The 60,948-nt window shown below is 39.0% G+C and overlaps 2 protein-coding genes across 6 annotated transcripts; one reads left to right on the top strand and one right to left on the bottom strand.

Annotated features, from left to right (window-relative positions):
* The first annotated feature begins 28,112 nt into the window (after positions 1-28,112).
* LOC135464000 (uncharacterized) lies at positions 28,113-29,149 on the top strand. Its single transcript, XM_064741476.1, has 2 exons — positions 28,113-28,117; positions 28,459-29,149. Exons 1-2 carry the CDS (start codon positions 28,113-28,115, stop codon positions 29,147-29,149), a joined length of 696 nt encoding a protein of 231 aa, XP_064597546.1.
* A 12,743-nt stretch (positions 29,150-41,892) lies between these two features.
* LOC135461478 (dual oxidase maturation factor 1-like) lies at positions 41,893-60,214 on the bottom strand. Of its 5 annotated transcripts, none has more exons than XM_064738603.1 (10): positions 60,003-60,214; positions 49,591-49,652; positions 47,697-47,859; positions 46,473-46,530; positions 46,098-46,232; positions 45,421-45,480; positions 44,566-44,719; positions 44,094-44,305; positions 43,803-43,957; positions 41,893-43,615 (listed from the first exon to the last, which is right to left on the bottom strand). In XM_064738603.1, the coding sequence occupies exons 3-10, from the start codon at positions 47,856-47,858 to the stop codon at positions 43,196-43,198; spliced, it is 1,356 nt and encodes a 451-aa protein (XP_064594673.1). In that variant the 5' UTR covers position 47,859; positions 49,591-49,652; positions 60,003-60,214; the 3' UTR covers positions 41,893-43,195. The 5 variants fall into 5 exon arrangements, with proteins under 5 accessions (XP_064594673.1, XP_064594671.1, XP_064594670.1 ...); XM_064738601.1 differs by lacking the exon at positions 60,003-60,214 and adding an exon at positions 57,193-57,840 and having other exon boundaries at positions 49,591-49,649; XM_064738600.1 differs by lacking the exon at positions 60,003-60,214 and adding an exon at positions 57,193-57,840.
* Between the last annotated feature and the right edge of the window lie 734 nt (positions 60,215-60,948).

Consider the following 60,948-nt stretch of genomic DNA (forward strand, 5'->3'; position numbering starts at 1 on the left):
TGCTGTATACGCTGCAGTTGGTTTATTTATAACGGTTAACAGAAGAGATGCGTCACATTTTGCTCATCAAATCAATAAGACGCCTCAAATATTTACCCTTATTAAAGCCCGAAATGCATTTCGAATTAAGACGTCAGGTATTATGTATGTTGCACAGCATTAGGTTTGAATCTATAGATCGAAACAGACATTCTTACACCAGCCGTCAACCAATATGGACGTTACAGGTCGATGATCGCGCGGCCAAGACGGTGTTCAAAACATATCGCCAAAGAACTGAGAAGGTAGATAAAGTATAGTGTTGATTCAAATGAAGCGTTTAATGTTATCGTGAAAGAAACGATGCTATATGTTTACGTTATTAAAGTACATGTTTGCATGCCCTATGTACATATTTCAGTTTATGCAATTATTGTTTTACAAAAATTCATTGTTCTTTTAAGTTAAGTGTGTAATTTCCATTTGAATACCGTTGCGTTTTCCACAAAAAAATCATATTTACAATAAAGCCAAAAATCGTATATAAAAAATTACTTAAAAATAATATAGCAGTGAGTATTTACTTAAAAATACTTAAGTCATTGTCAAGAAACACGCCGCTGTAACTTAAAGACGGACCGGTTAAGCGACGATTTCCGTACTTGAAATACTGAAATTTTCTTGCAAACAAAATTTTGCTACCGAGTTAGAAATTTATACGGTGGGACTTTGGGAATTGAAGACTATTCGTTCTCATTAATCAGCCTCATCTCCGTTCCACGTTGTTGTTGACACTTTGTTGTCTTTACGCTTACAGTCTATAATTAATAAATCAAATTCTGCCGTCTTTGTACGGAAATTAAAATAAGCTGGCGAAGTGTGAAGTAGTTCATTGAATGGCACGTGTAGACGAATACCTGGCATAATATGCATATATCGTGTGGACGGGCGGTAAATTATACTGCTCAGCACGCAGTGTATTACCGGTAGGGTTTGAAGTGCGGGAAATTGATCCTGAATGCTGTACTAAGTGATAGCCATATGCTATTATTTATTCCCCGTATTCTCATCACTAACGTATACACCATGTTCCGGAATCACCAAATCCTCAAATGGCCTTTTCCGCATATCGTGATTCCATATTAACACGCTTTATTATTGATAACACCGCATAAATAATATTCAAGCTCATTTTGTAGGAAATCCACTTAAGCTGATTATTGTCAAGTTTGAACAGGCAGCGATGGTATCGATTATCGATATATGAGGACATTATCCTGACTATTCTGTTTAAATATTTCGTCCGTAATTAACTATATTTATACGGTCTTAGCATAGACAATGTTCAAATTTTCATCGATTAGACCCAGATCTGTTTCCATGCAATAACGAAATGAAAGCGAGGCTTTTCCTGGATTATGAAAATTGGTTGTGTTTTTTTTCTGAAAAACGCAATAAAGATTGTCGTAATTTAGCAAGAGTAATCAATCTTTGAAACAAGTCACGTGACACGGGCCGGAAGGCAACATCTGTCAGCGACGAGGGGATCTTTAGCCTATTAAAATTTAGCTGGAATTTTCTCGATTTAACAAGGCGTTAATTTTAATTTCATTACGAAGACTCCCCGACGGACATTGTCATCAGCGAACATACACATTCTGGTTTATTAACCTTTCATGTTTTATCTTTTTGTGAAAGGATTTGATACGTTTAGAATCATGCCGACTGAGCGCCATTCTGATTTCCCGATGGCTGGGTGTAGCATCCAACTCTAGAACAGCCTATCAATCGGTTATCTTTGATGTCCACGTGAAAGCCTGTTATGGCTGACAAAAGGGCCTAAAAAGCATTGAAATCTCTCTTCACCAATTACCTCTCACAATGAAAATAGCTGAGGCGCAAAAACAACAACAGCGTTGACGATAACACAGCTGCATAGCGATCGGTTGGTCCGCGGCTGCTGGTTGCGATTTTCCCCGCTTTGGAGAGAAGCTATAGAAGCCGGTCGTCCAAGCGAATCGCTAATCCCTCTGTTTTCCAATAACCTAAGGGATCGTTTTCCTGTCTGAACCCCTGTAACATATCCGTCAACGATCTGCGCACCAATACAGCTAATTACGAAGGGGCTAACCCGTGCTTTGCCTGGTAATCGCGTTAAAACGATACAGGGCCGTCGGGCCGTAATAACAACCCTCCAATTGGCACTGCCCCTCTTTCGAGAATAAAAGCTACGTAATCAGTATAATTGACATTTGCATTTCCCGGATTTATCAACCGGAATGACCCTGACCATTGCTTCTTACTTCCGATCGCTTTCAGACCCTTGCCAAAGGGGATGTGATTTCACTAACGCCGTCTACAACAATTAACTTCACGGTAATCTTCACTCTCAAAAAATTTCAACAGCACCAATTGTTTAAACGTGTTACAAGTCTGTTAATGTCTGTGGTGTCTTTCTCTGTAACGATCCTGAAGCTGTGCTTGCCAACGGGATATTTGGATAAAGTTTTTTCTTTCAAAAGAGAACGTAAATTTTTTTTGGCTTTTCGCATCTTGTTCAGAATAGTTTACACCATGTGGAAGCACGATAAGCCTCACAGAGATCGATGTGACTTAATATCATGGATGATTGGAGGAAATTAGGAAGTCAGAGAGAAATTGTTTGCTCAGGCCAGTGTTCATTTGGCTCTAATTTCCACCTATGGTCGGCGCGGTTTGGTCGTGTTTCTGGTGCTCGTGAGGTCCTTCCCTGAATGGAGGATCACTAAGGAGCCGGTCGGGGGTCTGAGATCAGAGGAGCACAGACGAGGCTTACCGAGCGCCACAGTCGGGCCCAATTTCGGTCGGAAATGTAGCATAATTACTGTTGAATTGTGGACAAAAGCCGAAAACAATTAAGGGCTGGTGGCACGTAAGAAGGAAGGCACTCAACGAGGTATTAATTGCGCTCGAAATAAGTCATCCAGAGTGTTTGGTTGCTGTGATGCTTTCCGATCAATTTTAGGCGGATTGTCCGCCAAAAGCTCTGGGTGAAATGCCGGAGAAACACGTTCCATGCACCAACGCGTGTAATTTGTCTCCAACAGGCAATTTGCTCAGGAAGAACCATGATGATCGAAGTCCAAAATGGAGTCGCCAAAACAAGCTTTGGCCATGCGACGTGTTGTTAATCCGCACTTGGTGTTAACAAGGGGTGAAATGACAGACATTTCCCTCTGAATATTTGGGGTTTGAAAGCCCCCATTTGTCATCGTCTACACTGGGCACTCACTAGTGTTCAACATGTCAAATTCTTCGCCGGGAGCACAACTTACATGCTCTGATGCATGTGGCAATATTTATGTTCTGTTCAAGTTCAAGCTGGTCGACAGTTTCTTTACAATACTTTGAACAATTGTCGTATAAATAAATCATCAACGCCACAAATGTTATAGCTTCCAAAAGATTTGACCGCCCCTGATGGCTCAGTTGGTCCATTTCGGGGGCGATAAATCCAGGGTCAGTCCTGGTTCGGGTCACACCTAGGACTTTAAAGTTTTAGATTCCTTGATTGGCGTTCAACGTTGAAGGGATTGAGCAACGACTGGTTTCCCCATATCAGTATAAAGTCTCGGGCGCTGAGGCTTACTTGCCTTGGGTAAGGCGTCTCAGTGAAGCAGCACTGGATAAAAGAGCCGTGGGAATCGGTCAAGCAGCAAGGAAGCAAATTACTCGTACTGAAGAACTGTACGACGTCAAACCCCAAGCACTCACTCACTGACGCCAAAAGATATGTATGTTCAGAAAGAAGCATTTTTGAACAAGTGATATTTGGTATAGTTATGGTGTCGTATATAGAACGACTTAGTCCCTTGTGCTGAGACATACAATTATCGATACTGACTAACTGATGAATGTCATACACTGTCAGGCTATTTGTTGTCTTTTTTTATGTGTTCTTTTTTACCAAATTCTCAAACAGAAGACTTGGTGTGACAAAGAATACGACATCATTTGCCATATATCTGTTTGGTTAAATTTACACCAAATATGTCTAAGAACATTTCCTCCATGGGACATGACTGTGCTGCGTGCAGATATCCTGAGAAACGCGAAACTAAAGGAGACAATCGGATAATATCTCCTACAACTTCATGTCACAATTTTAAACAAATCTTTGCGCACTAATGACAAAATACAACTATTAGGAGAAACTATACATTTGTATGAAGAACCGTCACTGCCAGTGTTGCCATGCCCTCCCATCCACCCCTGCTCCCTCACCCCTCATTCTCCACCCCTCTTCCCAGTATGCCTCACTCTGCATCCCTCATTCTCCACCCATCCCTCTCCACCTATAATGATCTTTTGATGAACGTTCTCTTAAATAGGTATGTATAACTGAAATCTCCCAAAACAGCTCTATAATCATTCTTGCCTTCATTTATTATTAAACTAAGCTTCATACATAGTTATTTTATTACTTTATTGATGAAAGAAACTGTCTATTTACCGCAACCAGGTGTAATCATCTGGCATAACAGTTGTTTTCTTTTTGAGTGGATTGTCAGCTGTGTGCAGTACAATCAGTACCGTCTGAAATCAATGTCTTATCTGGTGAATAGGCTTTTGTGTGAGTTTAGACATAAATGTCTAAACCTCTCTTTTCTGTGAAATCAGACATAAATGTCCAAACCTCTCTTTTCTGTGAAATCAGACATAAATGGCCAAACCTCTCTTTTCTGTGAAATCAGACATAAATGTCCAAACCCCTCTAAATGGCCAAACCTTTCTTTTCTGTGAAATCAGACATAAATGGCCAAACCTCTCTTTTCTGTGAAATCAGACATAAATGGCCAAACCTTTTTTCTCCCACAAGTGGCGTTTGGCGTAATGGTTAGAGAGCCTCGCATCGAAGTTGGGAGGCTTGGGTTCAAACCCGGGTTAGGTTATACCAGACCTTAAAAATAGTACTTGCTACTGACTTGCTACTGCCTTGCCTGACGCGCTGCACCGAGAGGTTAGAGCATGCAAGGAAGCTGGAATGGTTGACCCATTGTCAGAATAATCTGACTGGGTGGTGTGTCATGTCTAACGTAGTTCCAACACTTTTGTGTCACGGACTCACACTGACATACGAAAGGCACAGTACATCTACCAGTACACACACCTAAATATTCCTCTTCGGGATATGAGCAAAAATTTACTAAGTACAGTGTAAAACCGCAACATATGTATTCTTATCTGACAAGAATGACGGAGGATTTGGGCCTCATTTGCAACACCCCAGCAATGTTGTGTCGAGAACTATGCTATGTAAATATTATTACGAATATTGAAAATGATGGAGTAAAATTATAGGTACCTACACTGACTCTGCTGTAATAAAGGGAGAGTGCTAATTTCATCTGTCTGTTTACAGGGATTTTCGTAAAGGTGAAAGAAATGTGATGTTATTTTAGTGACATGTTTCTAATCATAAGTGAACAATCGAATGTTCAGTTTTACCCGGGGTTCGACCATCAAGTAACACAAGTCGCTATATCTAGAAATATGGCCGGAGACTGACGTTTTTGACTGGGTTAACCCACCTTGTCTAGACGACGGGAGGTGTTCAGCGAACATTAAATGTGTGACACGGTATTGTGTAGAAACTATGTTGCCTACCACGTAACTTCAGTTCTACCATACATATCGTTTGTAATTACAACTAATTTATAATACATTATCAGTATAAAGGAAAATAGAACTTGGTTTACTAGACTTAAGTGTTACTAGTATAATTAGCTTTCAGTAAATCGTATTGTATCCAAGAGTAAACGTTGCATTTTTCTGAAAGTATAGGCCCAGGAGGTTAAGTGAGGAGTCAAATGCAATGATGTAATTAGCTGAACCAACTCAAGAATTCTGAATTTCACTCGGCGGTATATTCCTTAAAGCGGAGTGATGATGCTGTGTTGGCCGACTAACAATTGCTAATGGAAGGGAGATAACTGTCCAAGATTCCCCTTGGCATGTCATTCATTGGCACGTCTATAGAAGCCTTTGTGTTTTGTCTTGATGTTGTGGTTAGAAAAATAAACACGGAACTATAGTCGCGAAAACACAGTGGATATCTGTTGATTTATTACCCACTGCATGGTGACTGAAACGGTCGCAGGGATGGGTTGTGAGGGGTTGGGGTGATTGGGTTGGTTTCTGAACAGCATTGTCTCATAAGATCTCAGCAAAGGCAAATTCCCAATATCTACAACACACTGGATAAGTCGAAGTCTACCTTATTTACACAGACATCATCACGTCACCTTGTTTAAACAGACATGAACATGTCACCTTGTTTAAACAGACATCATCACGTCACCTTGTTTAAACAGACATGAACATGTCACCTTGTTTACACAGACATCATCACGTCACCTTGTTTAAACAGACATGAACATGTCACCTTGTTTAAACAGACATCATCACGTCACCTTGTTTAAACAGACATGAACATGTCACCTTGTTTAAACAGACATGAACATGTCACCTTGTTTACACAGACATCATCACGTCACCTTGTTTAAACAGACATGAACATGTCACCTTGTTTAAACAGACATGAACATGTCACCTTGATTACACAGACATCATCACGTCACCTTGTTTAAACAGACATGAACATGTCACCTTGTTTACACACACATCACCATGTCACCTTGTTTACACACACATCACCATGTCACCTTGTTTACACACACATCGCCATGTCACCTTGTTTACACACACATCGCCATGTCACCTTGTTTACACACACATCACCATGTCACCTTGTTTACACACACATCGCCATGTCACCTTGTTTACACACACATCGCCATGTCACCTTGTCTATATAGACATCACCCATTCCTCTTGTTTACAGACATCACCATGTCAACATGCCAACAGACACCGCCATGTCATCTTATTAATATAGGGATCATCATGTAACCTTGTTTATATAGATATCATCATGTCATGACATTTTGACAGTGACAAAATTTGAACTACGTAAATAAAGAACATCGACAATGACAGTGACATTTTTTTATCATTTTCTATTCCGCGTTTCACCGCTCTCGGGTTTTACTTGATTGCTTTTTCAGTACTTATTTCGTTCTAGCGACACGAAACTTCCTATTTGGATTAACGGTTGTAAGCGAACAGCATGCATTAACAATAGCTGGGAGATAACTCTCATTTTAAAAGCTGTTGATTTATCTCCCTTTGAAACTGATGTGAAATATAAGAAAAGATAAAATTTGTCATAAAGTATACGACAGAGAACATTTGCCGTTCAAGAGTGTAGTTCGGCCCAAAGTTTATAGCGTATATTGACATTCATCCAGGCCATTGATCGCATAACTTACAAGAGAACAGAGGCCACTCTAGCTGAGACCGTAGTCACCAAAGCTCGTTAAAAGCTTCGCTAGTACCACATGTTAACCGAGTGGCTGCTGCTGTTGTTCTGAATTCGGCTCTTAACATGTCGGATCCAAGTTTATGCATTACATGTATGTACATCTGTTAGAAAGGCTGTGGGATTTTTTTTAGAAGTATATTAATATTAGGCCCGGCTTAAAGCTTAATAAGACTTTCATTCTAATACAAACTAACTCACAGTATAGTGTGAACTAAAGTTAATACCGAACCTATGAGTCCTATACCGGAGAATCCGGAGTAAACCACCCACCTTGGTAGGCAGCTGACATCAAATGTAAAACCTTACCCGCTTTAACAGCATATTGCATGTTAGAAGTGATTCCAGAATTCTGCTGATGGTGCTAAGCTTAACCCAGGCCTTTGTCCCTTTGCATTGTTTTATTGTGATTGTATATTAAATACTAGTTCAGTGACGTTTAATAAACCACAACGAAGATTAGTGCATTTTATTTATTTATTTGATTTACGCCGTACTCAAGAATACCTCACTTATACGACGGCGGCCAGCAATACGGTGGGTGGAAACCGGGCACAGCCCGAGGAAAACCCACGACTATCCGCAAGTTGCTGACAGACGGTACGGCCGGAGAGGAAGCCAGTAACTGCATTTTGATTTAATTCTGCTGAAGCCATGGTGCTAGGGGGTGTGTAAGATGGTACTATTTATGCATATATACAAGAAGTTACAATAAAACCCTAACAACGTTAAATTGACAAGATGGGTTTCAGTATGTGTATCCATATTACAACCATCATACTACCGTAACTGCTCTGGTTTTACTCTCTGTGCTGTAGCCTTTTACATCATATCGCGGGAAGAAGTTACATTAATATCGCATGTAAAACATGCATGCCTTTCTTTATTCAGTGTTTAACGCATAAATAACAACTTTATCTAAACGTTTTAATTTTGTCTGAAATTTTCGAATGTACGATGTTCTGGTTTGACACAAACATAGTTGATAGATCCATCCAGGAAACAAAATGCTCAACAATGTGATGCTATCGAAGGCTAGGATATATAACAATATTCAATTACAAGTGTCAGTGTTTAGTCTTTTTAATTTCAATTTAAAGTCTCGTTTACGGTGATAATCCCATGGTGGAATGTGACCACTAACATCGAAGATACTCTCTAAGATTCATACAGGGAATGTTTGACAAGAAATTTGTGTTATATCATTATATACAAAGCGAAGGGGGTGAAGGCAAAGCCTTATCCGTCCAGCCAGTCAGTCTCAGTTCTTCATTTTAGTTGATTGGTGTTTAACTTGATGATCATGAATCCTTCACTTGATGACGGTCATGATTATGGTTGCAGGAATCAGGAGTGCCCGTATTAGTTCATCGCCTCCAGGCCTACCTGACAAAGCTCCTCACTTACTGCTCCTACTGAAACAATGATAGGCCTACCTGACAAAGCTCCTCACTTACTGCTCCAGCTGAAACAATGACAGGCCTACCTGACAAAGCTCCTCACTTAATGCTCCAGCTGAAACAATGACAGGCCTACCTGACAAAGCTCGTCACTTAATGCTCCAGCAGAATCAATGTCAGGTCTATGGGATAAAGATCTTCCCTTAATGCTACTACTGAAACAATGACAGGCCTACCAGTCAAAGCTCCTCACTTAATGCTCCAGCTGAAACAGTGACAGGCCTACCAGTCAAAGCTCCTCACTTAATGCTCCAGCAGAAACAATGACAGGCCTACCTGTCAAAGCTCCTCACTTAATGCTCCAGCTGAAACAGACAGGCCTACCTGACAAAGCTCCTCACTTAATGCTCCAGCTGAAACAGTGACAGGCCTACCAGTCAAAGCTCCTCACTTCATGCTCCAGCAGAAACAATGACAGGCCTACCTGTCAAAGCTCCTCACTTAATGCTCCAGCTGAAACAGTGACAGGCCTACCTGACAAAGCTCCTCACTTAATACTCCAGCTGAAACAATGACAGGCCTACCTGACAAAGCTCCTCACTTAATGCTCCAGCTGAAACAATGACAGGCCTACCAGTCAAAGCTCCTCACTTAATGCTCCAGCTGAAACAGTGACAGGCCTACCAGTCAAAGCTCCTCACTTAATGCTCCAGCAGAAACAATGACAGGCCTACCTGTCAAAGCTCCTCACTTAATGCTCCAGCTGAAACAGACAGGCCTACCTGACAAAGCTCCTCACTTAATGCTCCAGCTGAAACAGTGACAGGCCTACCAGTCAAAGCTCCTCACTTCATGCTCCAGCAGAAACAATGACAGGCCTACCTGTCAAAGCTCCTCACTTAATGCTCCAGCTGAAACAGTGACAGGCCTACCTGACAAAGCTCCTCACTTAATACTCCAGCTGAAACAATGACAGGCCTACCTGACAAAGCTCCTCACTTAATGCTCCAGCTGAAACAATGACAGGCCTACCAGTCAAAGCTCCTCACTTAATGCTCCAGCTGAAACAGTGACAGCCCTACCTGACAAAGCTCCTCACTTAATGCTCCAGCTGAAACAATGACAGGCCTACCTGACAAAGCTGCTCACTTAATGCTCCAGCTGAAACAGTGACAGGCCTACCAGTCAAAGCTCCTCACTTAATGCTCCAGCTGAAACAATGACAGGCCTACCTGACAAAGCTCCTCACTTAATGCTCCAGCTGAAACAGTGACAGGCCTACCAGTCAAAGCTCCTCACTTAATGCTCCAGCTGAAACAATGACAGGCCTACCTGTCAAAACTCCTTACTTAATGCTCCAGCTGAAACAGTGACAGGCCTACCTGACAAAGCTCCTCACCTAATACTCCAGATGAAACAATGACAGGCCTACCTGACAAAGCTCCTCACTTGATGCTCCAGCTGAAACAATGACAGGCCTACCTGTCCAAGCTCCTCACTTAATGCTCCAGCAGAAACAATGACAGGCGTATGGGATAAAGCTCCTCACTTAATGCTCTAGCAAAAACAATGACAGGCCTACCTGACAAAGTTCCTCACTTAATGCTCCTGCTGAAACAATGACAGTCCTACCTGTCAAAGCTCCTCACTTGATACTCCAGCTGAACAATGACTGGCCGACATGACAAAGCTCCTCACTTAATGTTCCAGGTGAAATGGAACACGCAACCTCATTGGTCTAGAGTCAGACTATGTTAATTTTATATCAGTTTAGCTTAACCGCAAATGATTTGATAAGATAACCTTGCCTAACCTAACGCAACATAACATAGACAAACAATAATCCTAACCATCCCCTTAACTCTAATCTGACAGAAACCCTAACACAACTGTAATCATAACAACTCTGACTCAAGTCTAACCCTGACCCTAACTTAACCTCAACCCTAAGGTATCCTTAACTCAACCCTAACCTAACACTAACCTTAACTGACTCAACCCTAACCTAACACTAACCTAACCTCACTCTAAACCCTAACTTAACCCTAACCTTACTCAATCCCAACACGACTCCCAACTTAACCCTAACCTAACACAAACTCAACCCTAACCTAACCTTAGCCTAAACTGACTCAACCCTAACTTAAACTGACTCAACCCTACGCTAACCCTAAGCTAAAACTGCTAGTTTATAACCCTAATTATAACCCTGATCATACCTAGCATAACCTATCCTATTAAAACAGTTTAACCTGTTTCATTCATGGAATCGGTCATCGGGCAAACATCGTTGAAAGATTCCTTCCCATCGTAAATATTCGTTACACACCATATATATATGGTGAATACTGACGATGTAGAACATATCACTTGTATAGTAAAACTTTATTATACACAGTACACAGTATCATAAGGGGAGTAAATTTAGCTTGACAATGGAAATGCGGGCTAAATAAACTGAGTTATTTCCCCTCCTCTGCTCCCCGTGTCTACACTCGTTCTGGAAATGTCACCTCACCCTGAGCTTCGAGAAGATATATTCAGGTGGAAAGCTTCATGTTGCTCACCCATTAAGAACACAACCAATTAAATAAATATGTCCGACTGCATGTTTTCCAGTTGGGAATTATACGGCATTAGATCTCAGGTGTAAGGGCAGGATAAACCGAATAGTACTACCAGGGGAAACCACCAGCTGAACCTCGCTAGCCTGTTGTCAGCGTCGTTAAACATTACATCGGAGATTCCAGATCATCTCAAATCAAGTTGCAAGTGTTTGCTCGCAAACCCAATTCACGAGATTATTTATTCATTTATATGATTCTTGCTTAATGGAATTCTTAAAGAATTTTTCACTTACGATTTTTTATACATGGGTGGAGGAATTAACACGGAGTGCCTTTGCCTAAACGATGTCTTTGGCAAGCTACTGACGAAATTTCTTCAATTTCCTCATTAAGGTAGTCTTCAACGAACGTTAGACTGCTCAACCGGTCAGCCAAAGCGGTGACCTGCTCAACCAGTCAGCACAAGCGGTGAGACCTGCTGAACCGGTCAGCACAAGCTGTGGGACCTGCTGAACCTGTCAGCACAAGCGGCGAGACCTGCTCAACCGGTCAGCATAAGCGGTGAGACCTGCTCAACCGGTCAGCACAAGCGGTGGGACCTCCTGAACCGGTCAGCACAAGCGGTGACACCTGCTGAACCGGTCAGCACAAGCACATTCCCTGTCCATGAAGGCTTCCATGCATGAAATACAAAAAGTTTCAGAAAAAAGCAGCTTTTTATCAATCCAGTTTATAGCACACGTACCGGTCGATGCATCCAAGTGCACGCGCAATAGAGTTAGTATTGTATAATGTTCTGTGTCAGATTGCACAAACGAAATACACGCAATGTCGCCATACACACGGAATTTGATTTTTTGTCATAAGTATATGTAAATCTAAATGTGTGACATTATTTTTCATTATAATGCATTACCACATTCCATAAAGCAAAGCCCTATTTCGCCAGTGGCTGACCTACAGAGCAAATCGGATTAGACTATGACATTTTTTTATTGCAAAGACGGTGGGATTCTGTAGAAATGGATGGGAGGGGCGCTAAGCTGTGTTCTCAGTTCATCGATGGCAATCATAGACAGAAAATATGCATAAACTGAAGAGATTATTTAGAGACATAAAGTATGCCTCAAAATGAAATTTAAAAAAAAAAACCAGACACGTACATGTCTTCACTATTAAATCCATATTCTTCTTTTAGAGTTATGTACCCTGTAAATGAAAACAATATATATCCGTGTTATAAATATAAGGACTAATATACGTATATAAATACATACAGTAAAAGTGACTAATTGACAAGAGGCTGTATTTCACCGATTATGCATGACCATGTGTCAGTTACCACCTCTCAAAATGTTGTGAGCTGCGAAATTAGATGCAATAAAACACTTACACAATAGAGAGTCAAACCAGTACCGTTACAACAGTGTGGTAATTGGCAAATGGTCACACGTAACCGGTGAAATCCATCTGGTCAGTTTACCCCAATTGGTGTTTTATTCTAAGTCTTTATGTAAATGCTTAAAACAGTAGCAACTTACAAACACCCTTGCACCATGGCTTCAGTAGAGTTACGTAATAAAAATTGCAGTGATGTTAATTACATTTGACTAATCACTAATCTAAAATTACTCAGCCAGGCATAGCCCTGTCCGTTCAGCTATTTGATATCGGTTGTGTTTTGTGTGTGTATGTGTGTGTGTGTTTGTTTGTGAGTGGAGATTAATGACGTATTAACGAAATTTTCACTTTAGTACATGATGGTGATGGGGATTATGGGCGAGAGAGACTGCAGTCGACAGGGTATACCATCGACAAGGGGTAGTCAGCTTTTACCAAGCCTAAGTGGGTAATCAGCGTAAACCCTGTATCTGTTCAAGTTAATCTCTCCAAAAACAACATCACACGATCTCGCCAAACCTAATCCAACCTCGTCTAGGCCAACCCTAACGCAACATTATCTCGCCTAACTTAACCTACCGTATCCTACCTCTAAGTAACCTAACCCTAACTTAAGATCAAACCTAGTCTAACCTTAACCTTAACCCTAACCCTAACCCTAACTTAGCCTAATCCTAACCTAGCCTAATCCTAACCTAGCCTAATCCTAACCCAATTTTAGCCTCTCCTTAATTTAACCCATCGTAATCTGCCCTACCCCCTACACTAACCTGACTCTAACTTATCCGTCACTAACATGACCCTAGCTCAAACCTAACTTAATTGTAATCCTCACGTAAGTCTAACTCTAGCTCAAGTGTAAACCATCCTTAACTGAAACCGATTCTAATTTAACCTAAACCTAGCTCAGCCCTAGCCTAACCTTAACCCTTATAAGCAGAACCATTTCTTGTTTTATCCATGGAATCAGTATTACCAAAAACAAAAAAAAAACAGTGGGAAACTTGAGTAAACTCTGGTTAAAAGACTGAACTGACAGACCCATTACCGTCTAAATTTAATTATAAACCACAAAACTGTTTTCACTGAAAAGTGAATAGTGGGAATGTGGAATATTTTCAAACATCAGTTGTGAAGCAGAAGAATTACCATGCTAATAAAGCACATACACAATATCGCAAGTTGAGTAAATCGAGGTAGGAGATGAAAATGTAGACAATGCAGTTATTTCCCCTCCGCTGCTTCCCGTATTTACATATGTTCTCGAAATTTCTCTCCACCCAGAGCAGGAAGAGATGCTTTACGTTCAGAACACACCCACTTCTAAAATTGTGCACGATTATATATCTTCCAGTGTGGTCTAATACGACATTCTGTGTCCCATGGCCATTTTCGTGTTACCGGTACATAAAATGATGGCCACCAAAGAATATGAATCATATATTAGACCTGGATCGTGTTTGACAGCAGGATAAACCTAAATGGACCTTGGTGTTCATCCTCGCTACCCTCTGGCCATTGTAGCTACATACACAGGCAGCAGAGCCTGTGGAGGGAAGGTCAGGTTAGTGCGTTTTGAGTCAACTCGTTGAGAAATGACACGAGTTACCTTTGTCCCAAAGGCCTATCCAGCTCTTTTAGGCCGTAAAATGGGTAAAGTTACAATAATGAAACATGATTAAGTACGAGTGATATGAATAAGTTTACAATTGCTCATAAAACGTGAAACCCGGGACGAACCTTTTTCAGGTTTTTGCATGCCATGTTGTTATCACGAGCCAGCCTAACCTTTTTTGTATGAAAGATCTGGGCGAAAGTTGCGACGCATTTCAAAGTTGGTGGCAAACATACACACTAGATTCGAACTATATGTGTGGCCTAATGGTAATGGTATCGTTATCAGGATATAAGGTGATAACAAAAGAGGGAGAGAGAAAAGAGGAAGAGGGGGATATATAAAGATCTTTAAAACCGTCTGTAGATCACCAGGTTTGTAACCTAGTCCTCGGGATCAGGAAGCGATCTTAGACTTCAGTCATAATTTCAACTATAAAAAGTGTCCCTTTCCATAATTTTAGGTGGAATTTGTTGTATAATAACTTACCCAGAATTTACGTTTTCCATCAATATTTTGTTTCATTTATTTATTTGATTGGTATTTTACGCCCTACTCTAGAATGTTTCACTTATACGACGGCGGCCAGCATTATGGTGGGAGAAAACCGGGCAGAGCCCGGGGGCAACCCACGACCATCCGCAGGTTGCTGAGACATTCCCACGTAAGGCCGGAGAGGAAGACAGCATGAGCTGGACTTGAACTCACGGCGACCACATTGGTGAAATTACGCTGCGCGTTACGCTGGTCATTACGCTGCGCTAGCAGCCAACTGAGCCACAGAGACCCCTTCGTTGTTTTGTCCTTGTTACATAAGAAATAACAATTTTAAAGTGATTTGAAATTTTAATTCAAAGATAGCTTCGGGATCCCGGGGCCAGGGGATTTACAGCCTTAGGGCCCTCGTGTTGGCGTGGGAAGCTCTACAGCTCAACTTGTGGGAAACTTCTCTCAGGCACGTGAAGGCTGCATGGCATTTTTTTGCTTTCATCGCATACGGCAGTAAGTTTCCACGGATGGAGTGCAAGAAGTTTCAGAAAAAAAACTACGTTCAGGGTCGCATACCGGTGCATCCACTTGCAATGTTGTCGTCTAGAAGCGCACAATTTGATTTTTTGATAATTAAGCCTGTAAATGTGTGGCATGATTTCTCTTTTGATGCAAATCTGCAGTATAATAGAACGTATGCGCGTGACTATGAATACACAAGATCAGGTGATTCATTCAAGGTAGAGCTATGTATACTGGCAGACGCCCATTCAGGCATGGAGACATTGTTTGACGTTTAATAGACGAGTAGCGCAAGGATCTTGTTTCGTGGATGATATGTTGCCCTTGGCAACGAAAGACGAAGTGCCAAACTTGGCTTGTCCTTGACAAGGTCAAAACAATCAACTTGAACTTCCAAGAGACGATAGGGAATTTCCCCGATACTTTTAATGTGAGGTTTCCACAACCCAGATTTTCCTTGCACGATACAGCTGGCCTCCGTCGTATAGGTGAAATATTCTTGAGTAATGCGTAAAATAATCGTCAAATGAATAATAAATCTCGTCACCTGGGTATTAGCATAAAACTAGTTTATATGGATAGAAATTTGTTTATTCGTATAACCGACATTTAGTTTTATATAAGCACTATGATGGAATCGTCTATTCTCAGACGAAATTCTCACGAATTTGCCATGCGTGAACTGGTTTTATATTATACTATAAAGTTATAGTACTACTTGCTAGTATTTAAGCATTTACATGAACAGTGCAAAACCCTGTGGTTACCTGCGAGCTCTGCATGATTTCCTTTCACCACAATGCTGGCCACCGTCGTATAAGTGAAATATTCTTGAGTACGGCGTAACCTATCAGCAAATAAATGACTAAATAAATCAAAACCTGAGGGAGAGTGACATGATGTCGGATTATGTGTGACTTTTTGCCAACCATATCACACTGTCTTCGTTAGTCTGGTGTTGCTCTCTATACTGCAGACTTGCATGCCTGTGACACCAGCATTCCGCCGGAGGACTAAGCATCCCCAGCGTCTTGTTAAGGTTTGTTAAATGTGGTGGCAACACTGTCTTTTTAGTGATTGTTTAATTACCAGTGATGTTTAATGAATTGCAGTTGACGTCACTGTATTGTTGTACATATTCTTGTCTAAGCCATAATGACAAGGTTAGCAAGTTACTACTGTTTAAGCTATTACATGACAGAATAAATCCCGTAACTGAGGGAAATTTACAAGGCCTGATTTGAACGGTAATACCTGTGACCATTTATCAACTATCACACTGTTTCGTCTCTCTGAGTTGCTTTTAGTTCTTTATTCTTTATCCTGATTGGATAGAACGTCTCTGACGTATGCCATTGCCTTGGGACACTATGTTCAAAAACTTTATTATTTAGCTTTGTGGGCTTTTGAATAATGGAAACTAAATGCAACAAGAAATGAGCAATGGTATGATGAAGGCATCAGATAACTGCTTTTATCTTGCAAAGCCGGGGACACACTAGGCGGATTTTGTCGTTTGTAGTTACGTAACTTTTCCGTAGACAAAATATGCTGGCGATAACTGTAGTCTAGTTGGAGACACATTGAGTTTGTTTTTCGTTGGTTGTTATGTTATGTCATGTAACCTATTAAATGTCAAAAGTCAACAGAATTCCATGTTGTTTGATTGGTCTGCTCTGTCGTCTAATCGCGGAAATTAGCTGGAGCGGACACACTGTACATGTACAGAGTGGAAGCCCCGGCGTATTTTGCGAGAGTATCTGACGTTTGATACAAGCATATGTCAGAGCACACAAGGTCGCCTGCAAAATACGCCGTCAGTGGCGGAAACACACTAGGCTGAATATGAGAAACTCACAAGTCTCACATGAATAATGGGTAGAATAAGAGCCTTTCATCTCAAAATATACGATGCATTATCTATCCTTGCGCTGTCGTGACTTTCAGAATCATGCGCCATTCTATTGCTCTGATTTTAATGATATGATATTATCAAACTACATATTTTTGTTTTTGTACAAAAAATGTGGCTATTACATAATTAGATGAATCACTCCGAGCCGGGGAGATATTAACGCAACTATCGTTAGGCTGTACAAAGATTGTGCAAATATAACACACAGCATCACTGAGACTGGCAGACTGGTTCATTTTTATATGTAAAAAAACCTGGCTAATCTACTGTGTAGTTTGAATATATTGAGATGAAGAGGTCAGTTGGTGGGCGAACATCTTGGAAAATAATGACTTTAGTCCAGGTCACAATGTCAAAAAAAAAGAAAAAAAAAAAGAAAAAACAATAAAAAACTTAACAGTCCTTTAGTGTTAAATCTTTCAACGACAGAATAGATTTCCGGCTGAAATATTAGTAAAAGTGAAAAAAAATATTCAGCATCCGGAAAATGTTTGTTTGAATGCGTGTGAATATATATCTTAAGTTTAATTTAAAATTCGTTTTAAATCCATTCTTTTGTCACCACTAATGCCTTCCTTGTTGAAATAGTTATAGTGAATGAACAACCCAGATTTGTTTACATGCAGCCTGCTGATGAAATGGCCGCATAATTAGCACCTTAGATGTTTCAAGTATAAATATATCAACTGTGTGGAGCATTTCTCATATGTTTGTTTGTTTTTGTTTTGTGTTTTGTCTTTTTTGTTGTTTTTTTTTTGATGGTATCTTTTTTGGCATCTTTTTTAAGGGAACATGAACTCTCTTCGTTATGAGCTATTGACGTACATTTCAACGGCCCTTAGGCGGTGACAAATATCATTAGCCGTTTCCTGTTCTACAACGTTCAGACTCAAACAAACAGCAAATGTGACTTTTGAAAGTACTTAATCGGAACGAAACCGACTCAGAGAATTTATTTTTCCATATCCCGCACCCATTTATTAAATCAAAAAGTTGAGGCAAGGGTAGGGGGAAAGGGGTTATGTAATGTCTGATCCACAATGTATGATAGATTGAAAATGAACCGCGCCCAACTCCCTTTTCAAAAGTCCAATTCTTAGTTCTTTGTAACTTGATATTTTATCTATCGGAGGTGAGAAGACCAGTATGAGACCAACATGCTGGGATTATGCATATGAAGACAAATATACAGGGATTATAATCGTACGCAAAATGGTCTGCCAGTTGCGGTTCCGATGGTGCTCAAGTGTTGATAGCAATACTGAGAGCGGTTCTGGGTAAACATGGGGTACACAAAGTCTAGGTCACATAACCTAGGCCTTAGACTGGGATATTGACGGTGCTACCATGAGCAATGACTAACACCCCAGAAATTTAATGGGAAAGACTGGTTATTCCCCTAATCACTTTGCACAGGTCTCGATATCTGAGAAGAGTATCAGTGTGCTCACAGGTTAAGTCTATCGGGTACACTAAATGGAGTCAGTGCGATAAAGGAAGTGTACTGAATGTCAAAGTGCTCTTGCAAATTCCACACCAGTTTCGTCACCCCAGTGACTAATTTTTTATGATATTGAACGCTACGAGCAAGATGTGTTATATCGTACGTAATTAGGAAGATAATGCGTCGTTAAAAGCTCTGTAATTTCAATGTTACTTTTCTGTAATATCCTGATGTGACTAGAATGTATTCAAATCGGGCCTGGTCCATTTTCATTGTTTTCATGTAAATGTTTATCAACTGCGATGAGAACACAGCAGTTTGTGTAATTCAAGTCCAGTGACACCTATTAAATTGGAATTACCGTCACTGCATATTTTGCGCCTAAGCCTGCTTAAGCAGGGGCGTGTTAACTAGCTTTATTTAAGTATTTCCGTGAATGGTTAGAACAAAACGTTAACTTATGTAAATTGACAAGAGACAGGATTTCACCGGCTATCACACTTTCATCGGTGCTCTGCTTTAACTCTCCATTCGCTGTTATTTATGTATTATGTTTAGATCTGCTATAAGTTTGTTAAATTCTGTGTAAGTGCAAGTGTCTTGTAAGTAAACATGGGTGGAGTGTGCAGACTCTCTGGCTCTGCTGTATAACTGTGTATGATGCCACTTAATCGGAGACTACGCATGGACTCAATATTTATCATGTTGAGAAAAATGACCACGTTGGATATACAGTCAGTTGCATCCAAAGATCAACTGAGATACATATTTTGATCAACAACAACTTATATACCAGCACGATTTGGATACGGATTAAATACTGATTATGTTCTTTCCCATTAAAATTGTTTGCATTACTCATAGTTGCCTTATTACTATTCATGCAGTGCAGGTTGTGGTGCAAATATGATTTTAAAGATAAAATACTGCTTGCAGCTGTGAGCGAAATCAACAAAAACTACTTTTTTGTACGTCCCAATTCCACTCAAGGCGTGTGATAGTTATTGCTGGTACACGTGCAAGAATATGATTTTAAGGAAAATGAAGAAAGATATGCCAAAAAAAATTAGAACTTTTTTTTATTTTTGAGGGATATTTTGTATTTCTTGATAAACCCTGTGTTGTATGTATATTTTCCGTCAAAGGTCGGATATATTCGGATAAGACGTTATCGATGAACATGCTGGGAACATCACCTTCAACACAGCAGGTTACTTAGTCTTCGGAATGACCACTAGGGTCATCCTGTGCTGTAAACTTCTAAACTGTTTAAAGCCATTTTTACAGCTCAAATAAGATTGACGAGAAGCCTTTTGTACTTCTATATGTTAGGACGTAGCATATACTCCGTATTAAGAAATAAAAATCAGACATTTCCTGTATCCTTTAAACACGGAAGCTGACGCCGTACAATATGGACAGAATAATTTCAGAACTGTAGTAAGAGTGTTGAAATTTTTGTCCAGCGTTCTTGCTAGAACTTGGTTTCGACTGTTACAGCACGTAACTGTCAGGAGATTCTACATGTACAGTATTTAAAGGCACAGGTTCACACTACGCCAGTCTAGTGCAGCGAGAGAAGAGCATTTGTGGGAGAACAGGATATGCCTTCTTGTCAAGACATTTACATGTAATGGCCTGTTTTGTGCAGTTTTGATTAAGACATAAACATTTGTTGGATCCGGTGTCGAAGAGGTATTTGCGTCACTTTATACTTTTACACTTTTACATGTCCATTCATTTTAATTGCTTTTGATCAACCTGTTTTGTGTGTAAATTCTGTATTCACAGCAGACTGTAAATATATGTCGTATATGAAACTTTTTGCATCGATTTTACATCCAAGGTGACCTTGTTCTTTACAAAGCCCGTGATCAGGCCATCTCGGTTTTATAACCTATGATAAGGGGAGTGCATTTCTATTGATTCTCCATTGTCAGAAGTTCGAATTGTGTAATATTAAGTTACCTTTGACTGCATATTGTATAGGTGTATCTCATTGCGAACTCGGTTACTTAGAATTCTGAAATCTGATTGGATCTGAGTATAGGCTTTTATCTAAATGTGCTGATAGAAGCATGGTTACACGAGGTGACCAGGAAGAAGACAGTTAGGTAAGCATGTACGGAGTTTGATAAAGGTTATATCTGACTGGTCAAAAATCGCTAAATTAAAATATCCGAGCTCAGTATTCTGATTAACAATATAACCGGATTTAGATATAAAGACCAACTGGCATGGGTCTTTTCGGAACTTCAACAATACGACTTTAGCTAAGTGTAACGTGACAAGTCCGTATCAAACTTTGTTACACGCAAGCATGTAACATTTTCGCGCGTTTGCTTCGCCAGAGACAATAAAGTGGCTTGAAGTTATTCGCAAAACATTGAATACTGTCGTCATTTGTTACGTGCCTGACCTTATAAGGAAAAGCGGGAGGCTTTACATGATATCCCTCTAATGTATGGGGGCGAGGGGTTTTGACAATAAATACGTGTTGCACAGTGAACAAAGTTAATGTGACCGCTCTCTTCCTTGTTCGCTTGTAAATGAGTTAAAGCTTCAAAGAAAAAAGTAAAGCCACAGGGAAGATGCACCACTGACAACCTATCCCAGGCTACCCTTATTTTGGGTGTAGGCAAACAGAGATCACTTTTCAGCGCTGTGGACGACGCGATTAAATTTCCCTAGTGTTGTTGTTCATGGGCCTGATAAGTTCAAGAATTCAAAGTACATTCAACCCGGTTTAAGTCTCACGTCACCGATCAAGTCATCGGGCTGAAGGTGCCCGATGAAGAGGAGCATTTATCTTGAGTTATTTTAAGTGTGTAATTCTGAAAATCTATCCATGTGTTATTTTTCTGTATGGGTTTCCGTGAAGTACTCGATTACATGACTAGAGGTTTTAATGAGCAGTGACAGCTGATTCTTGGTTGATTATCGAGGAGGCACAGAATATAGGCTCAGAATTTTAGTCCTTAAACCAGTCAGTAGGATTCCTAATATTAATTAATTCAATGGTGGTTAATGTGCTTAAAATTTAATGTTCTGAAAATTCAAACGAGAATACAGTTTGTGCATTAATATTCTAAAAGGACAATGATGTGTATGTAGTATAGCCAACGTTTTCAAAATCATAAGTCTGCAAAAGAATCGGATACACGAGTTCATAGCGCAAAAGACGACACCCTCATTTTTATAAATACAGTGAGCCATGGTAAAAACGAGAGTACACCTATTTGAAAAAAAAAAAACAAGTTCCATAATTTCATAATATATTTTTGTTTGAATGTTTCATTTCTTTATTATTTCGAAATTAATTTAATATTCAATTCCGGATAGATCTATACATATCTGATGCTTCTTTATAGGGAAACAAATCTCATGTTCTGTCCATTATAAACATTCGTTATTTATTTATTTATTTAGTTGTTAGACTGGTGATTAATATCGTATTCTGAGGGAATTTTTCACTCTGATGATTTAGGTCAGGTTTAGGGGTGGTGGAAACCATGCAGGGCATGTGGAATACACCACCGCCATCGCTAGGTACACGACAAACCTACCAACGTCAAGCTGCAGCCCATGGAGCGAATAGATCCGAAAACGTTACACCATTTCTTCCTGGCCTTACAGTCGTGAAGAACTATATATATATAAAAGGGTTTTGAGTTGAAATAATGTCTAAGAAACATCAAACGAAAATCAAATAAACTTACAAAAACTACGCAAATACAAAACACAACAACGACAACACTTCCTTATCATGTCGGTCAGTTCATTTTATCAAGGAAGTGGTTCTCTCATCTGAAATGAGACCATTTGAAGTAAATTAATACGACGCGTTGATTAGGGTGATAGATGCATGTCCGCTTGTGGCCTGTATGGACAGTAGAGTGACTGTGTTCACAGGAGCCGACTTTGACTGTTAATAATATGCGTGTGGTTATCATTGTTAGGCAGTTAACCACAGACTTTTATCTACATGTAGGCCTACTTACATGTGTCTTCAGTCATTTGGAGTCTTAATAATACACTGCGTTTGTTGTTGTTTTTTTTGTCAATCAGGTTAGATCTTTATAACCACTGCCGTGATTTACCACTGTTTCCGTGTTCACCCGTTCGCCAATGGGTTCGGAGATTGGAGTAGATTTCAGCTATCATCACTGGAAGGTTTTATATGAGGATGTTTGTGTGGTTATCTGGCAAAGCGCGACTGCTTTCCTTTTACTAGTGAGTGATACAGGTTGAACAATGTCGATGATGACGTAATAGAAGACATCGCTACACGACTCATGAATTCCTGACACAGAGTATAGAAAGGCGTAAGCCCAATTGTAGAGATATATTTACGAGAAATGTACATAGCTTTCTCTATGCAAAATCATTGTGACCTGTTGAACAAAGAAGACGTATCGAATGTACAGAAAAGAATGTTAAGCTGATATGTGTATTCATACTATTTGGCAGTCCTTGAAATTATGTGGTTGTTTAAAGCAGTCAGCAATTAAATTCAGTGAAAGAATCTAACCGTTTGATTTATATACGCACAAGAAAAATAAGTTTTCACTTTCACACCAAATCCTTCCTGCTCTTTCCACGGAATGATTTTAACTCTGTAGTTAGCGTAATCGTCTTTGTATAATAGAAAATCATATGTCACTCATAAAATATAGTCGGAAAATCCCAAGACTGTTTCAGCCTTAGGGTTGCCCAACCAACGGATGTTTGCTAGTTGCAGGCCCGGGTTCAAGCTCAGGTTAAACCGTTCAGTCACATGCTTTAGAAATGACAGCCTTGATTTTTATGTGATTAGCATTCCACATAAAGGCATAATGGTCTAACCGTTGTCATCCTACCAAGTGGTTTCTGTTGAACGTGGTTAAGGGAGTTGGTCTTGCAACTATTGACCTGGGCTAGCTTGCAAAAAAAAGTTACAATCCATTGTAGACCTTACAATTCAGCTTACAACTGATTGTAAAAATACGCTGCGCCGTTTGCACAAAGGAACTTTACGGGGATTGTAAATTTTTGCAGTTACACTCGCGATCGTACGAATGTTTTGACTTATGACTTTTGTTTTGACTCTTGACTTTTGTATTATGTGTGGTGTCTTATGCATGGGAACGTTCTATGCATATGTACCTGAGACATATATAAATATGTCGGTATTAGAGCATCCTGCTACCAAAAGAAAATACCGGTGTAATATACAATAACAGTAATGTTGAAAGTGAAACTAAACCTAAAGACCTAAATCAAAAACATCACAGTCTGCTGACGGCGGATGAACCAGTACAGCGCTTAACATGTCCCTTTATGCTGTCAGGAAAATACCAAGGGTGTAAGAAATAACGCACGCCTAAAGGGCTTGAATCCGGGACTCACTCACGCTTTCGAGGTTGACGGCTTTAAAGTGTCCCCACGTGTTTATCACGTGTATATTGAGTGCACTGACACTCGCTACAACTACAACGCCATAATATGTGTCTTGAACGACAGTGTACGTGTCGAGCTGAAATGCTAGTGCCTGTCAATATGTAATTCCTACCATGCGTGGCAATTATAGCGGTAAGTTCAGAAGGTGTGTTGTATGGCGTTATCATAGTGTGGATCTAAGGCTGATATCCAGGCAGGGAGACATGGAAAATCTACATACCACATCCAAGAATAATTGCCGATAATCACATTTAGGCATGATGCAATTTTATCACTGATAGCTTGAGATTACATCATATTAGGTTATTAATGTGTATAGCAAAATGAATATTTGTGGTTAGTAAAACAATATCACAAAGGAACGTCTGATCGTTTTCAAAAATAATTATTAAGAAAGTCACAATGACTGTCAGATGGACTCTTCCGGAAAAATCTCAGACATTTGGCTGCCGACAAGTTTTTGAAGAACTTTCTAACGTGTGACTTGCAGATGTAGTTCCAGCTCATGGCTAGCACATGAACAATAGTGTCGATTGTTCCAGCCCAGGGCTAGCACCTGACCAATCAGTGATTCCATTGTTCCTTTCACGGGATGCACATGACCACTGATTTGGATTGTTCCAGCCCACGGCTTGCACACGACCACTGGTGTTGATTGCTCCAGCCCCCGGCTTCTACATGACCAGTGGTGTCAACTGTTCCAGCCCACGGCTTGCACATGACCAGTGGTGTTGATTGCTCCAGCCCCCGGCTTCTCCATGACCAGTGGTGTCGACTGTTCCAGCCCACGGCTTCTCCATGACCAGTGGTGTCGACTGTTCCAGCCCACGGCTTCTACATGACCAGTGGTGTTGATTGCTCCAGTCCCCGGCTTCTACATGACCAGTGGTGTCGACTGTTCCAGCCCACGGCTTCTACATGACCAGTGGTGTTGATTGCTCCAGTCCCCGGCTTCTACATGACCAGTGGTGTCGACTGTTCCATCCCACGGCTTCTACATGACCAGTGGTGTTGATTGCTCCAGTCCCCGGCTTCTACATGACCAGTGGTGTCGACTGTTCCAGCCCACGGCTTCTACATGACCAGTGGTGTTGATTGCTCCAGTCCTCGGCTTCTACATGACCAGTGGTGTCGACTGTTCCAGCCCACGGCTTGCACATGACCAGTGGTGTTGATTGCCCCAGTCCACGGCCTGCACATGACCAATGAGTTCTTGTGTTTTCTATTGTGTTTGAAAAATTACTCTTAACCAAATAAGCCATTTGTTCAAATTTATTTTGCTGGCGTCGCCCTGAGTAGTCCATCATCATTATTCCGTCACATGCAAATGTAGCTTGCAGGCGAACGACAGGTCATACAGTTAAGTCAAACGAAAGCAGCAAGGACAGTGTGAAAATTGACCTCTAGTTTGAGCACAGTTTTTTTTTACGACTGGTGATGGACCACTGGGCATGACGTATGCATTCAAGGCTGCACCGCACAATACAACGGATTATAAGGTTTAAAGAGTTCGTAAAATAACATAATGTTATACTTGCGAAGACCGACACGCCATGTAATTATACAAGCTAACGTTAACCACTCTGTTTGCTCTCTTCTACTAATTTTTGTTTTAAAAAGATTAAAAATTAGAAAATCACAAGTCCACAGTATTGCGAATATAACATACATTTTAATAACATGTCAGGAAGTCAGTGAAGTGTGGTGGTTTGTCATGCCGGGAGAGTTACAGCTGCATCCACTGATTTGATTGGCTAAAAGGATATATTCATTAACTCAAGGTCATTGGTCTTAAAGTGCAACCAGTCCAGCTTGAATTTGTTTTTATATTCCTTTAAAAATATGAATGAGTAGAGCCTGTGTATATGTAAACTGGAATAGCTTTGATCTAGATGCCGTTAATCATAGCTGTTAACAGACAGAGCAATACATGAATAGATGTTCACACAATGAATACAGTGAACTGTTTACCTCTAACTTAGCTCAGCTCAAAGTCATACTTGATTTATGCCTCTTCAAAAATCTCATAAAAAGCTCTCCGATAATGTTTGTTATCCAGGACCTTAACATTTATTTATTTATTTTTGTTTAACGGCGCAACAAACAAAATTAAATAATGTCTCCAGTTCCCGCCATCACTGAGAGCGGGGGGATCTACAGACTCCCTGCCCAACACCGGTACTGAACCACAAGTCTCGCACATTACCACTAAGCCACGTCCTGCTCTTCAGAGACACATGACCGTTATTTTATCTACAGAAAAAATGATGTGTTTCTGTTACTACATACAAACACGTAAGTTCTAATAGTCATTATTTAAACATAGACACGCTATCAACATATAAATTTATTTTTTTGACAGAAGCTGAAAAATTACTCCTAACCATATAAGCCATTTGTTCACATTTGTTTTGCTGGGGTCGCTCAAGTATAGTCCACCATTATTATTCTGGCATATGCAAGTATAGCCTACAAACGAACAAAAGGTCACACAATTAAGTCAAACGAAAGCAGCAGGTACATTTGTTTTGATTATAAAATGATTATGAGAAAAAAATTATTTTGACACAGACAGGCCAACAACATGCAAAAGTATTTGTTCACACAAGCCGTGGGCGTACATCAATATATATGTAATGAAATTAATGATTTCTGGCGTTGTTGTATTTTCACGAAACATGCACAAGATAAATGGCGAACCCTTGTGTGGTAAATACCTGCGGGATAAACGTGTTATTTGTGCTGCTAATCTATATGCCAGCAACGAATGTATTAACTCTGTATCTGTAACAATGTATATCATGAACAATTATACATGCGTAACTACATGTATATATTCAGAGCTTACCACCTTCCATACCAACCCCGCTAATGTTTTAAAACCATTCGGTTGGAAAAAATACTAAAAATATAAATGGAACTAATTTTCTTCACATTTTAATTTTAGTGTTTTCATTGCATTTTACGCTTGTTGAAAAATGCGCTTTGCTCGGTGATCTATAGATTTGATCCTTATAGTTAGACAACATAGAGGATTTGGAATGTCGATTCACTTAACTTAATAATGTTAGAACCGTCTGTGCTTGATGCTGCCTCAATTTAGACTAAAAAATAAGTCTGGATGGATTTAAAACATGGATTTACATACACTGATTGACCTGACTATTTGCTAATGAAGAAAACATTTGAGAAACATTGCAGAAAACAAAATCTATCAATCCAAAACACACAGTATAATTATAATTAACCTAAAGAATTTCAACCCTTATCAAGCTTAAATGCGCACTACGCCTTTATGTAATCAGACATACCTGTAAACATTTAAGATCAAAGGGCACTGACGAGACTGTCTGAAAAAATTGTAATGTGTACAACAGCGTCATGGGTGAATAAGTTTGAAAAAATGGTGTGATACAATCAAATGCGAATTTAACGTTGATTTATTATCATGGCAATCAGTGATATGAATGTGGCACTCAAATCCTTGCGGTGGTAGTATGGGGTATTAACTGGATTTTATTCCCAATTCTTGACATAACTTTACATGTGCATTCATGTAAAACGGAGCCTGGTTAAAAATCCACACCTGAAAAGCTACTTGACAGATTACATGGATTACACCTAGTACACTAAACCCACAGCGAAATGTTTAATAAGCAGAAAATACCACCGGTTAATGGCATATCTGGACATACCATACAGTGTTTATATTCACAATGGTCTCATTGGTTTAAACCCATGGGTTTACCGGAAACATTTATGTGCGGAAACCTTGGTGTTAAAACAAGAAAATCTACATCCTCAACCTATCAGAAGACAGAGATGCTGTCGTGTTAGTGTAGACCACGCTTACGTGGGGGCGTGGAGGGTGTCTTAATATGTAGTTTATACCCTGGAGTGCCAAAACTATGCCTCTCAATTATGAGGTTAGCGGAAAGATACTTTCATCACTGTACTACACGTAATTTTATGGCCCAAGTATACATTGTAAAAGAATAACACAGAATGTGTGCCGTATGCTTTTGTGAATTTAATATTTACGTTTTCACTAATGTCATTAATTACAACAGGTAAAACGGTGTGTGACATTCACAATGTCAGTGAGAAGGTCTGTCAGCAACCTGTGGATGGTTGTGGGTTCCCCCCGGGCTCTGCCAGGTTTCCACCCACCATAACGCTGGCCCGCCGTCGTACAAGTGAAATATTCTTGAGTACGGCGTAAAAACCCAATTAAATAAATAAATAAACAAAACATTCACAATGTCAGTCAAGTACAGAACATTCCCGCACGACGTAACTACAGTCAAGTACAGAACATTCCCGCACGACGTAACTACAGTCAAGTACAGAACATTCCCGCACGACGTAACTACAGTCAAGTACAGAACATTCCCGCACGACGTAACTACAGTCAAGTACAGAACATTCCCGCACGACGTAACTACAGTCAAGTACAGAACATTCCCGCACGACGTAACTACAGTCAAGTACAGAACATTCCCGCACGACGTAACTACAGTCAAGTACAGAACATTCCCGCACGACGTAACTACGGTCAAGTACAGAACATTCCCGCACGACGTAACTACAGTCAAGTACAGAACATTCCCGCACGACGTAACTACAGTCAAGTACAGAACATTCCCGCACGACGTAACTACAGTCAAGTACAGAACATTCCCGCACGACGTAACTACAGTCAAGTACAGAACATTCCCGCACGACGTAACTACAGTCAAGTACAGAACATTCCCGCACGACGTAACTACAGTCAAGTACAGAACATTCCCGCACGACGTAACTACAGTCAAGTACAGAACATTCCCGCACGACGTAACTACAGTCAAGTACAGAACATTCCCGCACGACGTAACTACAGTCAAGTACAGAACATTCCCGCACGACGTAACTACAGTCAAGTACAGAACATTCCCGCACGACGTAACTACGGAGGATAGTAAACTAGTCAAATAAAATTACAGCTTTGTTGCTCACTCTGTCTTTTGAGACAGAATTACAGAAGACTTAGATGAGCTTTTATGCTGTTCTTCTTAAGAGTGGTACCAATGCAAATTCTACGATTGCAGCCATAACAGAATGTAATATGTGAGTACATACTGCTGAGCGTGGAACTAAGTTGGACATAACATCTATTTGAAAAAAATAATAATAAAAGAACGAATGCAAGGATGGCTTAGCAGTTATTTATGATACTGCTGATGAATGTATTATAGGGGGAGACTATTACTGCAAATTCCATCAAACATAGTTTAGTCACCAACCAGGCATGATGTGGTTTGCCAAAATATATTTTGTCAGTCCAGACTCACTACCTGTATTGCACCGAGTTTTGGAAAATTGCTTTAGGGCCTACTCTTTTTGATTTAAATGTTGGAAATAAAGATATTGACAAAGATTTACTGAGTAAACATTTATCATTAATGTTTAATGACGTATTCAGAAATTATTCACTTCTACGACAGCGGTCAGTCTCTTGTGTGGACATGGGTTTTACATCTTTAAATGTAAAAAAGGCCCTCACCCAGATTAATGGTACCCAAATAAAACTATGATTAATGATAATCTTGTTAGTGCGATAAGATGAAATGATAAGTCTGCTTCAGTTGACAGTTATGTATGACGTTTTTTATTGCTGTAAATTTCAAGCAGGGCGTTAATTAGTGAGTCTGTGTTCAAGCTGAAACGAACCTGTCTTCAGAGTTCTCACCATAGGACCTAGTTTACGACAGCTTTGTTAAACTTGCCAGCTCAATAGGCACCGGTTAATGAAAGTAAATATTAACTCAAGTTGTATAGATATAGAAATGATGCAGGGAATGTCAAGGTATTTGAAATGTATATTCTTCCAGATGAGGTGATTTATACATACAAACATAGAATTACCTAACTTGATTTTAGTTAGGATTAAAAATGAAACCTTCGATTTGTTACAAAGATTCCATATTCGCTATTCAAACCAATGTGTCCTTATTTACCAAGAGCATTTTCAGTTATTGCCTTTCAGTAATTATCAGCCTCGCACGTGTACTATTTATAGTGTTATAATGGTTCAGAGTATGGGCATACTGGCCAAGTACTCTATTGCTATGAGGCAACCATGTAGTTACTGGCCAAGTTATAAAGAAATTTTAGTAACTTTATTGCCGATCGTTAATAGTCGGCAACAGACGAGGCTGAAATTTTGTTAAAGGTAATTGATTGGGTAACTCTACTTTCCTACATTTGACTTGGGCGTAACCACCTATCAATGTGCGTTAAGCAGTGGTTAGTAACTATTAACGGTGATAAATCTATTCAAGAGACTATCTCAAGAAAACATTATTAATTTTAAGCATACCGTTTAGCCATAAACATCATGGTGTTGTCTTTAATAATTTATTTATTTATTTATTTGATTGGTGTTTTACGCCGTACTTAAGAATATCTCGCTTATTCGACGGCGGTCAGCATTATGGTGGGAGGAAACCGGGCAGAGCCCGGAGACAACCCGCTGGCCGCCGTCGTATAAGTGAAGTATTCTTGAATTTGGCGTGAAACACCAATCAAATAAATCAAAGAAATCAAACCAGACAGCAACAAGTAACATTTTTAAAGTCCATGGTATGACCCAACGTGGGTTTGGTCTCTGGTCTCCCGACTTCAAGTTTGTCTATTTATCTGTTTTCAATATGCATCTGTAATCAGGATGCCGAATAAGAAACTTGAAATTTCAAGGGTTTTAGCACACAAAGTATTTCTTTCTTCTCAGAGGCAAGACGAGCACAAATTATCACTGTAAAATGAGAATGGGATCAAGTCAATTATATGCACATTTATTTACCTACAACATCATTAATGATAGTTAGTGTCATAATTGTACTTGCGTATTTGAAAGTCCGAGGTATCATTCTTTCCTCTGTCCAATCCTCCCTTTATAGCCCTTGGGCTGTACGATAATCCTCAAGAAATATTTCCATTGAATTACAAATACAATTAAAATTTAAGCGCCTAGAACGACTAATTAAGAAACCCGTAAAAATTACTGAAAGCCATATTTCATGCGTAGTGAATTTTTCTACATTCCCTCTTTATTTTTTCAGAAAACTACGAGTCGTTTAATACTTAATTTCAGCCAATCAAATGACACCTTGTTTGATATGACACCTTGGGCGAGTTTCAGAATACTTTTTAAAACTCTGGCAACGAGTGATAAACACGTATAAATCAAACAGATATTGATCTCTGCCCTGTATTTTTTGGTAGTGCACGGGGGCGAAGTGAAATTAAAAATGAATCCAGTTTTCGACAAATAATTCATAATTCATAAGTTTGTTGAATGAAGTCAGAAAAGTACAGAACCTTTTATAATATACGTTCATTTAAAGACTTTAATTTACCATTCAGTAAGACATAGTCTGTATAAAAGTCTAATTAACGACGACAATGCTTTCCAATTATTTAGAATATGTCTCATTTTGTTGCAGATACAATTTGAGAGCAAAAATTAAATCGCTATTACTGATTCGTGCAGCTGTCAACGTATCGCTGACCGTAAATTTTGCCCCAGTGGTAATAAAGACATAGTCATGCATCGCTAAGATTTATTGATGCATTTGTTGATTCATAAGTTTTTAAAACCAAATTTAAGAGTACTTCACTGGTCTGGCAAATGTGTATTTACTGGTCAAGTTGTCGATTGCTTTGAGGCAATCGTTTAGTAAGCTGCCAAGTAGTCTATTGCTATGAGGCAATCGTATAGTTACTGGCCAAGTAGTCTATTGCTATGAGACATTCTTGTAGTTACTGACCAAGTAGTCTATTGTTATGAGATATTCTTGTAGTTACTGGTCAAGTAGTCTATTGCTATGAGGCGATCGTATAGTTACTGATCAAGTAGCCTATTGCTGTCTAACATTCGTGTAGTTACTGGCCAAGCAGTTTATTGCAATGAGGCAACCATGTCGTTACTGGTCAAGTATTCTGTTGTTATGAGGCAACCATGTAGTTACTGGTCAAGAATTCTGTTGTTAATAGGCGATCGTATAGTTACTGACCAATTAGTCTATTGCTATGAGACATTCGAGCAGTTGCTGGCCAAGTAGTCTATTTCTATGTGACATTCGTGCAGTTACTGGCCAAACAGTTTATTGCAATGAGGCAACCGTGTAGTCACTGGCCAAGTAGCCTATTGCTCTGAGACTTTCGGGCAGTTACTGACCAAGTAGACTGTTGTCATGAGGAAACCTTGTAGTTACAGGCGAAGTAGTCCGTCGTTGTTAGGCAAACCTGTAACTACTGGCCAAGTAGTCTGTTGTTATGAGACATTCGTGCAGTTACTGGACAAGTATTCTGTTGTTTTGAAGCAATCGCGTAGTTACTGGCCAAGTAGTTTATTGCAGTAAGGGAATCAGGTAGTTACTGGTCTGCTTGTCTGTTGCAATGAGGCAATAGTGTAGTTACTGGCCAAGTATTCTGTTGCTCTGAGGGAATCAGGTAGTTACTGGTCTGCTTTTCTATTGCAATGAGGCAATAGTGTAGTTACTGGCCAAGCATTCTGTTGCTATGAGGCAATCGTGTACTTACTGACCAAGTAGTCTATTGCTATGAGACATTCGAGCAGTTACTGGCCAAGTAGTTTATTGCAATGAGGGAATCGGATAGTTACTGGCCTGCTTGTCTATTGCAATGAGGCAATAGTGTAGTTACTAGCCAAGTACATGTAGTCTGTTGTTATGAGACATTCGGGTAGTTACTGACCAAGTAGCCTGTTACTATGAAGTAATCAGGTAGTTACTGGCCTACTTGTCTATTGTATGAGGCAATCGGGTAATTACTTGTCAAGTTGTCTATTGTATGAACTAATCATGTAATTACTTGTCAAGTTGTCTATTGTATGAGCTGATCGTATAATTATTTGTCAAGTTGTCTGTTGCATGAGTTGATCATGTAGTTACGTGTCAATTTGTCTATTGTATGAACTAATCGCATAATTACTTGTCAAGTTGTCAATTGTATGAACTGATCGTGTAATTACTTGTCAAGTTGTCTATTGTATGAGCTGATCGTATAATTATTTGTCAAGTTGTCTATTGTATGAATTGATCGTGTAATTACTGGCCAAGTTGTCTATTGCTACGAAGCAATCGTAAAGTACTGGTCAAGTTGTCTGCTGAATGATGTAGTCGTTTAGTTACTGGTTTTCTTTTGCTTGAAGTAATCATATAGTTACTACTCTTGCAATGGTGTAATCGTGTAATTAATGGCCAGGTTGGTATTAGGGGATCTTGTAGTTTCCGGTCGGCTTGTCTGTTTTAGTGACGTTATGGGTATAATTCCCCAAATTGTAGTTTCCCGGACATTTTTCTCAGGCCTTCATCATAATGAATTGAAATTTTGGTGCCCGTCTTCCCTACAGTCAAGGTCCACATTATGTTGTCGACTTTTACCAAAACTTGATCATTCTGGCCTGCATTAGTTTTTCAAGACTAGTTGCCTTAAGGTTTCCTGAGTTGAAGCTTAAGACCAAGCTCAGTTCATAGGGAAGAGATTTTATGTTGTTCTGCTGAGATTTTATCTCATTTCTCAACAAATACTTGTTTCTGATGGATGACCCTTGGGAGACCTGATAACATCCCGTGATGATTCAAGATGATTCTAGATTCCCATCTTGTCGAACAATAATTTGCACACTATTGCCCTGATTCATTAAGTTCGATCTAATCTAACTAGCAAAAACAAATATGGTTTTCGTACCATTTTCAAGAAATGATGTGCTTATTATTGGTCAAGAAAACAGTGAACATCTTGTAAAGACCTGAGTATTTGCTGCTTCATACGGTTTTCACCAGGGTTTTGAACCTTGTGTAGATTCTTTTTCTGTCTTCTGTAAATGATATTGTTTATTTATAACCAACTCAGCCACGGAGACCACCTAAATGATACTGTGAACCCATCAACCAGACTGAATGTCCTGCTCTTTGCTGACGTTGCCTTTGCTCGTCTCCATGGAGCTGATCCTGTCAGAACAACTCGATCATTTTTATAACTGGTTAATAAACATTTTAAGTGAATATTTTTTATAATACTTGAAAATGAAAATCACTCAGGAGGATCCCACCAATGCGGTCGTTGTGACATCAAGCTCATGTTGGCTTCCTCCCCGGCCCTACATGGAAAGGTCTGCCAGCAGCCGTCGGATTGGTCGTGGGTTCCCCCTCCCCCCGGGTTTCCTCCCACCATAATGCTGGCTACCGTCATACAAGTGAAACATTCCTCACTACGGCGTAAAACAATCAAATAAATAAATCATTTTTATTCATGTATGCCCATATTTATGCCCATATACTACTCCGGTGTAATATTTTCCATTGCAGGCCTGTTGAGATGTTAAGCAACTTTTTGAAAAATCTCTACATCTTATTACTAATTCTCACATCTCCATTAGTTAACAGTTAATAAATTACTAAACAAAAATTTGTTCATTCTAATACTATTATTTAATACTATCAATTCTTCCGTGACCACAGATATATTTTCGAGTCATAGCTTCATCGTTTCTTTCGGAAAATATCGGATGTGGACACATGCCCATCTCGCCAATCTATTCAGTCTAACTAAACATGACCTAACCGAAAGAGTGCATATATATAATTGTACCTAACGGCGCAAGGTTTCCTCCTACCATAATGCTGACCATCGTCTTATAAGTGAAATATTCTTGTGTACGGCGTAAAACACCAATCAAATAATAAATAAATGACCTATCGGCGCAAAGCCATGCACAAACGCCCACTTTCATGTAAATCTACTACGCAGGAAGTGATTTCCGAAAATAATAACGATATCTGTTTTTTTTAAGTGACCCAGAGTTTTCTGTCTTTCTCTCCCTCATCCTAATGTGCAGTGACATTTGTAGAACACTTTGTAACTAACGATGAGCCTCCGGGATACAAATAATAATTCCCCAAACCAACGATGAGCCTCCGGGTTACAAATAATAGTTCCCTAAACTAACCATGAGCCTCCGGGATACAAATAAAAATTTCCTAAATTCTTTAACTGCCCTCGTGGTACAGATCGCGGTTGCGACAAAATGAGTAACGCGTCCAGTAATCGATTGATTGACGTCAGTTTTCTCTGATCCGGTTGGCTAATCCGGGTCCTCTTGATCTATGGACATTGCACACGATAAGAGATTATGCCTTTCTACAGATACATGGAAAACAAGATGTCACGACAGTGTTATTTATAGTTGACAGATTACAACAGATTATATTACCGGTGAGATCCGGCCTTTTGTCTATTTACTTCGGTCAGGATTTACTTCCGACTTCAATCTCTTGCAATTCGTACTATTGCACTAAAATAGATTGTCTGTTCACAAGCTTCGAATTGGGCGATATCCGCAGAACCATATGAGCGCACTTAAGCGCAAATTAGCTAATTCGAGGGTCGCTATTACCTTATTTGGATTTTTCTGTTTAATTTCTGTCTACATTGATATGTTTCTATTAATTTAAACATGTTAGGTGAGTTTGCTTACATCTCATTGCCCGTACTTGCGATTCAGATTTTTGTACCACATTTGATAACACCAATCAAATAATAAAAAAATTATTGAATACTGATCTTACTCAGTCGTCTAGAACATACCTTGCGTCTTTCCAACATCACTGAAAACCGTTGACTGCCTCTCTTTTCATAATTCCGTGTTATTTTTTAACTTTACGTTCTTAGTTCTTTGGTGCTTTGTGTTATACGTCGTTTTGGGAATTGGCCCTGCGTTTATTGACCTGGAACGTCCTTATTGGTTGACGGCTCACATACGAATGTATACGAATTATAGATTCTCATATAGGTTTGCATTCATATTGATTTAGATTAACTGATAACACTCTCAGTTTAAGATATACTCGAAAGCGCTTAGTCCATTGTGTGTTCTATGAAGACAGGAAGAACAACAATGAAAGTATGTCAAAATATTAGTGTTGATAGTCTGCGAAGAACGAATTTACCTGTATTTGTAATTACTGGATCTACATTGGTAATACACATGTACCTGCAAACTTGACCGTAAAATTGCATTTGTAGAAAACTGGTTCTTAGCGGTAGATAATTTCAAAGCTATTAAATGATAAAAACTCATTTCATTTGACCTTTAATGTTTCCGCTTACTCTGTTTTTCGAGGATACTTTTTATCTTTGTGGGTTAAATCTCCGTGTAGGTTTATTGCATCTACCTTTTTGAAATGGCACAACAATAGCCAGTTTTACACGCTTTGTCTTTTCACTAAACTTTTGTAGAGAAGGTTTTGTGCACTAGACGTGTTTCTTCTACCAAGGGATGTGAACAAACAAAAGGGCTCAATGGACCATGCAAGCAAAGAGAAGACATTCAAGTTTACGATGGTCATAAGGTCATGTTCATCTTGTCTTAAGATGACATCTGATAACTTCATTTGTTTTTCTTTCAAACAAAGCGAAAAACATACCAAGCACCTAAACACCAGGCTCCAGGTATAAGCTGAGTACTACGCCGTTCATTTATATATTTGGTACTTGTTTCACGCAATATTCAAGACGGCGGTTGGTTAAATGAGTAAAGGAATGCGTGTGTTAAAGCAGATTTGGCAAGCAAATGACAATGGTGGAGGACAAGTTGTTATGACGGCACAAATGACTCATTAGCAAAATCAACTACAACTGTCGCCAAACAACGAAAGCGGGATTCAAACAAATTATGACAAGAACGGATAGACTGATACACAATAAAGAGGACAACTAAAGATAGATATTGAGTGTAATTGTTTTCTGAATTTATTTTTTTTGAAACAAGATATATTATGAATGTATTCAGCAAGAGAAACACTATCGCGACAATGACAGCTACCACAGGGGGATAAACCGTATAGTTCCTATGTTCAGCTCAATTCATCCGCATTATGACGATCACAGATGGATGAATAAATTCACCATGCGTCAAAATGGGGACGACGTCCTCGAAAACCTTGAAAAAGGAAGCCAAAAATTGAAAATAAAAAAAAATATAAAAAAGAAAACAGAAAAAAGCAGTGAAAACTAAACAAAAGAAAAAAACACAAAACATCTTTTTTTTGCTTTTTTTTTCAATCGTTTACATACAAAAGGTAAAATGGAAATGCACAGCATACAATGTGCGGAAATGTTTCTCCTCGTTTGTGAGAATACTTGCAAAAAATTAAAAAAATCAAACATGCATATATATTGTTCCCAATCATGAAATATTTACTGTTTATGGTCTACTACGTGCTCGTAGACAATGCATCTGGCGATACTGTGTTCCGGTTGACGATGCAAACTGGTTCATAACGATATCTGACACACGCGAACGTATCTATAGACGGGTAACCTAGATCTCTAGAAAACGTAAAAATCGTGCAAACTTCTCATGAAAGACTGTGAAAAGTAATTATTAATATGCTCTTTTTGTATGGCGGGTATTTGAGACCACCTTTTGGTTTATATCATCATTGCATAATAATGTTCTATATGAAGCTGCCAAGTATGTCTAATAATTGTATACTTGAATGCAAATGTAATGTTTTTATACAACCAAAGGCGTAAATCGGAACTAGCCAATCAGAATTTTATATAAATATAATTATGACTAAAATTCTGTTTTACCATATTTGGAAGGAGAGAAGATCTAAATCATACACAAAAAAAAATTGTCAGACATTCATCATATCCTCACTGAGAACAGTAGGCATGTATGCAAAGACGATATATAAAAATCGGTGGTTTCAAATTTAAATGTTATTTTGTCATTTAAAAAAAGTGATGAAACCATTTTTTTTTTACAAATAACTCTTTCATTCGACGTTTATATCATGCTTTTGTTTCTATCTTCTACTTTTGAGGTGAAAAAGGTGTACTTGGGTGAAAGTTATTGGTGAATTCTCAGTAGACTCACATGCACGATCACGCCAAATTGCACACTGACGCACGCTGGCATAGTCAGCTGTGTAACATTCTGTGTCGCTTATGCCAGAATTTTATCTTTTTAAGGATTGGATCGAGTTTTCATGGCGTCCGTAGCTATACAGACAAACGGATACAGAGATACTTTTCTTTATTTTAATGTTTTATGTCGTTTTCAGGGAATTTTTAATTTATGCCATGGGATTCAAGTTTCAGGTGGAGGAAATAGTAGTTCCACCCTTCGCAAGTAACTTAATGAAACTTGCGTTCTAAAACCTCAGCAGAACAAGCGGGAGTTACATTTAAACTCACGATCCCAATGGCAAGGGAACCAGTAAGAAAATCTTGTCCTTTTAGAAGAGAAGAGTTACTAACCACTGCTTAACGGAGATTGATATATTTATTTATTTATTTATTTGTTTATTTATTTATTTATTTATTTATTTTATTGTTTTTTTTTTACGCGGTACTGAAGAATATTTTACTTACACGACGCCGACCAGCATTATAGTGGGAGGGGAACCCACGGCGATCCGCAGGTTACTGACAGACCTTCCCACGTACCTGGTGGCTTCCTCAATATGAAATGATCATGTAAGTGTGAAGGATATAAATGTAAACTGAAATGACTATATGAAATGTTGTAGATTTTCTTTTCTGGGGATAAATTATCAATAGTTATGACTGGAATGTTATTTTGGCCCCAAACATGAATTAGTATCAGACGCATTCGTGCATGTGCGGTAATCTTAATATCCGGATTACAGGCCATAATCTTAATCCAGCCGGATGAATTGGATTCTGATCCTTTGTGATTATTCATAAACGCCTTGAAATAGATGCTCATTTCTTCGTGGAAAGTTTGACAATGACAATCTCTCTCCTAATACACATTTTCCATAGGTGATAATAGCCCTTTCCTTGTGTAGAGAGAACATGCATTTATTCAAACAGGTTAACATCGAATCCAACTTGACAGCACGAGGAAAATGAACATCTGACGATTGTGTCCTTGACGTAACATACATCCACGTATTTACCACTTTGGGAACACTACTAGCTTGGTGTGATATATGTAGGCCTACATACCAGAGGATCCATAGCTTGATATCGATAAACCTTTCGCGTATGAATCCAGGGATATCATTATGATGGGTGCTGTTGCAAATTACAATGGTTTTCTTTTCACGGCGTCTGTCACGTTACATCTACATACAGCCTAGGCCTTAAGGCTGCCTTCTAAGTAAAGCACTCTTAAAAACAGTCAAAAATACCAATACAAATGAGCAAATAAAGTTTACCAATTTTTTTTTCAGGAGACATATTTCAGTGTGGAGAAATGGACCGTGTAAGAGCATAAATACGACAAAAAGAAGCTCAGTCATCCTTATATGTTATTCATTTGATACGCCTCCGTATTTAGAATATCTGTTACATTATTTCATTCATACTTTTAGGTGTGACACAATCTGTGACTAGAAGCTTCATTGTGTATTATCACAAAATCTTTAAAATATATGTATACATTACAAATTGAATCTAAGTAGTAAGTAGTAATAATATTACTTTGCCGACAGACTTACAAATAATTATACACCAGCAACAAATTATTGAATATGTAAAGTACTGATATTAAGGATCAAGAGAACAACAAGGATTAAAGAGAACAATCCATACGTTACTTTTCGTGTGTTGAGTGAACGCTCACAGCGTGTTAAAGCTAGTATTAAAATATATGTAAGTTTTAAATATATTATTTGCTTGGGTGCATTTTTAAAGTAGTTATTACAAACTAATACTGTCAGGGTTTACAGCCTGTATTGTATTCTACCAGAAGGCGTTATCATTAAAATGCATCCGTTTTTTTTTGTATTTATTATTATTATTTTTTGGATTTAAGTACAGCTCTTTATACTAAAGATTTAGCAAAAGTCCAAGTAAGACCAGGAGGCATGTTTGCTATGCACTGGTTCCAAACACGCATTACTACGCGTGACCCCAGCTAATTCCCAGGGCCCGTGTTTATCAAAGGCCTTAGATTCAAGTCAAAAATTCAAACACAACTACAAATAAAATGTTTTGCTGTGGAAAGTTTAAAATTTGTTTTAAGTTTGTCTTTTTAAGAAATTCAGATTCTAGTTTGCTTGATAAATGCGGGCCCAGTCTATATGGAATCTGGGCTACACCTTGCACGTGTAACCAGAGTTAGCAATCATCCTTTTCGGGAAGATCTTTGCTAAACCATTCATGAATTGGAAAGGTTATACTGACAAGTACTGATCATTTACTTTCCATTACAGGACCACAGACACTATTCCATTCCTAAACAAATATACAGTTAGGCCCACGTAAGGAAACAAAAATGTAGACCTACAACAAAAAGAAATGAAAGCTGGTTATACCTATCGATACTTGGTTATTGAACATTTTGATTTTTAAATACGCTAAGAGGTTCTCGTAGTTTAAGTGTCATTCCTTATAGGCTATGTATACCGTGTGTTCCATTACAAAAGGAATCCCGTTACAGATCCGGGTTTTACATCACTTACAGTTTTTCATATGCACCGTTTTTGCGTATAAAGTTGGATTCGAGCCTGTTTCACTTATATGTGGGTGAGCAAGTGTAATGACAAGAGTAATCCGGATGAAATAAATAACTCAATACAGTCCATTTACATACTTCTGTTTATTTTAGGGTCAATGTGATGACGCGCACACCATAGTGTACCCACCCTTTTCAAAGAATCTGCTAATCCCAAAACATCGTTAAGTTTATCCGTGTATAAACCAATCAGACCATTACTAAAACGTAGCTATATTAAATAAACCCTGAATATACTACAGCTATGTGGGCCCCAGTCGTATATAAAGTAAAATATTCTTGAGTAGAACTCTAAACAAAATAAATAACTAAATAGAACTAGGCCTGTGTGATCAGGAGTTCGAATCCAGCTTCGACTGACTCGGCTGTCGGTCTCACAATTGAAAGTCTTCCAGATGCCTGTGGCGTGGTATGTGGTTTGAGTGAAATATGCGTTGTAGTGCAGATAAAAACAGTGTATGCAAAAATTATACTAGTTTTATCAGCTGATTTTGCACACGTATATTTTATTGATGTTTTATCCAAGTTAGGAGGAGCTCCTTAATTGCCCAGTGGTTAGCGTGTTAGCGCAGCACAATGACCATGGAGCCTCTCACCTATGTGGTCGCTGTGAGTTGAAGTCTAGCTCATGCTGGCTTCCTCTCGGTCGCAAGGGGGATATCAGTTACCTGCGGATGGTCGTGGGTTTCCCCCAGCTCTTTCCGGTTACCTTCCACCATAATGCTGAACGCTGTCGTCTAAGTGAAATACGACGTACAATTCCAATCAAATAAATATATAAATAATACAAATTAGGGCTATTTTCGGAAGATGGATGCAATGATTGATCTAATGAGCTTGGTGTTTAACGCCGTCCTTAAGAATACATGTATATTATTCGACGAGCAACCAGAATGCCCGGAATAAAGTATAGACCTCTAGCAGGTAACTGACGACCTTTCATAAGTATGATACACAGATTTTCAGCAGCGTATTTGATCATACTAGCTATATCAATAACTTCTTGTCACCAAAGCACCAAATATATCCCTAAAATAAGCCAACACGCTTATCTAGCAAAGCCCAAGATGAAAGAGTCGTGAACTCCAGTTACATCACTATACAACTCTTTATACTAAAGGATTTAAGCAAGAAAGGAGATATATTTCAAGAAAACAGGTCACTCTTTATTCCCATGACGGCGAACATCGTTAAAACCATAATATGTACATACTTACAAAATATTACATAAAAGCACATGAGCATTCTCGAGGAACGGTCATGTGACATTCTGGACAAGTGAGATCACTCCATGGATAAAGGCAATGACAAGAATTCTGTCGCTTTCCAGGAATGACCTCAGTGGTTTTACCACCTTCTGAACGGGACGGTTGGATCCCCAGACTAGTGTTTTCAACACAATTATATTCGGACACCTAGAACAGCCAAATACGTAGAGAAGTAGAGTAGCAGACAGAGCGGGTAACAAGGCGCTATAGTTTGAGCAAGCAGGTCGGGTTGTTTGAGATCGTGACCTACGAATTTAGAACAGTCGCCATTCCACCATTTTACCACTGCTGTCAGCTCTCGCTTGGTCACATACCACACGAGACATTATTCCTACATACGCTCGTGAATTCCAAGTCTACGTTAACGACATTGCGGAACAAGTCATATTTAGCATTGCACAGAGACAGTGTTAACGTGTACAATCTCTTTCCAAAGTGACACGAAAAAATAACTAAGGGAAGGGGTGGGTAAAAAAAAACCAAACAAACAAAAAAAAAACAAAACATGAAATATACCGTACTATACATACATGTACAACGAAGAAGGATACCTCTTATAACGATTGTCATATCCAATGTAAATTTGATTTATCATATCAATTAAAGCTTTAAATTATTAATTAATCAAGTTACAGATCTACAAATAACTGTGCCTTCAACTTCCCAGCACTCGGTCTTTGTTATGATAACTATATGCTATCTACTGCATTACGATATGGATATCTCAAGATTAATAAATCAATGCCTACCCTTGCATCGTATATGAAAAACAGAGGGAGGTTTGTCATCAGATACTATGGAATGAACATGATGTAGCAAAAGATAAAAATGGCTATATTTCACCAAGAACAAAGCCAAATTTTTAGCTATAAGCAAGGCTAAGGGCTGGATGACATCTGCATTGTCCTAAGGTTTAGTAATCTATTGCTCTGTCTCACGCAGTGTGATCTAACTCCATGCAAATTGTTAACAAGGTCCCAGTCTAATGAGCATTCAGCTGTAAACAGCCTTTGTTGTTTTAATTAACTGTACATTAAATTATGCAAATATTTAACAAATTATATATATTACGTTTGAAAGACAATTATGGGTGATTTTGAGGTCAGAAAGGTCCATCGAGCCAGTCATTATATTGTTCATTGGTCAGATGGCCTCTTTGACGGTCCAATCAGAAACTACAAGTGTGTGTCTTTTTCCTCTGTGGGACTGTTGACTTCCGGATCCGGTCTTATTTCATCGGGAATGGAGATTGCCACGTGTTTCAGCTCACTCTGTTCGAACGGTAAAGATTCCATACTGCTGTTTAGCGAAGAGACTTCGGAAGCTGAATTAACATATTGTGGGAATTCATTTTCGATAAGCTGTCTTTGGCTTCCATGCGGATAACTGTCTACAGTCAAGCAATCGTGACTGAGAAACTGAGGTGCTCGGCTTAAGTTGGTCGTCGTCCTCACATCTTCTGCTGAGTGGTATATGTTGATCTGAATGTCTCCGTTCAAAGTCGACGTCTGGCGATCTATTGTTTGACTTTTCGTCAAACCATTCTTGGTCACCGCGTTATCGAGCAAGGACAGATAAGGCCGTTTTCTGGGTGTCTGAAAAAACAATGCAAATCTAATTAACATAAGCAAACTGCCATCTTAGTTTTTCCACAGTTTTAGGTAACGATTCTATTCAAGTATGAGCCACCTGAAAATTGTTTTCTTCTTATTTTGCACTCATACCAGTTAATACCTATACAGTCATCAAATTGTAATTTGTGATGTCACTGAGTTAACCTACCAAATTATTTTCGTTGGGTGATCTGGCCAGATTGTGGTTTGTTTCATCCTCATCTTCCTCCAACAAGGAATCAACCAAGAAAAACAGTGACAGCTTCCTAGGTATGACCCAGTCCAGTAGCAAGAGAAGGAGTCCCAGAAGGGTAGTTAGAATTCCTGTAACAATAAGAAGTGATTATCGATTGATTGCGTATTTGATTGACTGACTCATTGATTGATTAGATTTGTAAATATAACCCTCCAGAAGGAACTGTAATCTCATGGGAGACGGAGAAATGGGTGTAATACTCACCGGCTGCCACCATTAACCAAAACGACCAGTCGTATCTCAGGGTGAGGAAGCCATCTTGAAACGGTATTTTCATGACGTGTTGTGGTTGTAGCACGTGATAGATGATTACCGCCAGGTCTATCGTGATCCCACTTAGTAGAAACATGGCGGACCCGTAAAACACAACGCTTGACAGCAAAACGTTCGTAACAAGCCAAAAGGCAAAGCTTGTCCTACATAAAAGAAAACAAGAATTATTTTTAATGCATGCATTTAAAAATGCTTTTTTATAGCTCGCAGCAATACGCTGAGGTCAACCAATCAGTAAAGTTAATCAAGTCTGCATGTTTATTACATCAAAACATAATTTTGGCTCCAGGTTCTTTGTGTTATGAGGGAATAGATCTAGATCATTAAGGCAAAGGCCTATTTTCAATGATTGATACTGCTAATTAAAGCAGTATCTAATGCAAATACATGTGAGTCTGCTTACCACAGTAAAACGTAGGCGAAATAACCAGCATCTTTGAAGCTCCTTCCCCATCTGAGTCCACCGTCATCATAGCTGAAGTATGACGCCACGGAGAGGATAGGCTCCGGTAAACCCTTCTCTAAGCAGCCATTGTATTCCGACTGCAGCTGACCTACTGTTGTAATTAAAGGGAGTAAAATAAAGAGTTCATTCAAATTACTAAGACAGCCTATATACAGACTCTCATATTCATTTTTAGTAACTGTGTGGACGGTCATAATACTTCAGTTGAAATGAAAATATTTTCCCTACAGAAATTTTTTTCCTCTCAAATTTATTGTGAAAAAATTGTCATACGCCTGGTTATGACATTTGAATTAAGCATCTGGGTGGCAATGTCCTTACTGACAACGCTGATTGGTTGATGGAATACCTATCAAAATGTTAGATTGGTATGCCATGGGTGTTGAGCACAGCACTCGTTTAAAAAGACACTGGCGTTATACAAACAAACTACACTGACAACAAGACCACAAGAAATTCAGCTTTAGGCGTTTGTCAACAAAGCCTAGATTCGTAACAGAGCAACACACGCTAGCTCACTCCGCAATTACAGCCGTTTTGTACCCTCAATTTCCTCTACGAACATTCAGTTCTAACTCTGATTTTATAGGTTTCAAACAAATACATCAGTGTGTGGACGACAACAAAAACCAAAATAAGAAACTGACTTTTAAGTTTAATCCTCTGACATATGCATTTGTCACGTAAAGCTAAGTTTGCTAGTATTTCCTTGATGTATTAGAGCATGCATTTATTTTGACTTTAGAGAAAAATTAATAGCTTATAATTTATACTACAAATAATATTGCTTACCATCGAACCATTGTAGCCTCTCGTTATAATGCACTTCGCTGTTATGTGGACTGAAGGATCCTGAAAAAGAGAGAGAGGGAAAATTCAGTAAATGGGTGATAAGTTTGTGTTAAGTTATTTAAACTAGCGTGCAGGGAAACCAGTGGGATGTAAGGCTGACTGGAAGGGCCTCTGACCTTTAGGAGCTATAGGCGATTACCCTGACAACTATACTGGTCATATACCCGGAGCCTGCTGATTCATACAACGGTGTTTATACTTGAGTGACTTGTTTGCCTGGAGCTAGTGAGGTAGATTCAAGTAATTAAACTGATAGGTGGGTGTAAAGACATGATACGGCTAATTGTAACTCATCCAGATTAGCCAGTGGAAAGTATAAAGGCACTTGCATGTATAATTATAGTAGATCACTTAAAAGTGCTTCTAATTGTCAAACAAGTGTGTTCTGTGTGTTCATGTGTGTGGAAATTCTGCCGCTAAATAGTTATAATACTTAGTTCCATGATTTTTTCCCTTACTTCCACTGTTTTTACCTTACTTCAAATAGCTGAAATGTGATTAATGTTATCTTATTAAAATTTTTACCAAAAGCCTCAGAAATAACACGGTATAAAATTTGTAGAATTAAGATTAAAGTCTGTGTGTTCACAAAAAGCAGGGCAGAGTGGAATACTTACCAGAAAGAGTGATGTTGACACTACTTAATCCCATCTTCAGCCCCACGATGCCTTCAAACTTATGCCTGGACACGAAAGTATAAAAACTCTTGGTATACAGCGACCCTGTCTGCCAGCCATGACCAAATATGCTAACTGAACAAAAACAAAATAAGACAAAAGGATTGACAAAAAATCACATTATTTGCTAAACCTTAAAATATATGCCTAAAAGCCACAGTAATTTTATTTTGTGTCTCGTTGGATTTATACAATACATAGTATTACATATATTTTCGCAAATCTTATCATCACAGACGGTATCTCATTTGTTATACATTCGCTAGTCACATTCATTTAGAAATCTTCCAGAACTTAAAGTTTTAATTAACTCACCTAGAAGTGCTGCTCCTATAAACAAACTGTACACCACCCGTATAAATGTGGACCATCTCTGTTTAACAGAAAACACAGAAGCTATAACCATGTGGTGAAATCAAATGTAACATAAAGATGTTGTATTCTTTACGCATTACCTCTGTAACTCAATATTGTATCTTTATATGACTTTCACAAGAGCGTTGCCGCTGTCCTTGGTAAACGCTAGTGGAAAAGAAACCTGTATTATTTCAGAGATGGAACATGCGGGTAATCAGATAATAAAACGGTTTTACAATGTCTAAACTAAGTTATGTTTTCTTTTTTTTTTATCTCTGACATACATCCTACAGAAGCTTGAATAGGTTCGCGCGGTTCTCTGGACTTGCAGCACAGAATGCAGTTTGTTAGCTGCGGTTATGCTATCATGCATGAAGCAGCGACGGTGTATCATAGCGACTGAACTTGAACTAGGCCACTAGAACGCCATACCCGATTGATTTTTTTCATATATACAAAAAATTCTTTTCACTTTTTCTCTGATTAAAAGCTAGCATGCAACCGTTCCATTTTAGGACACACGCTCACGTACACATCTCTGATAAATCGAGCCACCCTACAAAAAAGCTTTAATCTATCCTATGTTACACCTGCATCGTTTCAATATGACCCAAAGGAAATAATTGTAGACCTGTAGCCCTGGGGTGGTTGGGACTGATAAAATATAAATATATGTACTTTCGTAAACTTTTTTCTGGAAATAATCATAAACTGACTATGTATATGGCTCGGTAGATACCAATGAGCACATCTACAAAAAAGTGTCTGCATTTTAAATCCTTTCCAAAGGAATTTCAGGTGCAAGGCCTGAATGGAGTTTCTACATACATACCAAGCAATTCCAGCAGAGGCTTCAATGACCACATAGTAAAAATATAGAATTACATCGTATTACAAAGTTCAAGTTCAATATAATTTTGGTCTAATTGCCCAAAACAGCAACAGCCGGCATACATTGTCAGTATAAGTGCAGTCTGGCTTACGTGTCGCCAAATTACCGGTTTTGAAATTCTAGGATAGTCGAGCAAAAGGCCAACGAGGGAGCGATGGGATTGGATGCACATATATACAGACGTTCTAGAGCAATGGCCCTGCTATTGTCACTCCCGCTGGGGTTTCCGATTAGTTCTATTTTGGCATGTGACCGAGTGGTTACGTGTTGCTGTTGTAAGCCGCCCTTACCTCTTTTCCACGAATTCCGATGGTTGCTATCAATGTTGCCAAGGAGACAAGAATGGAAGCGTAGATGACTGCCGCCAACGAGATGTCTATTGTGACGGCACTTCTGTTCTCTCCGTACGATGTGTACGCGTAGTCATTTCTAAACGCCTTAAACCAGGACATTCTGAAAATATCAATACGTTTAATGTCAATAACACGTTTTACTGAAGGTAAAAAAAAAGCACATCTTCATACACAAGAAATAGTGCAGCCGATTTTAAACATGTTAAAATCTGTCAAAGCTGTCAAAAGGAAATGGACAACACGTCAGTCAACCACCTATCATGCCAGGGTCTTTTCCGCCTTCTCTCTTAATGTGGTATGATAATTAATTTTGACACAGCGAGAAGCTTGTAATCATAAATGTATTAAAGGCTCATTGACGGCATTTTGTTTATTATCCTGCAAGTTGACGTACACAACATGTAACAAGAGTTAATTCCGAAGGTCTCACTGCATGCTGGTGTGGCTAGTACCTGCATGCCACTGTCAGGGTGGTTTTTAAACCATTGATATATAAGTGTGGGGGAATATTCTATAATTAGTCCAAGAAGGAATATATAGTAAAGTCTAGATTTTATCAGCGGGTAACATGCACTGGTTGGAGGGATTGCAGCGAGAAAATGAGAGATAAGATACATTAGAGGCAGTGAACCTTTACAGGCATATACATACATACAATGACATGCACAGATGAAACTAAAAGTAGGGTGTTTGAGGGGTTTATTTTTGTCCTTCGTCAAGCAAAAGTTTGGCCGACATCACTGTACACTATGAACAATGCGAGAGCTGGCAATAATCGCATAATTAGCGCCTATATTCTGGCGTTATAATACCAGAAATATGGAATGAACGTGTCACATATGTATATCTGAAAAAAAAGGATTAAAGAAACATTTATCCCAAAATAATCAACAATCCTTACCTGTCAAATTCCGACCCGTTGTAATCCATCGTGCTAACAAGTGTCTCATCTAAAATTAGCGACATTGTTTGAATGTTTCGCCTCAAACAAGCTGAATGTTACGATAAAATTTACTCCCTGCTTAACATGAAGGCGTGTTTGGTATATATATATCTTAGTAGGGGTAGTGTAGCCTATCACTACCAATCAGCTGTCATTTCCAACAAGCACAGACTGCCGTCTATCCTCTCAACTACCCATAGCTACCACTATGCATGAAATGCCAGCCCAGCAGTCTTGCTTCTACACCAACCTTTGACATCTGGAGTTGTCGCGCGCTCACTACTGATAGGGGGGGCTTCTCTATAGTGATGCGCTGTAGTGATGTGTATGCCGGGACACTTTAAAAATGGGATCGTCTACATCTGAGTGATCATATAAAAAAATAAATCTCTCGAGATACCCCAAACCATTACGAAAAAACGTGTAAGAGGCATACTCCAGGTTATAAACCGATCTTTCCATATAACGTTTATTCAGATAAAAAATACAAACCCTTAGGCATCCTAAGGTACCCTGACCCTAAAATTTTGTAAGTATATTTGGGGAGGGGGGGGGGGGCGTTACCAAAACAAAAAATTAGCTTAAACTAAGATTTAAAAATAGGTCTTGTAAATGTGTGTGAACTGTACCGATGTAAATCATCTTTAGTTGAATACGACTAACCAGGTATATAGATATGAAAGACAGAAACACCGTATGAAAGGGATGACAAAGTAAGCCAGCAGTATATAGATAACGAGCCTTATGTTATCGTCAAGGTCGTACAATGCTCATTTATAAAGACGCGAGCTCCAGCATATGATAGAGATGAGATATAATGAACAAAAAAGTTCACATAATTTACACAAGACAAATAACATGCAATAAGAAAGAAGACAGGGCACCCACCTGTTTGTTGTCCGTGATAATGTAGCTTCTAAGTTTTCTTGAGAAATAAATACTCGCACCTGCTGAATAAACAAACAAACTTAAGCATTAATCATTCTGTTGATCATTAACGTTTGTGTTTAGTCAACACTTTCAATTTTGATATCAGTAAATTTGTCCTTTTTCACAACAATGTGTCAAATACAATCTCTATATATACATGTAGCAAAGTACTTATAGTAATTTTCAATGTACATGAAAGGAATATTGTCGTTTAATATCTCTCATTTGTTCAAATAAACGCCTACAGTGTCGATTTATGTACAGTTAGACTATAACTAGTTTCGTTTTCGGATCTGTTGAAAAGGACAATCAATACACTGGATGATTTCATCTAACATAATTTAGGTGTATATGTTGCTTATGTTCCAGAGAATATATTGAATGTTTCAGAGCGTTGGGCTTGTAGGCATTAAGCAGTTTCATCACACCTTATGAATGAGTAAGACCATATAAATACCACACAACTATTTGTATGCTCATCAGGTAAGGATTGGACGCATATATTAGATTTAACACGACATGCTGCGGTTAAGTTTAGTCGCCAGGTCTGAAGTAAGTTATGTTCACCCAAGAAGTGTAGACTACGACTGGCCAATAAAAACACGAGGAGCGGTTATTTCTATTGATATTAACTTTGAAGCATTTATTTAATAACGGAGAGGATCGGAATCAATGTTTTTGCCCCCTGGAGCATGCGCAACCGGTTTGTGAGGCCCTTCCTGTATACATATGCCCCAAGCGCTGCCGGGAACTGTATGCAAAGAACGTCACAGTTGTATAAAATAACGACAGTTCCTCACAAAAAATAGGAAGGAGCGACGACGAATACACAGATAAAAACGCAATAATTAGACACATGTACTAATCAACTTCGTCCCCCCACAAGGTTTCTCTTCCGTATTTTGTGTTCAACCAAGATCATGTAACATGTCAGTCCACCCATGCCTCGCTGAAATCGCGAGTCGCGAAACATGCCTCGCTGAAATTGTGAGTCGCAACACTTGCCTCCCTGAAATCGTGAGTAGCGATGTTCAGCTATTGACTATGTAGATCAGTGTATTAAATAGCTGCATGTCTTCTTAAAGACTTCAAATAATTTCAGTTATGTCTGAAGCGGTTGTACTGATTGTGTTAATCGTTTTTTATGTTGCCTGAGGCCTTGTCAGGGACTCAAAATTTAAAACGGGAAAAAAGGTTGGCTAACAGATTGAATGACTTGATAAAGAGACGACTACGACCACGTGAAAAGAATTACTTGTGTGGCGAAATTAGGTCGACATTGTAAAAAAATTCAAGTGGTGTAGACCGGGCTTAAACTTCACATAAAGAAAACGAAGAGGGTACGAGAACAACAACAACGTTAACCTGCACGTAGACCAGTTTTCATTTATGTCCACACTCCACAGTTTGTGATGATTGCACACGAAACCATGAAAAGACAGACAAGAGGCCAACAAAACTTCGGGTGAACTTACAATAAGATAAAAAGGCCAAGAATCAAACAAAAATACAAATAGCCAGTAATGTCTGTCTCGAAGTTATTGCTTCTTCAGTGCAGATCTTCTAAAGCGGAGCTAGTTTGTAACAGTTTGCTCTACACTACCGATGTACAGACAACGAAGCCGTCGCCTGTCACTCGTTGTCAATATTGAACCAACGTCCACGCGGCAAGGTCACGGGCGATGGAGGTCACGAACATCAACCAGGAGTTAACGTTTACTTAGATTCCAAGATGTGTAAAATACTGGACGTAAAATCGTTAATGACATTGGCATGAAAACAAAAGGCAGAACTCTTCAGGTCAGTGTCATTACAACTTATTACGGCTTATTGGTTACGCTCGAGGATGGATGAAAATGTGTCCGTTACTGTCTCCACTATACGGAGAAGAGCCTGCGTTTCAAAAATGATGAAGTCTACCCTCTGGCTCAAAGCCAGCAATTACAATTGATTTGGCGGAGGAAGTGGAGTTTTTACAACAGTTTTCCTTTGCACTCTGACCTCCAACTTTCCAGATATCCAATAATCTGTTTGACATACATGATAATTGCGTAGTTAACCTTGTTGTTACAAATTGAAGTTAATGGCATGTTATATACAGACTGCGTTGACTTTGCTGGGATCAACTGTGTATAAACATTGCGATATATGGCAGACATTTCCTCGCACGACTATTCAGAATTTTGTTGTCATTTGGGGTTGGGATTGTGAAGAAATACCTCATGTATTATGCTAAGAGTTTTCAAGAAATAATACCTATAGTGAAGTTTAACAAGATAGCTATACTACGTATACGTTAGAATATACACATGCTGGAATAGGAAGCTATTCATTAGGAATATTAGTAATATCCCTAATCACACAGGTTTGGATCATTATATAGAAATCACCCAAAGCTGTATCGCATAAAGTTGACTATTGGTTCCATGGTTACCGTAATGCAAGTACTTCTAACTTGTCCCACGGAGACAATTCCAAATGACTATCTAAATCCAGGCTGTTCAGTGGATATATAATTAGTCTAATGCATCCTGGTGTCGTTGTGTGCATTGCGATTATAAGACTATGCTAACATATGTCACTTCTGTGTACCTCGGCATTCACATAAATACGACATGGTGGATTCACATACCTGCGCAGAACTTGCAATGCCTGTTAAGCGAGTGTAATTTAGCCAGCATAGGCAGCGCGAGAGCAGGTTAGGCAGATTCACGGTCAGAAAAGATTGGTCAGCAAATATGGTAAATATTCCTTGCAGCTGACAACCATGCGAGCTCGCTAACAACACGAATATTTCTTAGCGAAAATATGTGAGCAATGATTTTGTAAAAGCGTTTATTTACTCTTCTATTTTCGTTTCGTTCACTATAGGGATAAATACGTGGTTACGTTAGAGCTGGGATAAGCTGATATATATCCAGGCTAACAGAGATACCCCACTGCTGAAGGAAATCCGCCGTTCACAACGTTATTGAAGAAAAAAAAGATCCTGGCATGATGAGAGATGAATGAAGCATTGCCGGATGTGAGCGAATATTCAGCCAGAGAAACATTTAAGGAAGTCATTTATATAGCTAGCACAAGGAAGTCAAATGTATTCAACTTACGAAAGTCAAATTTAGTCAACTCATAAAAGACAAATGTAATCAACTCACTATAGACAAATGTACTAAAACTCACGAAACACAAATGTACTAAAACTCACGAAGGTGCAGTCAACGCAAAATGCCATCTGTAGTCAACTCTTGATGCTCAACTCACGAAACTGTTCTCAAGAATGTCACCTATACAGTCAGTTCAAGAAAGTCAGCTAAGGAATGAGTCATATCGATGCTACCGTGAATGAATACAAAATCTGTCTCTAAATTCTTAAATATCTCTTAAATATCAGGAATGATTACTTACTTACCGACATCTTGAGATCCACTCAATTCGAATAACTCTTGGGTAACAGGAGACTTAACACCTTAATTAACGACGAACGTATCGTTTAGGTAGAAACGAGTTCTGAATACCTCTACCTCAGTATTCTACATAGTTACGTGTAGTACAATCAAAGAGATTCACAACAGCGCCTCACAATCAACAGCAATCTCCAGCAGGAAATCCAAAGCATCAAAGAAGCTAAAGAGCGACTTGGAGGAGTCTTTATACCTCATTGTCTCCGTTTTTGTCGTTGAATGACCAAATTAACGGTGGGAGTTAGTGGAGCGAAGTTGTGCCCCGGGACGGTTATGCAGTGTAATACCCGGGGTTTAACCCACAACCGTCCTGGACGAAACCTTGGGGCCGTATGGGTCCCGCTGCAGCCTCCGTTGCCAGCAGTCTGTATGGATAAGACTTAGCTGAAGCGTGATCGAAATGCTTCATACTTTACAGGTTTGTTTTCCAGGTAAACCGTCTAAGCCTCCAGTTTTCTTCGCAGACATACCTCTGTCATTATTCGCATATGGCTGAAGCTGATAAAAGTTGTCTGCTTAGGCGCAAACAGAGCAATACACAACAACGGCCCACAAATCGTAAATTTGGTAACTTGGGATGCATCAATTCTATATTTTTCGCGTTGAGACAAACTGTCATGGCATCGTTGCTTGAGGAGGTGGGGATGTTAAATTGAATGCGCAAAACAACGTCAATATCGCTCTCTCCCTCTCTACCCTACAGCCGTCAACGTTTAACAAATACCATGGGTAGGCTTTCCCCTGAATCCTGTGTTTTGAGCCTAATTCCTGTTCACCTTTGACACGTGCGGGTTCAAGCCAATAACAAATCGACGCTAATATTTTAGGCAGGGTTTAACCTGGCTGTAGTTTCTGCCAGGGCCGGCACTGACACACCGGATAACCCGTGAGCGTGGCACACAGTTCCTTCAACGGCTGAACGTGTTTCCAGTCACACAACAGACACACTAAGGACAGCTTCGTCAGATCTGCACAGCCACTAACCCTCAAATACACATTGCGACTTCTCTGTTTGTCTTGAGATTACGATAAAGCTAGTAGAAGCACAACATAGATGCGTCCGTTTAAGAAAGTCAGTCCGCCGATGCCACCTATTTTGTGTCATTTTCAGAATGTATCAGATTTTTTTTCATTCATGTGTGTCAGTACTGTCCAAAGTAATCACTGACGTCAGTAGTTACACACACCGCCAAATGCGTCATTTACGATCAAGTTTTGGGTTAAAACGAATTATCTTTATTACATTATTAAATACCCTTAAGTATTGTAAGCTGTTTGTCGATTACCACTGGGTAATGGATCTACCATTTTAATACCTTCCATTCGATCGTATAGACCCACAAGTGAAATTATACAGTGGATAAACAGAAACACGTGCTACTGTTATACACTGAATTCTTACTTTAATTTTTGTCGATCCAAATAGATGATCACATATATGATTAACAAAGACATAACACTGTGGGCCTACTCGGCGGATTATGTTTCAAGAAAGTTCTCCAGGAGTGGGAGGAAGGTTATTGTAAATATTTAACTGTGAAATAGAACTGAAAGTTCTTTACCTCTTAAAACACCGATGCTATGTATCATGTATATATGCATACTTAAGTAAAGATTACATGAATTGCGCTTTGTCTGTGCAACACTTTTCCGGGCTACGCCCAGACACAAGCGTTTTTCCCCTATTACCTTCAACGTAGCACGAGTCCATCATAACCACACGGTTTGGGGAAAAAATTCATTTTAAACATTACCCCTTATTATTTAATTGCTTTTGGTTTGAAAGGTTTCGTATTTGACATTGATCTAAAATGGATCATCCCATTACTTGCCCGTTGGCTTGGGTGTGATAGTTTACATAGAGCAATGTTCAGATGCATTTTGAAGAGACATTATCTGTTTCAATTAAGACTTTATTTGCATATTTTTGCCCAGAGTGTGTTTCATATCTCACGTGATGTTAATTTATTTATCACACTTCCGGATACGCCCACCTGCATGTAGTTTGACAAGCATCCCGTCAGCAATGTATAATTTAAAATTAATATCTGATTAACAATGGAGGTAAATTGGTAAGCTTTTGCAAAAATTCTTATTTTGAATTTATCTATTACATCTTGAGGCATCATGTGAACAATTAAAATCAAATTAATTACGAACGGAACTGGGTTTAGCCATGCACTGGAGGTCATGCGGCTGTATCATTTGACATTCTCCCAAGCCTTTTTTGTCAAACAGCTGCAGCTAATTAGGAGCGACTGTTACGTAAATGGTTAGTAAAATCTAAATTCCCCCCCCCCCCCATCTTCATGTACCTCCATGAGAAGAATCTTTTTTCGACTCTTATTCACACCTTTATATATTTCCTACTCTATTTCTCGATTCTTCACATTTTTCTATTGCTAACCGTTAAGAATCAGTTTCTCTTATATAAAACTACTATGTTATAGCTCCAATCAATCCTTGCAGGACTATTCAACATGTACATCTAAAGGAATCCCTGATTCGCCTATGGCTTTAAATCAGGAGGTTCGTAAGGTGCCTGGCGAAGGGCGATGACTTCTCTCGGGCTCGGCGTCGTTTCCCAAACCTTTAACCCAAACGCAGTAGGTGTGAAGTACCACGTTAAGCCCCAATAAAATGAATCACTTTAAACGAATCCTGTAGCTACATGTATCATGCACCATTCGGTACTGTCTGACTATTGCCTTCCACGCAGACTTACTCATCCACTCTTTCGGCCACTCAGCTTTACAATCTCCATATATTACCATGACACCAAAACTGACAACACGCTAACGGTGCACATCTATCTTCTGACACTTCACACGGTGACCTTCCTGTCACACCTACTAAATTTGTCGGTCACTTATTGAATTATTGATAGATGGATTTAGTTATATAAAGCGACCTTCGTTCTCAAGTATGAACAACTTTATACTTAAATATTTAAGTATTTATTTGATTGGTGTTTTACGCCGTAGTCAAGAATATTTCACGGCGGCCAGCATTATGGTGGGAGGAAACCACAAGTTGCTGACAGGCCTTCTATTACATCTTGAGGCATCATGTGAACAATTAAAATCAGATTAATTACGAACGGAACTGGGTTTAGCCATGCACTGGAGGTCATCCGTCTGTATCATTTGACATTCAACCAAGCTGTTTTTGTCAAACAGCCGCAGCTAATTAGGAGCGACTATTACGTAAATGGTTAGTAAAATCTCCATCTTCATGTACCTCCATGCGAAGAATCTTTTTTCGACTCTTGCCCACAGCATGAGCTGGACTTGAACTCACAGCGACCGGGTGAGAGGTTCCTGGGCCAATACGCTGAGCTAGTGCGCTAACCAACTGAGCCACGGAGGTCCCATTATAGTCCAAATCGGAGAATATATAGCATCAGGTTGACGTTTACCAGCCTTGCAGTCACTTTACATATGCGCATAAGGCTGGAACAAAGTGCCAATGCGTGGACTCGAACTCGCCACTATTCATTGTGCTGCGGGGTTTTTTTTAAAAATTATTTCACACCTTCAATTCAGCCGCCTATGAAGGCAGAATCACGTAATCACACCTCACTGTTTACTCCAGCTCATACTTTTCTTATTAGAGCGTGACGACTTTTATCTCTTCCTTTTTGTGAATATTATGCAAGAATTCCATGACGCATGAGGCCGGCATGATCGGATTAAAACTGTTCGTAGATAGAGGTTAATGTATAGTAGATCTTACCAAGCAGCTTGACGCACTGGCAGCAACAGAATTTTTGTTTTCAGTTAGACATATTTTTGACAGGCAGTTGCTTTATGTGGTCAAAGAAAATCGGGGTTATCTGTCTTTTGGCTGGTGGGGAAAGGAGGTATTTTTTTTCGTGTCACGCTTGATTCTTGAAACTACTATACTATAACCAGAACTCTGTACACTATACAATATTATCGAGACGACTACAAAACATCACAGCCTATTTGATCCCGCATGTCACATTTACGATTAAGTAGCCTTTAATTGGTCCATCGTATGATAACACAAGCATTGATCGGACCGAGGCACACTAATACTGTAATAAAGTAATCGCATAAAAAATATATAGGCTTACCTGAATTTCTTTCTGACACCTTCCCTGCAGATTAAAAATCTCTCTCGCTTTGTTTTCAGTGGGAATATATGAAATGAGTGGGGAAAGACATGTTGGAAGAATTTATATAGAAGGGCCTTGTGTCAGTGGTCTAAAATTTGATTGGATAAAAATCTCAAAGACGTATAATTAACCCATGTGATAAAAATAGCTGCGGCCTGTAGGACTCAACCGCCTGTGTCCGTGTCTAGAAAGCGCCGCACAGTTAAGGCGGTATAACGGGAATTCCCCCATGGACAGTGAATAACAAACAACCGGAACTTCAGCTCTTACATTATATACCTTCCGATTGGGATAAATAATACTCACCGGAAACAGGCTGTTGCCTTCTACCGAATATTGTGTGATTTGGATTTGAACAAGGTATATAAGCTATCTTTTGTTGTCTTGAGTCATGAACTGTAATAATATACGATGTAACGTTATGACGAACAACGGTTTGACATGACAACTCACCATAGCCCTGTAATCCGGTTTTGATCGAAGTGATCTGTGAACGTGATTCAATCCATTCTAATGTCCAAGAAATACCAAGCTCAGAATTACATGTATGACAAACCAAGAGATCATGGCTGTGAGACTCAAATATAGACTCAAATCGTGCAATGAATACAGCATGAAATGAAATTTGTACAGCTTTCTGACTGTAAATATACGGAATTTAAATGTCATTTATAACTTCAATATTGTTAAATCTAATTTATTGGCAGTGGTAGAGCAGCACGGTTTCTGAAGAAATTTAACATGTTTACAAATGCTTTGAAAATATTACTATTTTAAGACTGTGAAATTAGCGTTTATATATGTGTTGGGATCGGCATTATAAATGCTCAAAATCTTGTAAAAAATCTCTTTACGTCCAAAATTAAATCTTTATCAGCCTTAATATTTTAAATTAGTGCATGACACTCACATTTAACAGCTTTCACTCAAGTTATTTCACATTTTTTAATATGTTGTATCATTTGAAATGCTGACAGTTTAACATCTGCATTTTGAGAGAATCATTCTAGTAGTTTCAGTGAGATGTATATGATGGATTAACTGCGTGAATTACAATTTATTTACTGTTTTTTAAAACAATAACAATAGGCAAATTTTCATCTGCAGATATGGGTAACGGGGAAACAGAATATTCCTGTACGTGACAATAGTAGTCAATACGTATAGATTTTCTTCCTGACTTTCAACGTCGTTACCGAGGGTACTAGAGTCTATGTTTCCTGACTAAGTTAATAGTGGCGCACATAGCTACTTTGTTAAACTCAGCACACAGGGGATTAAATCCTTCTTGTATCATACCAAAGACTTTTAAAATAGTATTTGTTAGCCATGACGTCAGTATAATGTGACTTGGGTGGAGTGTCATGTCTGGTGTCTTCGGCAAGATATTACAGTGGCGGTAACATGGACTCGCCCTGTCACAAGACAGTGTATGTACTCCCGGTGATTCCCCATCGTCATAGGATTGAAACATTGTTAAATACGACGTAAAAACCCAAGCTTGCATACATACTTACATACATACATACATACATACATACATACATACATACATACATACATATTTACCTATTTTGTCAAACTTCAGTGAACATCGTATCGAGCAGTGTAAGGTCAATTGATGAAATTAATTATAATGATTCACAGTTTCAACTGCATTACTTATGTATACAAAGTGCAAACCATAAGGTGTAGGTCTGCGATTCACATAGAGCCTTTGTGAAATAAACAATTTATACTGTCGTACAAATGACTTAATGTTCATTGTTTGTTGGTATATCGTTTTAAGTAAAATAAACCATTTATATTTGTGACTGTCAGCAATGTATCAGCAACCTGGGATGGTCGTATGTTTCCCCCGGGCTCTGGCCGGCTTCCTCCCACCATAATTCTGGCCGCCGTCGCATAAGTGAAATATTCTTGAGTACGGCTTAAAACACCTATCCAATAAATAAATACGGCATTACACAGCCACCGTCACAACCTTTCAGGATTTCATTGTTTATCATCGAAAACTTCAGCCTTTTCTTTTTCTGCGGAACCTTAAACGTTTAAGCGCTTCATATACTGTTTTGTCAACAGACGTAAACACTTTTTATGATGATTACTTTCATATAGTGTATACATCTATATGAACATTCCGTTTCGCGAAGTTTTCCTCACCTAAGTCCATCTATGTCCATTCATGTATACACATACGGTGATTCTTATCGCGTCTCGCAGGCTTGTATCAGTACATGTACAAATACAAACTGATTTGCACACACACATAGGCCGATTCTTATCGCTTATCACAGATTTGCATAAATACAAATACAAACTGATTTGCCCACACACATAGGCCGATTCTTATCGCTTCTCACAGATTTGCATAAATACAAATACAAACTGATTTGCGCACACACATAGGCCGATTCTTATCACTTCTCACAGACTTGCATAAATACAAACACAAACTGATTTTCACCCTGCCTCTCAAACTTCTATACATCTATATGTACACTGATTCACAACGTTTTCCCTAACACTTTCTCAAAAGTTTCTGTCAGTTACTATACACACATTCATTCGCAACATTTCTGTCCCATTTTTTTATAATCGCACATACCGATTTGCCATTTCTTCAAAAGACCATAAAACACAAATATCCCGTAATCTCGTTGATCTTTACTCCAAACTGCACACACACTTTAGCATGTGTTATTTGTCTAAAATCGGGAAGGGAGATGCTACTTTCCCCTCATATATAATATTATGTATATTTTTACTGTCTCCTTTCTGTCTGGCGATAAAAAGTCATTTTTTCAGTTGGAGGCAATCCACGACAATCCATTAAATAAATCCATTATTGGGGACGTATATAAACACATAGGCTTATGTCGGTTATATCCTCAGAAATGTCCGCGCATGTGTAGTCAAACCGTGTCTAATCACAAAGGTGCAAAAGCTCCACGTAACTTTCCCGATGATCCTCGTGTTACCACTGCTCAGTGGCATACATCCAATAGCGTGTTTGTAAAGTTTCACGTGAACAGTGCATGCACAGCTTTATATACTAGCCGTAGATACCGGATGCCGGACGTGGTCAATAATATTCAATCACTCACCTCTATAGTCATAGCGACATTTACTCGAAACTCATTCATGATAGTGAAAACAGGATCCACTTGTCCTTGAAAACCTACCAACACGCCTTTTACACCACTTACACCTACATGTACATGGATTAACAAATTCTTTCTTCATTCAACATTGAATTCAAATCGCCTAGGAACTCTATATGCGCAAATATGCATGGATAGTCCACTTTAATTGCATATATTTTAGTCTATATGAAATCAGTGTATAAAGCTGAAAAAGCTTAATTAAGTCAGATGAAAAATTTCAATGTTTTAATTTGATTTGTGCTGTAATGAAGAAAACGTATTTCAGCTGTATGTCTGGGGTTTGATTATATTGCGAATGTATGAAGTCGAGGAAGACAGAATACTGAAAACGCAACATTTAAGATTTTTATTGGTTATTGCTTTTTTCCTGAAGATCTCATGTTTCACTCTCATAACAAAGGTTAGGTTATAACAGATGGAGAAAAACAAATAGAGCAAGGAGGTAACTCTGCACGTTGTTAGGTAATTGAGCAAAACTTGCAAGTCGACTATGATCAATGAACTTATAATTGACATTGAAATGTGACTTAAAGATGAGAAAGAAAGT

Source organism: Liolophura sinensis, chromosome 1 (genome assembly GCF_032854445.1).
Source record: "Liolophura sinensis isolate JHLJ2023 chromosome 1, CUHK_Ljap_v2, whole genome shotgun sequence".
NCBI classification, from domain to species: Eukaryota; Metazoa; Mollusca; class Polyplacophora; order Chitonida; family Chitonidae; genus Liolophura; species Liolophura sinensis.

Excerpts from the sequence above, each read along its gene's own strand:
- LOC135461478 (XM_064738599.1), bottom strand. Across the intron at positions 46,233-46,472 it reads TATAGGAGCAGCACTTCTAG|TTAGCATATTTGGTCATGGC; the intron begins GTGAGTTAATTA and ends GTTTTTGTTCAG. Across the intron at positions 44,720-45,420 it reads GAGGCTACAATGGTTCGATG|TAGGTCAGCTGCAGTCGGAA; the intron begins GTAAGCAATATT and ends TAATTACAACAG.